A 72089-nucleotide genomic window follows, 5' to 3' on the forward strand; every position below is an offset into this window, starting at 1 on the left:
ATCGTTGGTTTTCTTACTAACTTATGGAATGAAACTCTATCTCCACTTGGTGTTCTAAGGGTCACACTCTGCCTCGAACAATTAAGGTTAGCTTCATACTTAGTCAACCAATTCATTCCCAAGATTACATCAAATTCAGATAGGTCAAAGGCTACTAAGTCTGCTAGAAACTCTACTTTTTCTATTACAATGGGACAATCTCTATACATGGTTCTACATTTCACTATTTCTCCACTAGGAAGGGAAACACTCATAGCATGAAAGTCACAACATGGTTTCAAACTTAAACATTTAGCAAACAATGGTGAAATAAAGGAATGTGAAGCTCCAGAATCAAAAAGAACATGGGCAGGTAACGAATGGATAGAAAAGGTACCGGTGATAACATTATCATCCTCATCTGCTTCATCTTGTCTCATCACAAAAACTCTTCCAGTTGGCGGTGGTCGAGGTGGGTTGCGGTTTGGACCTCCTACATTGTTGTTCCGACCACGATCGTTGTTAGTTGAAACTGGTCCTCTCATGGTTGGCGTCACTTGATTTGGGCAATCTCTGACGTAATGATCATGGCTTCCACATCGATAGCAAGCATTCGTGCCAACACGACATTCACTCTCCACATGACTCCTTTTTCCACATTTGGCACATCCTTGCGACCGATTGTTCCTTCCTTGAAATCCTTGTCCCCTATTATTTCCTTGATTACCATCATTCCTCCTTTGATTTCCCTGGTAACTTTGGTTGGGCTTCTTTGCTCCTCCTTGACTTTGGTTATCATTTCTCCTTTTATACCCAACATTCTTCGCTTCTCGAAGTAGTACCACTCGCTCCACATTAGCCGCAATATCAACCATATCCTGGTATGAAGTAAACCTCTGAGTGGACAACCTATCCTGGTACTTAAGGTGCAGACCTCGTTCAAAACGGTTCATCCTGGACTGCTCTGTCGACACCAAGTCTGGTGCAAACCTTGACAACTCCATAAACTTATTTGCGTATTCCAACACGCTCATCGTTCCTTGTTGCAAGTGTAGAAATTCATCTTCTTTTGTTTCCTCAAGGATGGTGGATAAAACTTGTCTCTCATTAACTTCTGTAGTTCGTTCCAACCAAATCCAGGCCCATTCTTTCGTTCCTTGATAACTTTCCACCATAATCCTGCTTGGCCTGACAAGTAGAACACTGCGAAATCAACTCTCCATTTCTCAGGGCACTGCAGGGTTTCAAACAACTGATCAATGCGATTTATCCAATCCTCGAACTCAACTGGATCAGGCTTGCCATCATAGGATGGTGGGTTGAGTGACGAAAAGTTCTTGAACATCGTTGCGCTCCCGTTTCCACTAACATCTTTCTTTTTCCGAGAATCATGGACTAATTCGGCCAACATTGAACTCACATTTTCCAATCGTTCCATCCTTTCCTCGTGGCCATTAACATGGACATACTCTTCATGAGTGATGTCGTTATCATCGTGAACATGATGCTCGTTGCGAGCTCCGTTGGTAACATCGTTGATAGCATCGATGGTCGACATTCTGCATAACATATCTTATCAGGTTGAAGCGAAATAATAATATAAAATAAACCCTTTGATCCCGTTCCTACACTCACACTCATATTCATTTTAACTCAGCAAGATTTTAGAACATTCTTTTTAACTCATTCCTTAAAATTCTTTACTTAAAGCCTAATGAATTCTATTCGTGCGAAAACCCGTAAGGTTTAGCACTTATGGTCCAGAACCTTTGCTCTTGATACCAAACTGTAACACCCCGACCTCTAATTACATTATTAAAGCATAATTAGCAGCGGAATTAACCTAATTGGTCGGGGCATTACCTGCCGTAACTCCCTCTTGGGAATTACAAGGCAACCTTCAATCATAAGATATTAAATCCCAAAAAAATCAATATAATAATCTTTTATATTACCAAAATAAAGGTACATAAATTACTAAAAGTCTGTAATTAAACTATTAAAACTTAAGGCATAAACTAGGTGGGAATTATTAAAGTGAAATCCTCGCCACTACTCGTTCCCATCGATCCCAGCGGTACCTAAAACAGAAAACAAAATAACGGTGAGCCGAAGACTCAGTAACGAACTATTCTAGCAACGTAAATTCATTTCAATTCGTTTTATTTAATAACACAGGGAGAATAGAATAATGTAAAACATTTTATAAAGTCCTTTATTTAATTCATTTTCAACTTTAGGGTGCACATGCTAGTCGCGGCAAGTATGACATGGTGGAACGTCTTCCACGATGGACCGCTGTCCATAAACATGGGGCCTTGGCCCGAAAACATGAGAGCCTTGGCTCAATGGGCGGATGCCCCATGGGTACATGCATGACCGAGAATCGTAACCTGTGAACATATACTGCCAAACGGACTAGGAATTTCACTTTCATTTATCATGTTTCGTTTAATTTTACATTTTAGTCTTTTTACTTCAGTTGAAGTAACATAATTCCTTTGGATCATAAGATCAAACATCCTTTCTTTCCTGGTTTCTTATAACCAGCATTTTATAAGAAATTCAATCAATCATCATAGCATTTTATAATCAATCATAAATAAGGAATAATTCCATCAAATCATATTATAATAAATTATTCAATAAAATCATATTTCATTTCCCGCAATTCATAAAACATGTCAAAACATTCATTTGATAAATCAATCATATGTTGTAATTTCATAATCACATTTATAAGGGAATTGCGGGTACTAGCAATAGCCGTTACCTCACTTCCGCGATTTGCTAAGGGTTTTCGTTGGTTCGTTCGTCCTGAGCTCCGAGTCCAATTTCTTTCAAAATAATAAATCATTGAATTAGTACTAGATCGATAATTAATTTAAAATCAATATTTTATAAAATTATAAATTTTATAAGTAGCGAATTTATAAATAACGAATTTTAATATAATTTCGAAATTTGATGAAAATATTATTAATCTAATTTTCAATCAAAATATATATATATATATATATATATATATATATATATATATATATATATATATGTATATATATTTATTTTATAAATTGTTTGTCATGAATATTATTTAAATTCCATTTTTGTTAAATGAAACTAGTAATTTCCTTTATTAAAATTGATAATTAAACCTGAAAATAATAAATAATTTTATTAGTAAATATTTATATCATAGAAATAAATTAAAACATGAAACTAATAATTTAGGAAAATCTGAAATCATGAGTTGGTTTCTTACCCAAGGCCCAAATTAATTTGGCCCAATTGATTTTGTGGGTTTGAGGGAGGATAAGAGTCAGGTTTCACAAAGAAACTGATTCCCCTTTTTTTTTTTGAATAGCGCACGAACAGGGCAAGGGGAGGGGATGAAACAGGGGAGGCGGAGCAAGGAGGGCACGAGGAGGAAGGAGGAAAGGGGGCGGCTGGGCGACGCGGTCTGACGCGACGGTGATGGTGGGCGGTGGTTCGCGGCGGAGCAGTTAAGGGGATGGGGGTGGTGATTTGCGAAACAGGGGAGGGGGAAGGGAGCGAACGGGGAGGAGGAGAAAGAGGAGGGAGGTGGTTGGGTGGCTCGGTGGTTGGCGCGGTTGCTAGTGGTTATCGGAGGGATAAGGTGGTGATGGTGGTGCGGTGGTTGCGTGGGGCGAAAGAGGAGGAAGAAGAAGGAGGCAGGGGACGCGAGAGCAGGGGAGAGAAGGGGAGGGAGTTGTGGTGGTGGCGTGGTGGTGTTCGGTGGTTCTGGGTGCTCGGGAGATGCTGGGTGGTGGAGTGGTGGTGAGGATGGTGGTGCGCGGTGGCTGCCGGAGGTGGTGGTGGTGGTTGGTCCGAATCAGGGAACAAAAGAGGAGAAAAAAAATTGAAATTGAATTTGGTTTTTGAGATTGAAACTGAAATTGTGTTTTGTTTTTGTTATTGAAATTTCACTTTAAATTTCTGAATTTGTAAGTAGGTATACTTGGGGTCCAAGGATTGAATTTGGACTGAATTTTGAGGGAAGGAAGGAAGTATTGACTTCCTGGTTTGAGCGTGGGGAGCAAGAAAATAAAGCTGACATTTTCTTTTTTTTTTTTTTTTTTTTTATAGTAAATTCACAATATTTGGCAAAAATCCAGAATTTGTAATAAAATGTTTAATTAAAATAATCCCTTAAAAATAAATAAATTATCGTTAACGAAATTAAATAATTTCGGTTTATAAATTTATCGTTTAAAATAATTCGTAAAAATGATTAAAATAACGAAATTCGATTATTCGTAATTTAATTAAAACGAAATTAAGTTAATAAATATTTTCAATTTTAATAAATCGAATTTAAAATTTCGGGGTATTACATTTCCGCAGTCAGTTTGAAGTTCAGCCATGACACTGTACCTCCCCACAGACGGCGCCAAATGTTGTGGGAACTTTTACGGTGCTGATGTGGCACGCGCTCCTCGGAGGTATCAAGTATGACTTGGCACGAACTTCTGGCAACCTGCAAAACAAGAATATTCCCGTAGGAATATTCCCTCCGATGCTTAAGTAAGTATAAGCTAGAGAGATAAGTAATTTGTAGAGAGAAGGCAGAGCAAAGACAAGTTTGTTGTGGTTGGGCAAAAATTGAATGCCCTTTTACCTTGGGATCTGAGCTATTTATAGTGCTAGAGTTCCTTGGGGACTGCACCCTCAACCCTAACTATGGGACACGTGCCCCTTGGGGATTTAGGACACGTGGCCTTTGTCTTGCAATGATGGGCCTCCCATATTTGGACCGGCTTTTAAAGATAATGGGCTTTGCCCAATGGGGCTCTGTCTTTATTCTGGTGGAGTAGCAGGACTTTGGGCCTTCTTTCCAGGTCTGGGCCCATCTGATCAGTATGAGTCGTAGGCTGCCTCTTTGGGCTTTGTGGGAGATTTGTTCAAGCCCACATCACAAAGTATACAACAAGAATGATTATAGATTTTATGATAAGAATTCAATTACATCCTACTGTGTTAGATGGCAATAAAATAATCCTCTAAATACATTATATATTTTATTGAGCATGAACAAAGGAAATCTGATTCTGCGTTTCCAAGATTAATCTGAACTTCAATTGCAATTATAGATTTTATGTTGCAGTATAAATTGTTAATTTATTAAATCTGATTTTATTTAATCAGGGATTTGTTGCAAATTCATAAATTTGGGACATTCCAATTCCAATTGCAAATTCGTTAATTTGGGATTTATCAATTGCAAGTAACCACCATGAATCCGCCCAAAAAATAGCACCACCACAATTTCCGATTGTCTGTGGAGGAGGAAAATGAAGGTGGCGATCATCGAAGAGAAATTTGTTTTTGAGCATCGGCGCGATGAAATTCTGGGGATGGAATTTAGTAAATGAACCCTAAAGCCGCCGCTAAAAGTCACGGTTCACCCGCCGCTAAAAACTCAAGTAAAATAGATGTGTAACTCCTAACATTTTCATAAACATCTACCCAGTAAGTTGTTTACTTCTTGTTATAATACAAAATTATGACCCACCACCAAGATTAGAAAAGATAGATAGAACACATGAATGTGTTATAATATTATCTACGATTATAAATGATCATTTCACCTTTACATAAATCATATGTAGAATTCTCAAACTCGGTAAAATTAGATGTCTTATAATATTATCTACGATTTTAAAATGTGTTATAATATTATCTACGATTATAAAGGATCATTTCACCTTTACATAAATCATATGTAGAATTCTCAAACTCGGTAAAATTAGATTAAAAGATTTATGTTTGCAATGGCTTACGTACTGATACCCCTTGCTACAATGGTCACTACTAAGCTGTTACAACATCTACTCTATCTGCGCAAACCCGTGTTCGATTCTTCTCAAGAGGATAAATAACCAATTTTGTTTAATTGCGGATCAAAACCATTTTACGAGATCATTTTAGTCATGAAAAGATCAAAATATTAGATGATTTTTTGGTTACTCGTTTCCCTTATGGGGAATGCACTCATTGCATTTATGGGGAATTAAAGATAATTAATTGCTGATTGTTGAGAACTTAAAAAAAATTTGAAATTCAAAATTAAAATTTCAAAACACATTTCAAATTTCAGTTTGAAATTTTCAAAATAGAGGAATCTTTTAAAGTTGAGGTGGCATATTATAAGTGGTGGTGTGCAAGATGCTCTTGCACACCTTGTGTACTTCTATCATCGGATACTTTAAACATTAAACAATTATCTACTTTTTCTTTTACCTAAAAAAAAAACACTCTCAATCATTACCTCTTACACACAATCCAGTTTTATTAAAAACCGCGTAAATGTTCAAAGTGGACACATAAATAGGAACCGAGGGAGTATTTTTTTGTAAGTTTTCTACCCACTCACAAATTATTTAATACTCCGTAAATCTTACATTTCTAAGGGGTCACTATTACAATAAACTTTCTTTCTACTACAATCAGAGGTTTGAACAAATATAACCTTTATCAACCTACATTAATTTATATCAATGTTATTAATGATCACTTAACACATTAAACAATTAACAAATACGGAGTAACCGTTAATTTGTCAAGCAATTTACACAAACATCTAATTTAACCGGATACTTAAACCAACTAATATATATAACCATTTACGGAATAACAGTTACTACGTAGTCAAACCAGTTAATCACTAATTGTCAAACAGAGCCGTAATAATAGTAGTGAGTAACTCTTAAGAAAGTACTACTCCATATATTTCCATATAAAAATGCATTTAAAACCAAAATTGAAATTCCTAAAAGTTAATAAACCGTGGGTTCTTAAAAAGCACGCATTTGAAAAATTAATAACAATGACTAAATTGGATCTAGAGATAACTATTTTGTCATTATCATCTTAATTAAGGGTGTTGCAGAGCTGGTTAAAAAAGTGTGATACGCATGGATTACCAACTTTAGAAATTTAGTACTAACAAAATAACAATCTACTATTTTTAATTACTAATCTGTCTAATCTAATAATCTAATCAACCAAAAAAGGCTAACCTATTTTTAATTGCTTTGACTGGTCTACCTTGCTTAGAATAATTAACTTGAGTTTATTTTTGGGGTTGTCCTTTTTCCATTTTTAATTAAATTATTAGGGTCGGTATAGATCGACAAATTAATACAAGTAACAAATTAATATCGCCTACTAGAGGTGTTAATTCGTACAAATGGACCGGGTTCGAGTCAGATCCATCGATTCGGGTTGAAACAAGTTTATTTGGCAATCAGATCGGGTTGAAAAAAACGGTTTGATTCGGTTCGGTTCGAGTTGATTGACACGGGTTCATATCGGGTCTAATTTATGTCGGTTCGGGTTAATATCGGATAGGGTTCATATAGGGTCGAGGTATAATCGGGTCGGGTTAGATTGGTTCGGGTTGTAAACTGGTTTAGTTGGGTTAATATCGGACCAGATTCATATCGGGTCAGACCGGGTCGAATTATAGTCGGGTCGGGTCGGATTGAAACACGCAGGGTTGTAAACGGGTTAAGCCGGGTTGTAATAGGTTCATATCATATCAGGTCGGGTTTTGTCTGGTCGGGTCAATTCGGATACAAATTAGAGGATTGGCAAAAAATTAGAGGATTTGGCCAATTTAGAGGTTTGACCAATTTAATCCTCTAATGTAGGTGTTTGGAAGTAAGAGGATTGAAATAGAGGATTGGGATGAATCCTCTAATTTCAAAAAAGTTGCCCCAATGAGCTTTTTCAATTACAGGATTGTATTAGGTAAGATAAAAAGACCATTTAGTCCTCAAGTTGTAAAAATTACACCCATGTCAATCATGTCCATACATTTATCATTGGATTCACCGATTCGCAATAGCTTAATCAAATAATTACAATGAAGGTAACAACCCTTACAAGTTGCAACAACATAGAAGATGAAGCTAGACAATGATAGAACAATATAAAATGTCAAAAATATTTGAGATCGACTCGAACTTTTAAACATCTTGATCGTCGAATGAACCTTCTATTACCACTTAATATGACCATATATTTGTTAAACTTATCTTATTTGAGTTTAACAACCTTGTTAGATGAATCATTAATGATTTGTAATTCTCAACTTATTTTGACATATTATAGACAAAAAATTAATGTGAAGATAAATTCAAATAAGTTCATATATATTAGATAAAATGTTTTTATTGTGACTTTAGAGAAATTAAATAAGTGATTTTAGAAAGAAAAAAATTATGCACAAAATTATAACACGGGCCTTACCTTTTCTTATTCACTTTAATACTTAAACTTATTACTTTTCTTACCTTTTAACTAGACATTTATTTCTTAAATAGATGATGTATAATATAATAATGAAAAAAAATTAAGCTTCTTAGAAGAGTGTAATGTAAACTTTTTTTTTCTCTTAGTTATTCCTATTTTGCAAATTAGACATTTAATGATTTATTTTCGTAAAAGTTGTTAGTGGAATTAACAAATTTTCAAATTTTTATAAATGTTGTTTAATTATTTTCATGTTAGTACATTTTATTCCGATAAAAATCTAACCATACATATCCATATATTTAGCAAATACTAATCCTCTATAATTAAATAAGTTAATGTCCTTATTGGTAATTTTACACAATCAAACAGCTATTATATATCAGCTATTTACCAAACACTTTTACATAACCAGCTAATACAATCAGCTAGTCAAACAAGCTAATACCAACAACTAGTCAAAACTGCCAATACAATCCGCTACAGCTAACAGCTAACCGCTATTTGCCAAACAGAGCCACAATTTTCAATACGTTTATAAAATATTTTATGGATGTCTTAATTAGGAGACGAGGGCGGTAACTAAATTTTAAAAGTGTTAAAAATTTAAGACTGGTAGAGTTAGTGAGTATATAGTATATGACATAGTTTAATCATCGATAACGATGAACTAATGACTAATAGAATTTATCACTTCGTATTCATGAAACATTTATTAATTGATGAATTAATAACTAATAACGTAGTAATTAATAATCGATAATTTTGAACTAATACGTAATGAATTTGTAAACTTTGTAAATACAAGTTTATCATATATTCATATTGGTTTAAACATCAACGAGACTAACATGTTCAACAACGAAACGAGTCAAACAAGTTCAATTGTTAATGATTTAAGTCATTTCAGTTAAAACAACATATATAGTTTTTCGATTAATTCGTTGGTTATAACTTATAATAAGCTTATAACGTATTGAATTATATCAGTTTAGTTTAGTAATCGACTAATAAGTTGAATACGAGTCAATAAAAGAGTTAAGGACTAATAAAATAATACAACTTCATAAGTTTTATAACATTGTCAAGAATTAATTAAGGAATATAACATTGTACATTTGATTACTCTAATAAGCTAATAACTGATGAATTGATGATCATAACTAGATTAAATTAAACCCCTACAAAACTATAACTATATAAGGATATAAATGTATAACAATATAATTGTGTAATTATATAAGTATGTACTTCCGCAGTTCCAAAAATATCACATCATGGTTGACTTTTACTCCGCTAACCATTATTTTGACTCTTAATATCTCAAATCGTGTGCAAATAAAAATTATAAATAATTAATATTTAGAAAATATATACCGATACAGATCTAACATGACCTCACATGACTAAAATTTCCTTATGTACAAATCACAAAAAAGGCCAAAATTGTAGTGTAAATAGTGTAAAAAACAAATGGTGCGATATTTCCGGAACGGAGGAAGTATATAACTTTGTGAGATTATTAGTTACAACTATCTAATTCTTTATAATTTTATGATATTATAAGTTTACAACTATATAACTATGTTTGACGGTAATTATATAACTATGTAAATATATATATAACAATCTATAAAAACATTAATTTATAAAAAGCGTTCTAGTACATAGTACAACTTTTAATTTGGATCAAATAAAATGTTTTACAGTTGTAAATATATAGTTCGGGGAACGGGTTATAAACGATTTGGATTAAACGGTTTGTAAATATTTCAGGTTGAAACAATTCAATTTGGGTAATAAACGATTCAATTTGAAACAGTTCGGGTTGTAAACGGTCCGAGTTGAAACAGTTCATGTTGTACAAGGTCCGGGTTAAAACAGTTCTGGTTGTAAACGGTCCGGATTAAACGGGTTTTTTCCGGTTTGAAACGGTTCGGATTGAAACAAATCGGGTCATTAACGGTTATCGGGTCCATTCGGTTCGGGTAGAAACAGTTCGGGTTGCGGCATGACAATTTGTTAAATTATCGGGTTTTTGGTCTTAATTGGGTTAATATTTTCGAGACGGTTTGGGTTGAATATTATTGGATCGGGTTCCGAGTTCAAGCTCACGGGTTATTAATGATTCAGGTTCTTAATGATCAGATTAACCCAGTGAGTTCAACGATTCGGGTTTAGAATTGATAGCTCTATTACCTACACATTATAATTTATCTTTGTTTTATTTATTATCCTGACAAAAACTCTGTTATTACTAGATTTTTATTTGACTCTCATGTTAAATTTTGTCTCTAAATTCCGCAATTACTTTTCTCTTTTGTACATCTCTATTAGGATTTATTAAATTATATTAGGCACTATTTGATTTAGCAGATTTATTAAATTATATTAGGCTCTACTTGGTTCAACTGAATTTAAACGAAATAAACGTATTTAAACATAATTGAACTTATCTGAATTTACTTTTGCTGAAAAAATTTATTGTATGTGTAAACTGTCTGAATTTTTTTTATTTTTGATGAACCAAATTTATCTAAGCTTATATTAACTTATCAAAATTTATTATTTCCAAAATAAGTCAAAATAAGTTTTTAAAAAAAACAAATTCTTATTCCGAATATAAGAGAACTCTTGGGAACTTGATGTTTGTTCTCCTTGTAAAATTCTCACTATACTCTTACTAACAAGTTCATTTGTTTAAATGAAAAAATATATTACACTTGTACAATAATCAATAAAATGTCACGTATGACACCTCGTGCATAAACACTATTCTTTATCTTTATTATTTTATAAGGAAAAACCTCGAAGTACCTATTATGTCCTTAATAACATGTTAACTTTTTTTTAATAGTAAAAATAATAATTTATCATCTACTTCTTGAAAAGAATTGTTTCGAACGAAACATATAGGCCCTGTTTGGCAATTGGCTGTTGGCTGTTGGTTGTCGGCTGTTTTACTTGGCTGGTTTGACTGGCTGTTCAAGTTGGCTGCTTTTGTTGGCTGTTTGACTATGGATTGGTTACAAATATGTTTGGTAAAATCAGTTGTTGGCTGTTGGCTGTAGCTATGTAAAATGACATTTAAGGACATTTAATGTCTTTTATTCATTTTTCAATACATACTGTGTATTGTGTACGGAGTAAAACGTAATTACAAATAAATAAATATAAATTAAAAATAAATTACTTTGTGCAATAGTATTAATAAATTATTATTTTAATTAATAATTACGGAGTAATAATTAATAACTAATAATAAATAATCAATGATTAATAATTAATAATTAATAATTAATACTACCTCCGTTCCTAAATGATCTTTACGGTTACTATTTGCACGGTAATTAAGGAATTTTGGTGAACATGTGATGGTGGGGTAACAAATGGAAAATGAGTGGCTATAAATTGTCCAACAATGTGAGTGGGTGAAAACTAATATTAAAGTATTGTGAGTGGGTAAGTTATGGTGGGCCAAATAAGAGTAAAAATGGAATAAAGTAGGAGTGTAAAGAACTTTCAGGAACGGACTAAAACGGAAAGCGTAAAGAACTTTTAGGAACGGAGGTAGTAATTAATAATTAATAATTAATAATTAATGATTAATTATTAATTAATTATTCACTTTTAGTTATTAGTCATTAATTAATACTCCGTAATTATTAACTTTTAATTATTAATTATTAATTATTAATTATTAATTATTAATTATTAATTATTAATTATTAATTATTAATTATTAATTATTAATTATTAATTATTAATTATTAATTATTAATTATTAATTATTACTTATTAATTATTAATTATTAATTATTAATTATTAATTATTAATTATTAATTATTAATTATTAAATATTAATTATTAATTACTAATTATTAATTACTAATTATTAATTATTACATATTAATTATTAATTATTAATTATTAATTATTAATTTTTAATTATTAATTATTAATTATTAAATATTAATTATTAATTACTAATTATTAATTACTAATTATTAATTATTAATTATTAATTATTAATTGTATTACTAATTACTAATTATTAATTACTAATTATTAATTATTAATTATTAATTATATTACTAATTACTAATTATTAATTATTAAAAATTATTAATTATTAATTATTAATTATTAATTATTAATTATTAATTATTAATTATTAATTATTAATTATTAATTATTAATTAATAATTACTAATTACTAATTACTAATTACTAATTACTAATTACTAATTACTAATCACTAATCAATAATCATTAATCACTAATCATTAATCATTAATTATTAATAATTAATTATTAATCATTAATTATTAATTATTAATTATTAATTATTAATTATTAATTATTAATTATTAATTATTAATTATTAATTATTAATTATTAATTATTTATAATTATTAATTATTAATTATTAATTATTAATTATTAATTATTAATTATTAATTATTAATTATTAATTATTAATTATTAATTATTAATTATTAATTATTAATTATTAATTATTAATTATTAATTATTAATTATTAATTATTAGTTAATTAGTAAAAAACAAGGACAAAAAAGTAATTTAGATAGTGAAAAGCCAAAAGCCAACTCCAAAAAGCTAGTGTTACTAGCTTTTCATTTTTGGCGAAAAAGCTGGCTTTTCAGTAAGCTAAAAATCCAGTTACCAAACACATTTTTTGGCTGTTTGACCAGATTAAAAAGCCAACAGCCAAAAGCCAACCAAAAAGCCAGCAAAAAGCCATTTGCCAAACAAGGCCATAAAATATTTTCATTTATTAAGCAGCTACTCCGTACAACAAAAAATACAAAATGTTTTCATTTATTAATTAAGCAACTACTTCGTATATAATCTGCATGATTTTTGTTTTAGAAAATTATAATATTCATAAAAAATTATACTATTCAATAAAGACGTACTATTATTTATATAAAATTTAATATTCAATATCAAGCAAGACGTACTACTATTGACCTAAATAAAAAGTGTTTACTGTCAATTAAATCCTCTATGTGGAAAACTTGCATGTTTAATGAATCTAAATTGAACTAAACAAACTGAAATATAAACATGATCAATGCCTTAGGGAGCAATGAAAAGATTACTACTCCATATTATGAATTGAACATTGATCATTCAAAACATGAGAGAGGAATAAATTAATACAAAGTACTTCAGCTAGGACAAAAGCATTATAACTAATTGATGTAAAAAAGCAAATTATAACAAAATTATCTTTTAATTCGTTCTCATTAAATCATCTCTAGTCATGCACTTTTTGGAGATAAGATCAATTAAAAATACGATATAGAGTATGCAACCTGTAGGCAGGGGTAGGGGTAGGGGGGGGGGGGGGGGGGGGGGTGTGTGTGTGTTAAATTATCCCTAAAGCATAGTGAAATTTCAATGTTTTAAGCCAATTTAAACTCAAAGTGATTGCAAGAGATTTAAACAATTTTAGTGTGGATTTTAAGTAGTTTAGTTAATAAGGTTATGAAATGGTACGGTCAAGATATGAGAATGAACAATGATATAATTAAAACCCCATCCATATATATTTATATCTATCTATCTATATATATATATATATATATATATATATATATATATATATATATATATATATATATATATATATATATAATCATTGTACAAATTAGTAGCGTTTGTTATTTCAGTTGATAGTGTATGTGGATGTCAAATAATTAGTTGATATAACTATCAAAGTGAAGACTTATATGTGTGTGTCTGTATCGACCGTATCAAAACATCATCGACGTTAAAGTTGTGTTAGCGTATATATAAGATATTTATATATTTGACATCGCAATACAAATATTTCGTTTTGAAAAATCAAATTAAGTTTTGCATCAAACACATTAACTATTGATTTTGATGTTTGCACCCGGTTCACCCTTAGGGGTAATCCGGATTTGGGGCGAGTTCTTGGTAGATAGGTTATAGTCCCCTCCCAATTGTTGTTGCGGGGGATCGAACACGAGTTTTTCCTACCAAGTTCAGCCCCAATCACCACTGAACCAACATGCAATTGGTACACATTAACTATTGATAAGTTAAGCAAAATCATTTATTAATCAAATTCATTAGTCGTTAATTACCCCTCATTCAAAAATGATAGACGTTATTGGGCTAGGCAATCCTAATTGGTGGAAAGTCTGACCACATATAATCCTGATAATATTTCAGTCTACATTCAATTTGCTGATAAGTGGATTTCTTCAATTTGCTGATAAGTGGAGTAGTTCATCAGACGTATGTTAGTCACCCTTCCTCTTCTTTCTCCACATGGAACAATTAGTCCAAACTCACATGTAGATTATTCACTAATATTCTTCTTAACAAACAACTATTATCTTTGAACAAGATATATGATGTGTTCTATTCAATGATACGGAGTATGGTTGAAACTTTATAGTACTTGATCAAGCTTGTTTTGAAGAATAAATTTGAAAGAGTATACTTGGACATAATTGAAACTTATTAACTTAATAAAACTTGAATGAAACTTATCTGAACTTATTAAAGCCGAATTGGAACATTTCCTCAAAGTATCACAACTTTGTCGGAAATTAATTTAAGGTAATAAAATGTCCGTGCTATCTTTATCTTAAAAAAAAAATTATTACAAATTTAAAACTGAAACTTTTTTTTAGAAGTTAAAAAAATATATCCATGTATACTTTTTTTTATTTTAATCTTCTATGCAAACTTTGCTCCAAAATTTACATTTTAGCGTTAGATTTGTTAGCATAAGATAGATACAAAAAAGCAAGGGAAAGCAAACAAAGTCTCCGATTACCGCCTGAGCCCGGATCTTTCGGGACCTTGTTTGTTTCAGACAAAACTTTTGCTCCCCTCTCTTCTTCGCTATGACTCACTAGCTTTCTTATTTTAATCTCACCCAACCAAAAATTAACCACACCGATTAATAAAACCATTAATTAAAAATTTACTAAATTATTCGTTATATGATAAATGATTGTTTGATTATCAATTATTACTTTAATAAAAAAAATAGATATAATAGGAGTTAATGGGGATTTTTTTTATTGAATGAGAGAGAGTGTGAGGACAAAAAAAAAATAGTAGGAAGAGAGACAATATAATAATTGTATGGTAATTTCTATTTTATATGTGTAACAAGTAATCTAGAACGTACGGACGAAAAAAGAAAGTGTATCAAGTAATATGCATGGGACGAAGGAGTATTAAATTAATAATTCACTATGCCGACCCGACCCTAACAGGTACGAGAAAAATATGACATGAAAAAGCACGGTTGGACACGACCACGAAGTAGTGGTCCGGACCTGAGCCGTATTTTTTTTTAAATGTCCGACAAGACACGGCACGACACGATAACCTGTGGGTCTGGGTCTTGTTTTGAACTTTTTGACCCAACCCAACACGATACATAGTGGTTTGACGTGGGCCCGACCCATTTAAGCCCACGCCTCGTGGGCTTGGCAAAATCCCGACCTACGACCATCTTTAGATTCATGACCCTATCCGATAATTACGTCACCATATATCAATATTATATCAAATCGATTTGCAGCATATAGTTAATGTTATATGAATACTTTGATTTAAAATATTTAATTGTGTAAATACTTTTTCTTTTAATGTCCAGTTACTTTCATTAGGTTGCATAAACGAAAACAAACTTCCTTTTATTTTAAATACAATATGAGCCCAAGGCCTTGTTCTTCTGAGCTTTATTTGGTTGAACTGAACTGAACTGAACTTAATGGAGTTGAACTGAACTGAACTTAATGGAGTTGAACTGAACTGAACTTAATGGAGCTGAACAGAACTGAACTGAACTTAATGGAGCTGAACTGAACTGAACTGAACTGAACTTAATGGAGCTGAACTGAACTGAACTTAATGGAGCTGAACAGAACTGAACTGAACTTAATGGAGCTGAACTGAACTGAACTGAACTGAATTGAACTGAACTTAATGGAGCTGAACTGAACTGAACTGAAAGGAGCTGAACTGAATGAATTGTAAATAGTAAATAATAAATAGTAAATAATAAATAATAAATAATAAATAATAAATAAATAATTAATATAATGTTAATATTTACAACAATACTCATAATAATAAATAATAACTACAATAATCATAAATATTTATTACTAACAATAATTACATATAATATTAATATAATAATAGTAATATTTAAGTAATAATAACGATAATTATTATTATTATATGTATAAGTAATAAATGTCAATTTTAATTGCAATATCAAGAATAAAAATAATTACAAAGAGAGATGAATCCGTTCTTTTGAACTGAACTGAATTGAACTGAATGAAGCTGAACTGAACTGAACTTAATGGAACTGCAAAAAAGTCCAAAAGAACAGGGCCTAAATCCAGAAGCGTATTTATTTATAATAGATTAAAACATGTTGAAGTAATGATTTATTCCAGTAACTAAGCAACCTAAAATGTGGTGTGCAAGATCATGCAATCTTGTTACTCTCAAAGTAACACTTTGATCATACATGGTAAGTCGAAATAATAATTTATCAAACCGAATTAGATATTAATATTCCCTTTAAAAGATCCAAATATTAGTTTGGATATTTGATCAAAATAGAGTACTCCGTATTATTTTTTCCCTTTTATTTCAACTTTGGATCTTGCTACCTTAATGACTGATGTTCATCTTCCTCCAATATAAAGTTCTAGAACTACACACTTATTTTATCACGCAATTTAGAAGGTGGACTATGGTTTTACCAACATTATTGATTTTACCAACATTATTAAGCAGTCCCCAAATTCCTGAGTTTGAATCGAAGAATATAGACAGTATGTATACTCCGTATATTGGAATCGGTAGTCGTATAGATACGTACGTACGTATGTGCGTGTGTATCTGTCTCAGTGTATTGACGACGGTTGGCACCCTAAACCGCAGTTTCACCCCCTTATAACCCTCCACATCTCTCAACTCTCTCTTTCCTTTCTTTTCTTTTCTTTTCTTTTCTTTTCTTTCTCCTTTCCGTTTTCTCTCTCTTTTCACTACATTCCATTTTCGATCCCTTGTCTAGTTTTCGTTTTCATCTTCATGCATCCATAAACTCCGTGTTTAATTCGTTGCATGTTACATTCATTATCCCTTCGAAACACTCTGACTCCATTTCGTCATTTATTATATTTCTTCGTTCGTATCGCGTTTTTCTCCCCTCTAAACAACAACAACAACAAAGTAGAAAATATATATACTTTTGCTGCATTCTTTGACCGTAACGGCTTCTTGAATTCCCTCGTTCTCATTCTCATTCGAATGATTCAATTGAACTCACTCAACCCTTATTAGTGCCGCTATCTGACTATATATATACATTCACGGCAACAGTGCTTAGTATCTAGTAGAACTTACTAACAATAGCAAAATATGGCCCCCGCAGCAGCTTCAGCAAGTAACTGGCTCTCATTTTCTCTCTCTCCTATGGAAATGTTGGCTTCTTCCCATCATCACCAAACTCCCCAGATTCTCCCTTCTTCCATTTCCAACTCTTCTCCTAGTCATAATTACTATCTTGACCCTTTCTACACCACCGGTATGTACTATCTATGTTTTTCTTTTGTTTCTTTTGTTTTTGGTGTGTGTTTTATTAATGGGTACGTGTGATTTTGTTTTGGACAGATTGGGGGAATCAGAAGCCGGGAATGGGGATGTACACCGACTATGTGCTGGACCAGCAGATAGAGGATAACAACAACCAACAACACCACCACCATTCAACTTCATCAACGGTGCCGAAACTCGAGGATTTCTTTGGCGGTGATCATCATCACAATAACAACAACAACAACAACAACAATACGGCGTCGTATAACAGTCATAACGAGACAACAACTCAGGACTCATCTTCTCAGTTGACTCATTTCTACGACCCACAACACCAAAGCTCGACCCCGGACTACTTCACAAACAACCACCACCACCACCACCAGCAACATCAACAGCAAGATCTGAAAACGATGACATCTTCAGCCGGATTTCAAGCCGCGTTCTCTGCGAACTCCGGCTCTGAGGTGGATGACTCGACGGCGACTCATCTTGGGTGCGGTGGAAGTGGGGCTGAGTTTTTGGGGCATTCTGTTGAGTCGACTCAGACCGAGTTGGTCCCGAGTTACACCGCTAACAACAACAACAGCAACAATGGCGGGAGTTTGTCGCTTTCTGTAGTTCCACAAACTGCAGAAAAATCAATAGTTGCTGTAGATACTGATAATAATAGTATTAAGAAGATTTCTGATACTTTTGGTCAGAGGACCTCCATTTACAGAGGTGTTACGAGGTAATTTCTTTTTTTTTTTTTTAAAATAATAAATTTATTTTCATTTTGGAAATGTAAACGGTTAATTTTAATTTTTAAAAATTGTTAACAGGCATAGATGGACGGGACGGTATGAAGCACATCTGTGGGATAACAGCTGTAGAAGAGAAGGGCAAGCCAGAAAAGGGCGTCAAGGTAATTCATCTCCACTTTCTTTTGAAAATACTTCGTATTTAATTACTCTCAGTTGAATAAATGATTAAACTTAATTCATTTCCTATTAACCATTTTAAAAAATAATTAGTCTCAGTTCATTTAATCAAATTGAATTTATTGATAAACATGTTGATTTATTACTTGTATTTAGGAGCTGAATGATTAAACTCAATCCATTTCCTATTAACCATTTAAAAAAAAATACAGATTAGTACTCCGTATTAGTTAATGCATTTTCCAAATAACGATACCCCCGCAGATATTTCAAATCGTAAAAATATTACTCGTAATAGTGCTGATTATTTTAGTTGTCGAGTAATATGTGGATTGAATAAACTTTAGTTAAGTAGTTGGATAATACTTAGTACAAATTATGGAGTAATAATATAATATGCACGATTATTTCATTTCTTATACGAGTAGTCTTTTACAGTTCTTCCTAAGTTATTTTTCTCAACTCTCGAGTCTCGAGCAGTAAAATAAAAATGGTTGTCTTCTAAAGTTTTAACGTTATGCACATACGGAGTACCAAATAGGAGTACATGTTAATTACGGATTTATTGTATACTCCAATAGTTATTCAAAATTGACCAATACTCCTACAAATATGCATCGATATTTGTAAATGACCACCAATATTTTGAAGTGGACCAAAAAAAAGTTGGAATGGAGGGAAAAAACAATGTTACAAATTTGAAAAATTACTCCCCTTTTAATTAATTTAAACTCCCAAAAGTAATTAGTGAGTGATAATTTTGTGATGGAATGGAAAGATCAAAGATGCATGCAATAATAAATTAATAATGAGAGATTAAATGTAAGGTACATATAAAAATGTTATTACTCCTAGTAGAAGTATCTAAAATTGTGGAGTAAATCAATCAAAATAAAAGCTTACTGCCTTTTTAAAAATTATGATTGATTTGATACACTGCGTATACAGTAAGTGATACAGTAGCATACGTATGCAGTACAGCAGTAGGTTTATTTTTGATTTTTTTTAAAAATGGAAAAATGTAAAATTAGTTGTACAGTGTGAGTACCACAAGTACTGTGTACAGTATACTGCAACTTCTCCCCCAAAAAACTGAGACCTTGCTTTCATTTCATTTCAATTCACTGTTGAAGTCATCCGTCAGAATTCAGAAATGTGCCGCCATTTTGCTACACTCTCTTTCCTCTCTGCTTTAATCTGGGTTTTTAGCTTTCTTTCATTTCTGTCTTCTCTATCTCTTTTTTTTTGTTTTTGTTTTTACTTTGGGGGTGTGGTTTGTTTTGGTCAGCCCGAAAGTTAAAGTTGTAAACGTGCCACTGCCAGCTGGTACAATGCTACATTTTATACATATTTGCTTATTTGTACCATTCTATTAAGTTCCTTGTATACCCACCTGCAATACAATCCGTAACTCGTATTCTCTCTGTTCCAAATCCTATAATGGTATTTACGGGTGACTGAGATCTTTATACGGAATATTCATATAGGGTCTTACGGTGAAATTAATTTAGGTAACAATTTATATTCATTGAAGGAGGAGATTTGTGTCGACGTACATTTTTTCTGTACTACGAAAAACAAAATAAAGACGTGAACGTTTTTCATGCTCAGAAATGTGAACACGTCTAAAGAAGGTTGTTAAGTATGAAACCCTCCATAGACCACTTCCAAACGCGAAAACTTAGTTTAATTTAGTTCATCCATTGACATAGGAAACTGATTATGACACACCACGTTGTAAGTAGAGCACTGAGAACTGTTGATACGGAGTACTCCGTATGATTTTATTTTAGTTCATCAATTGACATACTCTAGTAACTAATACGAAGAACTAAGTATTCCATACATGTTAATACAGAGTATTAATTTTGATGTAGTTGTATAAAAAAAATAGCACCCCGATTGTGATGGGACTTAGCTAAGAGTGGTTCCACATGTAAAGAAAAGAGAAACAAAGAAAGAGTTTGTGGTGGCAAAAGTATTTTCTAATCGTGTAGCTTTTTGTCATTCACTTTGTTAAAACCAAAGTCTGAAAACATACTGCTAAAAATTTCACCCGCATTCCCTTCCCTTCCCTTCCCTTCCCTCCCACTTCTATGCTTTTTTACTTTTTCTTTTTGTTTGTTTTCAAAATACTTTAATTAGTCTTATGCACCGTTTGGATAGAGACGGTCCAATCTATAGCTTTGACCAACCCACCAAAGAAGCCTTTCATGTACCTACACTAAAAACACTAGCCCACAAATTAGGCCGCAACTTTTCTCTAGTTTATACACTGTAATGCTATATTTTACATGATAATAATACTTTGGTGGGGTGGTTTAATTTTTGTGTGTTGATTTCCTTGTTTGCTGTACTTTGTCTGTGTTGTTTGAGACACTGTGACCGTGTGACGAAGATGGTATTACGTACTAGTTACCCCGACTTTTTGTAGTTGGTTCATGTCCACACGTTGCACGGCGAAAGATAATACATAAATGTACACTTGTTGTTTCATACGATTATTTGAGTTACTGTCGTTAACTACTTAACCGAGTCTATTAATTTATTTTGTCAGGATATTATATTGTGGTTTTTGCTATGAGTTTTTTCAAGCCTTGACGTTTTTTTTTCTTTTTTTGACATGATTTGCGGAACTTTTGGTGATCGGCTTACCATATATTGCAGTCTATTTAGGTGAGTTTTTTTTATCGTACGTTCACTTTGTCATTGGATGAAAATGCGAAAAATGGCAGAGTAAATGCATAAGATTAATTAGCAAAATGATAAACAAGAAATATGTGCAATATTTTCCAGGTGGGTATGATAAAGAAGATAAGGCAGCTAGGTCTTACGACTTGGCAGCTCTAAAGTACTGGGGCCCCACCGCCACCACCAACTTCCCGGTAATTTCTCAATCCTTTCGAATTCAAGTTATACTAATTACACTACTCCGTATTAGAATTAGAAAGTTACTTAAACCTATCAAAATTGCTAACTATTGGTGTAATTATGTGTTTCCATGCAGATATCTAGTTACACCACAGAATTAGAGGATATGAAACATGTTACCAAGCAAGAATTCATCGCTTCACTCCGAAGGTTGAACCCGCACCCTTTACTTTGTTGTTAATCTCAGAGTCCAGCTTATACAACTAGCATTTCTGATGTGATGTCTTGATGTAAAATTATGCAGGAAAAGTAGTGGTTTCTCTAGGGGCGCATCCATTTACCGGGGTGTTACAAGGTCTATATACCGTTCAATCATCTTCGTGTTTATGTCAATATGCCTAGTCATTTCAATGAATTAACAATGTATATATGCAGGCATCATCAGCAAGGGCGATGGCAAGCAAGGATAGGCCGTGTTGCTGGCAACAAAGATTTGTATCTCGGAACATTTGGTATGTTAAAAATCCCTTTTTTACAATGCTGTATTCCTTAATAATCTTTCTGTTAACTGAAATCTCATCTCAACTTGTGATAATGTTAACAGCAACCGAAGAGGAAGCAGCCGAGGCCTATGACATAGCAGCTATCAAGTTCAGGGGTGTGAATGCAGTCACCAACTTCGAGATGAATCGATATGACGTGGAAGCAATCCTTAACAGCAATCTTCCTATTGGTGGGGCCGCCAAGCGGTTGAAGCTTGCTACAGAGGCTGCTGATCAGAAACCATCACTCCGCCTAGACCAACAACAATCACATTCTAGCAACGGAAGTAGTGGTGGTACAGGTAGCACCATCAACTTTTCTGCTATCCAATCAGTTCCTCCTATCTCATGTGCAATGCCATATGATACTGCAACAGCCATCTTCCACCAGAACTTATTCCACCACCTGAATTCCAATGGTGGACCCCATCATCAAGCGGTTGTCTCATCTGAGGGTTATGGTTCGGGAGTAGGGGTGTCGCAAATGATGTCGCTGATGCCACAGACACCAGCAGAGTTTTACATATGGCCTCATCAATCATATTAACAAGCTAGGTGAATAGGTGATGATCAACTAATGGGGTAGTGGTGGGAGGTTAATTAGAAGGTTTTAGGTTTTTAGGTATTAGTTCAGCTTAAGTTAGTGGCTATTGATTAAAGAGAAAGCTAATTTTGAATCCCAGAGATGTCTCTCTCTCCTATTAACAGGTTTTCCCTATCATTTCCATATCAGCTGACCCAACATTTATTATGTTTTGATCTTAGTATCTGACCCATTTAGCCTCCTAGTGTAGCGATTAACCTTTTGACAAAGGCTGATGATAGTAGAAATCCCGGGTTTCGTTTTGAGAGTTGGTAGAAACTAGAGGCAAATACTGGAAATTTTGTGTATGTATAGCTTTATTTCAATAGCTCAATCGCGAGATTGGTGAAATGGGTCGTGCAAAAATGACTTCCAGAAAAAAAAGGAAAAAAGGAAAAAAAGTTTATCTTTTCTAGTTCATTTCATCTGTCTTCCATATGAACTTTATCATTAATTTCTTAGCATGCATGATGCATATCAAAGTCCACAGGAGAAATGAGCTTCTGTTCAAGCACATTACAGTGAAATGGAAAAACTGTAGGAGGTCGATTACACTACATTAACATAACATCTTGCATCAGCCATCAGGTGTGATTTGTTGGATTATTTTTAGTTCAGTTCATTTCAGTTTTATATTCAAATAAGTTTATTTCAGTTAAAATAGTTTTTTTTCATTATATGATTAAAGAAGTTCATACAAGTCCAGACAAAATAAGTCGAATAAAAGATGTTATAAATACATTGTAAGTGCATATAATATAATTTAAATAATCAATTTATAACTCCATATAACTATATAAGTTCAAATAATATAACTTAACATCAATATTAGAACTACGGATTTCATCATGTCCAAATCATTATGGTTGATTGCACTACAGTTAACATAACAGAGAGGATTCAGCAAGCAATCTCAAAATTGTGGATAGTATCTCGTTTACATCACTGTTAATTACGGGTCTTTGTGGCTATGCTGATTAAAATTTCTAAACAAAGAAAATATGTTTAAACAACATACAAAGCATAAAATTAACAGAAACAGCATATGGTGAAGTATCATTTAATTTCCAAGGAAAATCCAACACAAAATTAGGACACCAAAAGTTAACAATAAATGGGTTACGAGTTCATGACTTCAGTCTGTCCAAACCTTCACGGGCCACAGTGGATTCGGGCTCAACTTTTAGGGCCTCTCGAAAAGCTTCACAAGCCTCCTCTTTCATGCCTTTAATCTCATAGCACTGGCCCAATAAACAAAACCCCTTCGGATTATCCCGAGTCAGACTCACCGCTTCAACCAGGTCCGACAATGCCGAGTCAATTCTTCTCCTCCGATTCACAGCCAATTGTAACTCGGCTCGCTTCACCAGCGCATCCCCCCTCTCTCTCCCGGAGAGAGACTTCGATGTCGGCGGTGAAAGCGCGGCGTCGAGAGACCGGAGCGCCGATGTTCGGCGGCCGAGGACGTCGAGCGCCAGGGCACGAAGGATCAGTGAGGCGGCATCGCGAGGGAGGAGAGAGAGAGCTATGTCAGCTTCAGCGACGGCGTGTTTGGCTAAGGATTCGGCATTAGCTCGGTGGCGCGTGGATCTAGCACGGCTGAGTAGCTGCGCGCCGTTGAGGAAGTGGCGGTTCGCTTGAGAGGCGGCGCGGCTGTTAGATCGAAGCTTCGAGAAGGCTTTCTTCGGAAGATTGTAGATGACGAGGAAGATAGCTAGGGTTAGAAGTAGAAAGGCTATCTGAATCACTGTTTCTGATGACAGCATTTGCATCTTCGATTTTTGTAAGATTATGCTCCTGAAGCTGAGATTCTTCAGGTAACCCAGTGGGGTGCCTATTTAATTTGTACACTTTTTGTGGCGCATCATTCTGATTTTTTCATCTTTACATGCTCAATTTCATGGTTTTCATCCTTTTTTTTCCTCAATTTGCAATTTCTATTTCACTATTTAATTTTATCAGTGCAATAGGTTGGAAAAGGTTGTTTAAAAAAAATTTGGATCATTTTTTAAATCCGTAATAGATTAAGACCCTCAACCCATGTTCTTTTGACTTCACTTCTGTTCAGCCAAATAAAGCTCGCGTCTAAATCTAATACGTAGTACTCATGTTTACTTGTTAAAATCGGATCAATTTGTTATACATTTACATTTTTAGAAGCGTTTTTGGTGAAGTAAATAGTTGGAGGGTACTAATCGTACTAAGGTGGTCACAAGTTCAAGTCAAGTCTTAGATTATGAGAAATTCTGACATATTATCAACACTTAAAAGCCTAATGTTTCTCAAAACTGTTTGCTTATGGTAAGTTTTACACGATCTTTGTATCCTTCTCTTTGTAACATGTGGTATAGTTTCGTAGATCATAGAAAAAAATAAAACTTAAGGATCAAGTTTTGAGTTATGGAACTATGATAACTTGATACTACAATTGCTTAGAGAAGATGTCGAAAAGGCGACTTTGGTGAAGGCGAAGTTATTTCATGTCTTCTGGATGAGTATTAGTGTATCACATCTGGTGTGACCAATTTCTTTCCGTATATGCATGTTGAATGACACCATTTAAAGCCTGCATTATCCTATATTCCTCGCCATACATCAAAATTAATCTTAACCTTGAGTCATTACTGTTTTCCAGGTTTTAGATTCATGTAGAGTTTCTTTGTTTCTGGAAAAAGTATGAAGGAGTCTCACTGAAAAACCAATACCTATTGATCTGTACAAATCCTTAGATTCCCAAACTAACCCATACAATATTTCTTTCCTCTTGAGTGATGGACGCGAGACCTTGAACTTTTCTACTTTATGACAACCATAGACTTATAACCTCTAGACTTCACAATGGTGTGTTAGTTTAATATTTAAACTCAACAACCTAGGAATTGAAGGAATATAGCCTTAGATGCCCAGCAAATTACTTATTTGCAGCATCAGTATCATCCCATAGAAAAGAAAAAAAACAAAAGAGGGATAACCAAAGACAAAAAGAAAACTCGAGAGGGACATCACTCCATGATTAGTTCCTTATGTCGATTGAGATCCTGGAGGTAGTTCGAGCAAGTGTAGTTTTCCAAGTCACAAGCGTCCAGCATAACCGATCTTTGGGATACCGACTTCTCCTGTATCTGTTCAACTAACGCTGTACCCTCTCCCTGAAGTAGCTCCACAACCTTCATCACAATCCAAAACCAAGGATATATTATTTAGCATTACAATGGATTTATACACAACTTAGGGAGGAAGAGGATAGAAGAAAAGATAGTTACTTCGTTCATGAAGGGGCGGTTGCTAGGTGTATGATGAATGCACATTGAAGCTATTGCCATTGCACGTTCCATTTCCTCTGTGTCATAATTGTCACCCAATTTCGGGTCTGCTATTTCCTTAATGTTCCGTGACTCAAGGTAAGGTTTTGCCTGACGGGAAAACAGAAGTCTAAGAATTCTAAGAAGAACACATAAATGCATGGTACTTTAGACATCATTGTTGAGGAGTCACTTAGTAAGAAATCTCTGATTTTGTGGTTGAATCCTTTGAAGGCAAAAGGAAGATTCGGACTAACATACCCACATCACGAGGCTTTGTCGACTGGAGCCAACAGCAACAGCATGACGGCCTGTTATGATTTCCAATAAGAGCACACCATATGCAAATACATCTGTCTTCTCATCAGCAATGCCATGCATGAAGTATTCTGGAGCCAGATAGCTGATAGTTTCCAAGACAAGAAAATGCAGATTTACCAAAACAGTAGTGAGCTAAAATTAAAAGAGAGGATAAACTTGCTGCGGATATTAGTGTTTACCCAAATGTGCCCTCAATAGGATACACTACATGGTGAAGCCATTTTTCAGGGAGCCATTTTGCTAGACCGAAATCAGATATCTGTGTGTCCAAATTTTCAGCCAAATGCAAAAGAAAAAAGTTTAGTTAGTTAGTTGAAACATGAACTAGAAGGAAATTTGTAGTGAAAATAGACGGTCACCAATGGCTCATAGTCTTCATCAAGGAGTATATTTGAGGCTTTGATATCTCGGTGAATTATTCGCCTCTGGCAAGTGTGATGGAGGTAACTTAATCCTTCTGCCACTCCTACAGCTACCTTGATCCTTGTCGTCCAATCCAAACCTCCTGAGGGTCCTGCATTTTTTTAGGCTTACTCTCTTAATTATATAAAATACTGTTTTCCTGAAAAGTATGTATACTGATAATGACTGTAAAACTGTGTCATAGGTGAATGTAAATTGGCACCTTGAAGACAAGACTCAACACTGCCGTTCCTAGCAAACTGAAGAACCAAGTAAAGGCCACCTTCAACGCCAAATCCAACAAGCCTAGCACTGTTTGGATGGTCAACATGGGCAATGATTCCAAGCTCTGATAAGAAATCAGCAGTTCTCTCCTCATCTTCCGTTTCTCCCTTCTTCGTCAGTCTCTTCACAGCTACAAGTGTACCGTCAGGTAAACACCCTTCGTACACTTCTGCATGCCCCCCTTTCCCTAGTAACCTCCCTGCCAAAGTTTTAGAAGCATGTAAATAATTCAGTAAAATTATGATTGTGATACGGTCATGACATCAGTAAAATTATATCAGTTTATAAAAATTCTGCGGTGACATTTTTAAATCCTTCTTGTGTCTCTGCTTTCGTACTCTCATCGTTATCAATGTGGGTTTCACCTCAACCCACCTTGTCCATACTTTCCTCAACTTGGAGATGGAAGCTTAGGTATGTAGTACTCCGTACTTGATAGTGTACAAGCACCATGTAGGCAGTGAAGCCAACAAAATGTGCGTATCCAGCTAAGGACATGTGGATTGGAGTATGGCTATACCCCATATTTATGAAAATGATACTCTCTGTCTGAAACTAATTGTCATATTGATTTGATATAATTTGAAGTGTGAACTAGTAACTGAAGTTGCAGGATAATTAAGTCTAGTTGGAGTAGTTTTTAAGCACTCTTCTACCTGCTTGTGCATATCTGCTGGTATAACAAGACCTGATGTGCCCATATTATGTCTCCCAACCCACAAACTAATCAAAAGACTCATTGTTAACAAAATGAAAATGACCCAATCTATGTTTACATCCCACCACCAAATGACTAATCATAATTTGTGAACACATACCATAATAGTCTCTTCCCCTTCTCTTGCCATTTCGTTTCTTTTTTGATATACACTTCTAGTAATTGACCGCGGTGTATAGATATACTGCGTGGTCTGCGGTGGGTATAGATCCTAAAACCTTACTGAGGGTGCATTCTATTCAACTTATCTGATCTGAACTTATTGGACCTGAAACTTACTTTTTTTAAGGTGAACAAAACTCCCCCTGAATGTCCAATCCGGAAACGTAAAAGTTCAAAGAGTCAAACTCTACCCTGTTGATCCAACAAAAAAGGTGAGACTAACATAAGATTCTTGATTGCTTGACCCAATAGACGAAAATAATGACCCGAACTATGTTTTGTCCAAATCCGCAAATGATTTAACAGAATGGTCATATTTTTAATTTCACCAACGGGAAAGATCCGGATGGAGATTGACCCAACCCCTTAAAACCTATACGGAGTAGTTATTAGTTTTGGTGTGTGGTTGTAAGGTAAGATGTGGACAATATAGTGTCATTCTTTACATTTAACAAAAAGCAATTACTGCATCCTGAACCTGGAACAAAATAACAGAAGTTGACCCCTGTGGGTCAACTACTTAAGACTACGTGGTGGGTGAGTTTTTGTTATAGCTTTAGACGCTTTAGTATGTTACACCCGTCGGTCCCTTTTTGTTTGCCCTGTTTGCCGGTTTGGTCCGTCTTTAAAAAATTACCACAATATTAAAACTGATCATGAGATCAAAACTTTACTCTCACATAAAATATATTTGGTTCTACCACTTTTGTCTTTCTCCATTTACTTGAACCAAACCAAACTCTTAATAAAGTATTTTTGGTGCAGAGTCAAACCATGAGAGACGAAGTGAGTATGAATTAGCTTTATGAGGATAAGAATGAAGTTCACAGAGGACACTTGTATAAAAAGGTTACATGACATGGGACATGAATAATCAATGATGGGTCAATCCCAACAACCAAATCGTAATTTGAGAGAATGACTTTTCTCTTAATCTGAGAGTTTATAAACCGTTTACCCTTTCCCTTCAAATATGCACCTTATTTAAGACTTGTAGACACTAGTTATGCTTAATGGAACCCACCGCCATTGACGTCTTTAACAAGCTTGCTGCTACGCCATTACTACTATTCTGAGTATTCTTCCCAGTCTTAAACAAGCGTAGGATCACAAGCAACCCTGATATAAGGACCAGTTCTGTGCTAATTAGCAATGCTTTTACTTCTGCCTTTATTGCAAAATACAGTAATACCAGTAAACCATAAATTTATTTTATTAGTCAAACTGTAATCAATTATCATGTGCTGTTGTACCAATACTCCATTTTATTGCCACATATTTTAGCTAAAGTTGCCAGAAAACTTACTCTAACTAAAAGTTAATCCTACAATGTTACTCCACTTAACATTCTAAGATTGTTTCTTTTTAGTTGCAAATGAGTCATAAACGCAATATAAATTGTAAAAGAGAGAGAGAGTCAGAGAGGGGATTAAACATGTGCTTTTAATTGCGCACAAGGTATCTATCTTAACCACTAGGTCAATACATAACTGATAATAATGTTCTAGGATTGTATTTGGTCACCGATATGTGCTAAATTATATGATCTCGGAAATTGGCTATGATACCAACTTTCATGTATTTATAAAGAGTATTTTTTTTTTGGGTAAAAGTATGCACAAGAATACAAGATCATTATATAGTTAGTTAGTTAGTTAGTTACTGTTAACTGGTTATAGAAGCTTGTATTAAACGAGGTTTTAGTTCAACCGTTTGTCTCGCGTGATTATCAATGACTAAAGGAGGCCTGCCCAAAATGACTACGCTTCAGACGGCTTTTAATAGTTTGGTCGTGAAGTCTGCTGGTCAAAAGTGCACTCAGTTTAACTTTTTGTCAATAACAACGTCACTAATTAGGCACATAAACATACAACAAGTCACACTTTCCCTCTCAATGGACTTGAACCAAAATCATCAATTATCCAAATCAATGTCATTAAAATTAGGCAAACATAACCAATTTTACCATATGCTGAAATCAAAATGACATCATGTTCCAAAAAAATTGGTTACTAGAGAGAGAACTCATCAAGTATACGGAAGGAAAGATGACTAACATACAAGTCTAGCGTCCGAGTCCCCTCCTACACATTGTTGTGTAATTATGCATCGAAAACTTATATTTACGTAGTATCTTCTAAAATATGATAAATAATTTTCCAACACTAATATAGGATTAAGAAATACTCCATCCGTCACTACAAGATTGCCTCGCAATTGTTTGGTCAAACTGTAAAAACTTTGACCATGAATTCTCATTAGCCTATTAGAAATATAATCACATGCGGTTTTGTTGGATTCATTTCGATCTATGTTATTGAAATATGAACTTTTTGTAATTTTAAACGTAATTAGAGATATTTACGTTTTAAGTCGTATATTGGAACAAGACGGAGGTGATACTAGCTAAGTTAATAACATAAAAGAAAACTAGATAGTTTCATGAAGATGAAAATTTAATCCAAGAAACTTTAGTTTGCCATGTTAAAAGGGGGATTGAAGTTCTTACCAGGACTAAAATGGTCTGTTGCAACTGCAAGCTCTGAATACTTAAAATTCCTCCAAGAAGGCTTAGCCGCCGAAAAAAGACCGCAATCAATACTTGCCTCCGCGCTGCGAATTCTAGCCAATTTTTTACGGAGACTCTTGGCAGAAAGATCATAGTTACTCAGTAGATTAATAGTGGTGTTGGAAAGCCTTTTTACCCCAGATTTTCTCTTCATTATATCAATAAACCCTTTAAATTGAACTCCATAACTTAATGGCTTGAATAATGCTCCTCCTCCTCCTCCGCTCGTCGTTTTAGGGGAAGATGGTTTTTCAGTGGAAGAAGAATTGCAACTGCTGCTACTGCTGCTGCTTGTTGGACTATCTGAAACAGAGGAGCCATCTGAAATTGGGATTTCCAGCACACCTCTTGGAGATGGTTCACTCGTTTTAATTCCCAATTTATTGAATTCATTTTCAAATTCTGTTTCTGGGTTCTTCTGGGTTTTTTGAATTTCTTCTTCTGTAATTCATGAAACAAAATAATAAATCAAATACAGAACACCCCTGTTTTTCATTATAGAATATAATCATGAAATCCTTGTATTAACAAAAAGTTGATGTATTATATGATTGATTTTGGTTTAGTCGGAAACTTTATTACCTGGGATGGTCATTTCGGTCGAAAATCTAAGAGCTCTCCCTGCAGGCCGGCTGCAGTTATGTATGGGGTTTCAGGAGAATGAAAAGAGAGCCCTTAGAAATGGAGGATTCCTTAATTCACGTCATAGAATGTTTGAGATAGCCCAGGAAGAAGAAGAAGAAGAAGAAGAAGAAGAAGAAGAAGAAGGAAAAAACAGGGAATGGGAATAAAAAAGAGGCAAAATGATGCTTAAGAAAGAAAGAAAGAAAGAGTATATCTTGTGAGGGTGGTTATTCTTGGGAATAACAGGGGAAGGGAGGGAAAGTAGTTCAACTTATGATGATTTGGATTTGGTTTTGCTATATATATACCCTTTTTACTCTCTTTTTATGTTTATTGCTACTCTATATATATTCTGAATATTCATCCAAATTTTTGCACCTTTTTTCTCTCTTTAATTTTGTTTTTTCTTCTATATTCGTGTGTTTGGTTTTTTCTGTAATACTTTGGGCTTGGAAAAAACCATCACCCACTTCTATTATGGTTTTTCTTAATTAAGGCAATATAAATTATAAATAAAAGGGAGGAAATTCGATCATGTAACTTATTGTATATTTGTCAAACTTTACTATAACTACTATGCCATAACCTGGTTGGTTTAGACGCCTATGGTGTGCAATGTGCATGTTTTGATTAAGATTAACTACTAAATATGACTCACAATAAAATATTGTATAATCCGATTAGTCTTATTCAATTTCTTAGTAACCTTTTCTATACTTCCACTAAAAGACTAATCTTATTCACGATATTCTGTAGTATTTCAACTCAAAGACTAATCTTATTCAAGATATTTTAGGCTGAAATTATCGAACATGTTTTACCTATCCGATTATTTGCCTTTGGGAGGGATCTACAAATTTTATTTTTAACCCCCCCAAAAAAAAAAAGGTACTATTACAACGTACTCCGTAATATTTTGTTGTCACTCTTCGAACTTGTAACCTAATATTTCTGTCTCTTTTTGTTCTTTTATATATTCTGTATTACTCTTTTATGTTGAGAATGTTTCATTTTATATTATTACATAAATGCCCTTGATATTCTTCAAACTTGTATCAAGTGATTAATTTAACCAATTAAATTCATTTGAACATTTAATCTTTTACATTTTCCCATTATGGCATTAAATCTTTCACACTTTTCCAATGTCAGATTTTGGATAAAAATAAAAACATTATGCAAGCGAATAAACATAAGGGAAATGATAAATCCAAGGAAGAATTTCACTTCTTCCAAGGAAATCAACTATAAAAAAATGTGGATAATGTACATTGTTTAAGAATTTAAATTTAAATTATTATTCATTAAATCGTGTGTATGATACCAAACATAAAGAACAAAAAATGAACGGATGGAGTATAATACACTGACCCGTTTAAGATCATATTCCGTAACTATTAGGCCAAAACATACAAGTGAGAAACTGAGAAAATGAGATCAATATTAAATATGAAGTATATAATATATTTTTTTTGATAAAATACGAAGTATTTAATTGATATATGCCCCCTTTTGCTCAAGAATTTAGCCGCAACTAACGGTATTAAAAGCACCATAGAGGACAAATCTCGGGAAAATGTGGCGACCCTTTTTCTGGACAAAGCTCACTCAAGTATAGTTTACCAAAAACCCAAACAGTATAAATCATTCGGTCACCACTCACCAGAGTTTATTGGATCATGATTAAAGTTGACTCAGGTTGGTCGACTCGATCCTAACGAGCCATAAACTCTTCCTACTTGTCAATGTATATTTTATTTTGAATAATTCTTAAATGGACCGTGTCTTAAAATATAATCAACAACTTGTTTCTAATTTATTTTGGCATTTTATTAGGATTATTATGAAAAAATATCAAATTATCTTTCTTGATACATGTTGTGCTTGAATAATGTGATTTTAAGTCATAATTCGCTTTTACAAACGTAGGGTTACTATGCTTCAAAAAATGGTTACTATGACTAAGAATTTTGGTGTTTAATTTATGATAGTTACTATATGAACAACAAAGGTCCCTATGAGTGTAAATAAGGTGTTAGAGAGAACTATTGATTTTGGGTGCACAATAATATTATTGTGGACCAGGTCCACGCAAGAATAATCCTTTTATTTTAATACGGATCCAACCTGGGACATATAGTAACTTACTTATCGTAGATTTAGAGTCTTTTATGTATAACTGGTATTAAGGGTGCATTCTATTATTTTGACTCATGGACTTGTGCAATCTTTATTTTTTCTGAATTTATCTAAATTTAACTGAATTTGTTTATCTTGAAATAAGTGAAAATAAGGTGAACAGAACATGTCCTAATTGTAATTTACATGCGTGACGGTGCATGTATCGTTAAACTTGCAACATATAGAAGACGCATAATAATATTAATGCAAATTGTTAATCTACTAATTTGTACCATGATGATTTATCAAATTACAACGAGCCAAAAAAAAGCACGTACCCAAATCTCTATGACTAAATGGATTATGACATGAACTTGTTGAACCAAAAAAAGTAGGTGAACTAATCCCGTTAAAATTGCCTTTGATTTGGTTTTTAATTTTTCCAAAGGGTTGAAACCAACTTCACTAAAGTCTCTTCATTTAGAGAAGTGAGTATAACAGAATTAACGCCTCTTTAAACTACAATTAGTTTATCCTAGTAATAACCATTTAATTTAGGTTTATTTTCATAATATTACAACACCAAATTGACCAAATATTTTGCATGGTGGGGCAACTAATCCATGCGTGTGTTTAGAGAAAGAAATATAGTGAAATCACATCATCATGTTAATTAAGTGAAACATAAACATAAACAATTATTTATAATTAATTAGTTAGAAAATATCGATGATGTCTTAGTCTAGTAACAAACATTGGAGGATTAAGTAAGATAGGTAACAAGTTTGAATCCACCTCCAAATTTCTAATTTGTATTGTTTTTATGACTCATTCGTAAAAGAGGAAAAAAACACGTAAACATAACTAACTTTAATTTGGTGATTAGAGGGTTTGTTTAGGTTGTGGGTGAAGATAGATTAACAATTTAACAGCAATGGCTCATCTGTTTTCACCAATTGAATCTTCTATCTCTTAGCTTGTTTTTTGAGGTAACATCAAATTAATTAAGAAATATATACCTTGAGATAATCAACGTGGTACTTTGCTTACATATAAGAAGTAGTACTACTTTAGAAATTGTGTCTATAACAAGTATGAAATATATAACGACTATAATAAGCAAGTATCAAACACTTTCATCAGTTTACACTACTCCATAAGGATTGAATAATCTTCAAGAAACCATTCACTGAAATTGCAGTATGTAGGAGCAGTGGCGGACCCAGGATCATAGGTTAAGGGGGGCACAAAAGCTACACGAATAGTTGCTACTCCGTAGTATATAAAAAGACACAATAAATATTTGTAAAAAAAAAAAAAAAAGTGGGTAACTTATAGGTTTTTTTATGATGTTAAATTCTTATAGTTGATTTTAGATAACACAAAGTTTATGTAGATTTAGATTTTTTTTGTAAATGTATCACTAAAAATCTATTAAATAATGTACAAAAACGAAGATGACTACTGTGATAGAATACTCCGTAGTAGTTAAAGGAAATGATTTATTCTTATCGAAGTGGACTTTTTTAATTAAGAAAAAAATATAGTCCAAAAAATATAGTTGCTACTCCGTAGTATATAAAAAAGGTACTCCCTCTGTTTCTAAATAAGTGTCACTTTTCTATTTATGGCGTTCCCTTATAAGTGTCACATTTCTATTTTTGAACATATACTTTTCCCACTTTTCGATACACTTTTTCCCACTTTTCCATACACTTTTCCCACTTTTCTATAAATCATTATTACTTTTACTTACACATTCTACACTTTTCCACTGTTCAATCCCCACATACACTTTTATTTGTACTTTATCAATAAATAATTATCTACTTTTTCCTTTCCCAAAACGAAAACATTCCCAATCATTACATCTTACACAATTCACAATTTTATTAAGCACCGTGCCGAGGCCCAAAAGTGACACTTATTTAGGAACGGGGGGAGTATTATAATAATTTTTGTATAAAATAATAATAATAAAAAAAGTGGGTAACTCTTAGATTTTTTTTATATAATGTTAAATCCGTATAATTGATTTTAGAGTCTAGACAACACAATGTTCAAATTGACTGAGAACATTTTTTTGTAAATGTATCACTAAAAATCTATTAAATAATGTACGAAAATAAAGATGACTAATGTAATAGAATAGTTAAAGGAAAATATTTATTCTTATCGAAGTGGACTTTTTGAAAAAAAATAATATATGTAGTCCAATTTAATGAGGTGGAAGAAAGAAAAATGCTTTGATTTGTAAAGAAAGTTACAATCAATGTTTATTGATAGTGGAAAATCATTGACTAACTAGAAAAAACTAATTGAAAGAACCAAGAAACGGCAATTAAGTTTAAGAGGGAAAACAATTATTAAAAAAAAGGTTGAAGAGGAAAAAAAGTGCAAATCTAATCAATTTGGTTATCGAACCCGTGACAAAGTGACACCTTAGCATAATTAAACCTCCTCCACTCCTCATTGAGGCGAGCTGCGCTTTCCAGTGCAGTTAAGCAGATTTAATATATAACATTTATTTAGGGTGTCACATAAAAAATTCCAGTTTTTTTGTTCTTTTCGGGGGGTGGCACGTGCCCCCCTGGCCTTTAGCTGGGTCCGCCAGTGTGTAGGAGGAGGGGGGGGGATCTTTTAAGATTTTGAAAAATATATTACTCCCTCCGGCTTTTTTATTCTCTACGTTTTTTGTTTGCGCGTCCCATCTTAATCTTTATGTTTTGTTTTGGGCATTAAACAATTAGTCACAACTGAGGCTTAGTCATTGGATAAGGAAGATCTTGCTTGAGTTGTGTTGTTGAGTTTGAATGTACCTACACATCAAAGTATATATATTAAGTGTTGGTTCTTAGTTTCAAAACAAGGGATATTTTACACGGTGGTGCCTATGTGCTTTCAGGATTTCAGGACAAGTCGGATATATGCACGCATAATTTTCTATATACTAGTTATTATAAGTTCATACTGCATAAACCAAGTACATGAGATGGACCAAATGGCAGCAACAAAAATAGCAGATACAACAACAGCAAAAACAACAGAAATGGTAGCAACACAGCAAAAGCAGAACCAGCAGATCAGAAGCATTAGAAGCAAACCAGTAGCGTCAGACGCATATCAGAAGAAGCAGATCAGAACCTTGAAGAATATTCGTGACTTACTGATAGAATCATGCGCATATCAGAAGCATTAGAAGCAGACCAGTAGCAACACACATTAATCAATTTGTGACTTACAGATAACATAGGTACAAGTGAAATTTAGTTAAAGAGATACAAAGTATGTAGCATGATACATACCTCATGAAAAGCGACATGTGAGATGCTCTGACATCTCTTTGGAAGCACAAATAAAAAATAGCTTCATAATCAAACGTAGCTTCTATCTCGTTGCAAAGCACAAAAAATGGTAATGGTAATGCGATGGTCTCATTCTTCTTTCTCATTCCCATAGCTTCATTCTTGAAAACTTCTAATAGACCGGAGGTCACCTTGGCACGATCCTCATCAGTGATCTTATACTTTTTTGAGGATGTAGCTTGTGATGATGATGGCGATTGTGAGAAGGGGTTGCTTTCTTTTTCTTTTAGTTGCTTAAAAAACAAATAATATAAATTATTAGTGGGATTCACATAGAAAATAATATAAATTATTAGTGGAATGCACATAGAAAATAATATAAATTATTAGGAGAACAAGTGCGAATACCTTTTTCTTTGGAACTAACACACTGGAGTTCACTTTGGCACGTTTCTCATCAGTGACCTTATACTTTTTTGTGGATGATGCTTGTGATGATGATGGAAATTGCGAGAAAGGGGTGGTCTCTTTTTCTTTTGGTTGCTTTAAAAAAGATATAAAAACTATAAGTGGAATGCACATAGAAACTTATAAACACTTTATTAGGAGAATAAGTGAGGATACCTTCTTCTTTGGAAAAATTAAGTGAGTCGGCCATGGAACAAAACTATCCTTTGCTTGACAAACGAAAGTGAATTGTTCGTAGGACACGACAGTAGTGCAGTAGACACAATACCTTCCTTTATAGAGACTCGGCGATTACTAGGGGACACATCACACAAATGATTCTTAACCACTAATGATTCCCCTGGTATGTACATGTAATACCCCGAATTTTTAAAACTCGATTAATTATGCTTAAGTATTTTTATTTTAAAATCGTTTTAAATCCTAAATTCGAACTTTATTGTAATTAACGAAGTTTTATTTCGCTTGAATTTTTAATATTGTTACACGAATTACTATTTTTAGATTTTATAATTTAATTTCATATTTACAAGCTTAATCTTAATATTTTCGGATTTTAAATAATTTCGAAACGTTCTTATCTTTATTCGAAAACTAAACTTATTTTACAAAAGTTTTATTTCACGATTTTTTTTTCCAGATTATATTAATCTCGTATTTTCGAGAATAATTACGTTTTAAATATTTCGTACGTTTACGTTAAAGACTTATTCGGAAAATAAATTCAATTACTTGCACGTTATAAATATTATTTTCGGAAATTAATTTAGTCAAGATCGTTATTTTAATTTTAGTTATTAGTAATTTAATTCTGAAAATTAGCCCAAAAATTACTAAACTACCCTTATTAGCACCTAAATGAAACAAAGTCAGCTTCTCTTTTCTCTTCTTCTTCCTCACGTCACTTTGGCCATGGAAGTCAAAAGCTCCACTTTCTACTTATCACCACCTCAAGGCAACTCAATCTACTTGTCACCACCATATTGCAATTCAAACCTTACTCATCAAACCTACTTGAATATCTGGAAATCTAGAACTAGAATAGCTCATCTTATTCATCAATTTCTTTGATTCAATCTCTTCCACTTGTCAATACAATCAAGCTGAGTTGTTGCATCTATGAAGCCCCATAACAACTATAAATAGCTGCTCAACCATCCCAAATGAAACACAAATCAGATTAACCACTAATTCCTAATTCACCATTAAAATTCCTTAAAATTAATTCAAGAAATTTCCACCACCACCACCACTTCCTGCCACCACCACCCTGACCGCCCAACACCACCACGACCACCGCACACCCTTTCGCCACTCGCCGTCCTCCACGCCCAGCCTCCCCTGCCTCCATCTCCTCTGCGCCCATCCCCCTCCATCTCCCTCTCCTCCTCGCAGCCACGCCACCACACCGCCACCAGCGCATTGCGCCGCCCAGAACCAGCCACACCGCCCTCCACCTTGCCCGAGCAGCGACGCTAGTGCAGCCACTCCCCTTCCTCCTCTCTCTGCTTCCTCCCTCGTCCTCCCTGCCGTTCCCCTGCCCCCCTCTCTGTTCTTTGTGCGTGAAGTTCAGAAAACCAACTTCCAACTTTGGAACTTTGATTTTCTTATGAATCTCAAGTAAGCCCAATTTCTACTTAGGCCCAATTCTTCTTATTAAATTTCTGATTTTGCTATTTCATTCCAATAAGTGTTATTTTATGCAATTAAATTTAAGAATTATCTAGCATTATTATTATTTTCAAATTTAAAACCACTAACACATGTATTCCCTTAAAACTTGAATTTGAACTTTATTTTAATTACTTTATTTTAATTTATCTAATTAATTATAAATTTATCAACTAAAAACTTATTTAGAAAATATTGATCTTACAATATTTATCGTTTTAATATTAATTCAATAATTTAATCTTTTGTAAGAATTCGGACGCGGAGCTCAGAAAGAACGAACCAAGGATAAAGCTTAACGTAGCACGGAATTGAGGTAACGGCTATTGCTAGTACCCGCAATTCCCTTATAAATGTGATTACGAAATTATAACGTTATGATTGTTTTATGAACTGAATGTTTTAACATGTTTTATTGAATTGCGGGAAATGAATTATGTGTTGATTGAATAATTTATTATAATATGATTTGATGGAATTATTCCTTATTTCATGATTGATTGAATTTCTTATAAAATGATATTATGATTGATTGAATTTCTTATAAAATGCCGTTTATAAGAAACCATGAAAAGAAAGGATGTTTGATCGTATGATCCAAAGGAAATATGTTACTTCAACTGAAGTAAAAAGGCGAAAACGTAAAATTAAACGAAACATGATAAATGAAAGTGAAATTCCTAGCCCGTTAGGCAGTATATGTTCACAGGTTACGATTCTCGGTCATGCATGTACCCATGGGGCATCCGCCCATTGAGCCAAGGCTCTCATGTTTTCGGGCCAAGGCCCCATGTTTTATGGACAGAAGTCCATCGTGGAAGACGTTCCACCATGTCATACTTGCCACGGCTAGCATGTGCACCCAAAAGTTATTGAATGAATTAAATAAAGGACTTTATAAAATGTTTTAAATTATTCTATTCTCCCTGTGTTATTAAATAAAATGAATTGAAATGAATTTACGTTGCTAGAATAGTTCGTTACTGAGTCTTCGGCTCACCGTTTTTGTTTTCTGTTTTAGGTACTGCGGGGATCAATGGAGACAAGTAGTGGCGAGGAATTTCACTTGAATAATATTCACTTAGTTTATGCTTAATGTTTTAATAGTTTAATTAAAGACTCTTAGTAAGTTATGTACTTTTATTTCGGTAATATAAAGAATTATTATAATAACTTTTGGGATTTAATAGCTTATGATTGATGGTTGCCTTGTAATTCCCAATAGGGAGTTACGGCAGGTAGTGTCCCGACCAAATTAGGTTAATTCCGCTGCTAATTATGCTTTAATAATTGAATTAGAGGTCGGGGCATTACAGTTCACTTGTCCCGTTGCAACAATCTGGACTACTTTGTGTTCCTCAATCGCCAAACAACAGTCATGCATACCCTTGTCATATTAAATACATAAGAAATGCAGTTAGTGTTAAGATCAATAGAGTAGAGTAGAAATGCATGTAGGCACAAAAAATTTATTACTATGCCACGTTGGATATTATTCGGATCAAAAGTCAAAATATTATCTTGATATATATTTGACGGTCCATTAAATTTAGTTAATTTGGGTGAACAAAATTATTTTTCCCATTTTAGTTATTTTTATAACTCATTTATTTAATGATTAAAACCCAACAAAATGGGTTAAAACTATTTAATGAGTCATGACTGATAAGTCCAACTAAATAGGCTCAAAGTACAGCAAAACCCTAAAAGCTTCCTCATTATATAAATAGAGTACTTGACCTCATTTTTTGGAGGAGGAGAAACAGACGGCAAAACTTAAAATTCTCAAATCTCTCTCTGCCTGTCAAGTTATATAAAACTCTCTCCCTAGAAGAAGAACAACAAGCATTCAAATCAACGTGCCGTTCCATTCTAGAAGATCAACCTTGGACGAGATCAAGCCCGAAGGCCCTTATTCAAGAAGATCAAACCCGTTCGCGAGCAACATCAAATCGACATCAAATTATCCTGGTGGAAGAAGAACAACAAGTATACAAAATGACGTGCCGTTCTATTCTACATCAACATTCTTGAACAAGATCAAGCCTGAAGGCCCTTATTCAAGAATCAAATCAAATCAGTCCGTGAACCAAATAATTCATTTTTTTGAACCAAGTCAAATTCAAAGTGGAGATCGAATCAGAGGAGCAAATATTAGAGATTGTACCCAAATACAGAAAAATCAATAAAATTATTTTGTTCACTTATTTTGAGTTTATTATTTTGCAGACTTAAAATTTGTGTTTACAAATTTGGCACGCTCGGTGGGACAGTTCCTACCTCTCATCTCTTTCTCCACAATCAAATACTGATTCGTAAAAGCATGACGATGAAGAAACAAGATCCAATCATGGCGTCCAAGAAAAGATCCATTCATTTTGATGCAACTTTGTCATCACTAACAAACCCTGACGGTGGCCAAAAAAGCAACAAGTTCTTCCCTCCAAAATCAATCAAACGTCTGTCACAGAAGGCAAGCAATGATGCGTTCCAAGGCCCGTTACAGGAGCCAAGCAATGGAGCAGTCTACGGTCCATCAGAAGAGTCAAATAATGGAGCGGTTCGAGGTCCGTCACATGAGACTAGCAATGGAGCAATAGACGTCATCGTTGTAAATGTCATGGTGATTGAAGCAAACACCATTGAGGAAGAATTGGCGAGCATGAAGAAACTCCTTGAAAAACTTGTCAAGGACGGCGAAAAAAAGGGAGCCCAAATCAAACGACAAGAAGTAAAAATTGCCAGTTTGACCAAGAAGCTGGAAAAACGTCCCATTGGCGAATCATACAAAAACGGTGAAAACGAAAGTGAAGGAAAAATCGATGATTCTAAATCGACAGTGAAGTCCAAGCCAAGAAGGAGAAGAAAGCCCCATGGTGATTCGTTCTGCTTCCGTCAGATTCAAGATATGATAGCCAAAACTATCAAACAACAACAACTTGGCGTAGATCCTGACAAAAGTGGTCATTACATCAAATCGTACACAAAAAGGATTGATGCCTTGGAGATGCCTAACGCTTATCAACCTCCAAAATTCTTGCAGTTTGATGGAAAAGGAAATCCGAAACAACATGTTGCACATTTTATTGAAACGTGTAACAATGCAGGGACTGAAGGAGACTTGCTCGTGAAGCAGTTTGTTCGATCGCTAAAAGAAGTTTCCTTTGATTGGTATGCCGACGAATTAGAATCTGGATCGATTGATAGCTGGGACCAGATGGAAGAATTGTTCCTTAATCGCTTCATAAGCACTCATCGCATCGTCAGCATGATGGAGTTAACACAAACAAACAAGTTGGAGGATGAACCGGTCGTGGAATACATCGATCGCTGGAGGACACTAAGTCTTCAATGCAAGGATCATTTTCCCGAAACTTCTGCAGTTGAGATTTGCACCCAAGGCATGCATTGGGACTTGGTTTACATCTTGCAAGGAATCAAGCCCAAAAATTTCCAGGATTTGGCAACTCGAGCTCATGAAATGGAGAATTCATTAGCCAATCATGAAGAAAAATCCGATTAGTCGGGCATTTGTTGATACTTCGACGATTTGGGTCCACAAGTCTGCAAGAACTTTCAACAATGATCCTGGGGGCAAAGGTGTAAAAGATCGTCCTCAAAGCTCCTAAGCACGAGCCTAAACTGCATTAAAAAAAAAGTCTTTGAACTACGTTTAGCTTGATCCAAAAAAGTGAAAAATAATCACTTTATTTGGTACGTAGGCATCTTGGATAATCAAAAAAATTCAAGGCCAGCCACATCAAAAACAAATTTGAAAATATTTTTGGAGTATAATTTGAAATTGTATTCCATAAACAAAAAAAACTTAAAGGAGTACGTATGTTTTGAAAAACACCAAATGTTTTTTAAATGAAGTACGACATGGGGGGCATTAGTAAAAAAAAAAGTTACTTTGTCTTCAAAAAATTATTTTTGTAAAATGATGACCATGAAAGTTTGTTGTCATTTACTCAAAGCTTGGAGAAACTCTAAAGCACCAAACATCTAGAACCAACGATCTGGAGAAAGCTTTCAAGCACCAGGGGTTCGCGAAAACTACATTGAGATCTGGAGAAAGCTTCCAAGCACCATCACGTATCAAAGTTCAAAAGGACTAAAACTTCACCAAATTCCTTGAAAACCTGGAGAAAGCCGTCAAGCACCAGGGATTCACCAAATTGTTCAGAGGGAGATTGACCTAGAGAAAGCCTTCAAGCGCGCGCCAGGAATTCGCCAAAATGTTGAATGTAAGGATTGGAGAAAGATGTATGCTGCAACCTTCAACCAAAATTATTCAACACTGGGGATCAACTCAACATTTCAAACATCAAGATTTGGAGTAAGCTTCCAAGTAAGCACCAAATCGCTCATCGACACCAAGAGTATGAGTTGGGACTCCATTTTGTTTCTTTATGGGACAAATGTATAGAAGGTGTCTACAAGGACAGGGCCTAAAAACTCCGTAAGCGGATTAATTTTTGCAAAAAGATCTCAAGAGAAAAGAAAGCAAAAGTTAATTTGCACCATCATACTTTTTGTGCAAAAAAAAAAAAAAAAAGAAAAAGAAAAATGTTTAATAGCTTATCATGTGAATGTGAGGAAGCTGGGGAATAAAAAAAAGACTTGAGGCCCACCATTATCACCAATTCATTGTTCATATTCAATTTTTCTAAAACAAAGGCTATTTAAAAAAAACAAAAAAAAAAAGTGAAAAGATGAAGAAGTTAGTTTGGCAATTAACATCAACCGGTTCAGCAGTTCGTGAAAGCAGGAACGAATACGGAGTATACGAAACAGAGAGAATGCGGAGCAACTTTACTGAAATCAAACAGATGTAAAATATTTGACGAAGTACACAAGCTGATGATGATGGTCTGTCCCGTTCCTTCTCGGACTCACTGACATCTTAGCTCCGTCGTCAAGATTAATGGTCGGACTGGTTCGATTATGGTGCCTTGTATAATTCGGACTCCTGCTCGGCTCGGTAGCAATGCTCTTCAAGGTAACGTAATGTGGATCCACTTTATAGTAACAATTATCGGCGTCGGTTCAAGGACAAAGGTAAAGGACAATAGGACACTTCACTTCTCTTCGGTCTTCCGCACTTCGTTGTAGCATTGAGAATGGTATCTCCTTCGTGGCCTCAAGATAATATACCATCTCTTAGCGTAGGTATGATGCTCGAAGACGCTAGAATGCAAACTCTGTCAAACCTTTTGTAGCTTCTTGGTGGTGGTGAATTAACCTGCAAGAAAATAATAAGAAAAAAAGGGTAAAAATTGGTCGAGCTCTTCAAACGTTGTTGTCTTCCTCCATGGCATTACGTCGTCAAGAATAGGCCTCTAAGGTATAACAACGGGAGCTGCGTCTCTAGCGTAGTTTTAATCTTCACAATGGTTCTTTCGCGGTGGCTCTGTGACACGGTGACAGGCTTTAAACAATGCCACTATGAGATTTAATGAATGACAACTTCTCCCTTGTATAGTTTATGGTGGTCGTGCAATTTGAATCGGTTCTTGTTTTAACTCCGCTACATCGAGGTTGGACTTAGGAATGAAGGCTATATTTGACAGTAATGTCTCCTCATATGCTCCTCAGTAAAGCAGCTCCGTCTCGTCGGTCCACTTTATCTTCAATGATGTAAAAGAAACAATCAAGGGAATATTTATAGTCAAAAGTCAGGCTTATCTTCCAAGAAGTTCATGCAAGTAACAACTCTCCACCAAGATTGCGGTCAAATTTATCTTCATTGAGTATTTTTTTTTGGAGTTGGGAGTCTTCCATCCGTTTACTGCTAGCAAGGATATATCATACACTACATATAAAAGAGAATTTAAATGTTGAGTGAAAAGGTCATTGCTACAGTGCTGTATTTTCTAAAAATGCCTTCCATGTCCTTTTTTTTTACTCCCTTCTAATCCGATTACTTTGTATTTAGCAACTGCAGGCCAATATCATCTCACAATATTATGGCCATACGGCCATACCCCTTTTCCCACCTCACAACAATAACGTAACAAAGAATTACCAACTACTTGGAGTAATTATAGAATTCATAATCATAAATTCGACATATATCCTTGGTAAAATTATTAATTTCAAACTTAGTCCATAAGTCTGATGTGTATTCAAGAAAAGAGAAAAGAGAAAGCTCAATTCTACCTATAATAGAGCCCACTTGCATATTTGGGTTTAGAGGAATGACAAACCAACGCAGCAATAACGATCCCGTTCCCATGTTCGACGACCACAACCACACATATACCACGGAGACCCAGCGACCAGGGACACCGACGATCATGAGGTCAAGCCGGCAATGTGTACCAATGGGAGGGTAAACGTAGAGGAGGAGATAAAATCAAAACAGTAAGATTCAAGAAAGATCAACACATAGAGCATTGACTATAATACCAAAACAATACACGACAACATGAGTGATAGAAGGGGACGGAGCACCGGCGAAGTGTAGCCGGCTAGCGCCAGTGGTTTCGGATCATTGAAGCAGCAGAGGAGTAAGAGAATAGTGGGGAGAGATATATCTTTTTTCGACTCTTTTTTCCTTTTCCCCAATTCTATCAAGAACTACTAATTTGACATTAGATTGAGCAATTGATTACCTCCTGTTTTTCTTGACACGAAGAATAGAGAACAAGAGGGAGTAACACGTGTTTGGCCAATCGCATGTAATAAAATTCATCATTCAAAAAATATATACATTCAAAAATCTTATTGTTAGGTTATGATACATATGAATAAACATAAATCATGCGGAAAAACCATAAAGCCAGGAAACATATTATTTACACATAATCATTTAACATAATTCAGATGCATACACTTTGTAGCGTGCCCTCCCTAGTTGCGCTCGAACCGAACAAGAACAAGTCTTTAGGACTCCAAGTGTCGTCCCTCCGTAGATAGTCCACAGCACGTTCGGATCCGCCTTAAGATTGACCAACTAGAATCGCCCTTAAGGTACTAGGATTTTCGGCTAATAGGCAAGTGTTTGTGGCTGATTTTTGCTTGAAAATCTTACCTTTGAATACTTCAATTCTCGATGTAAATATGTGACCCTAGGCACCTATTTATAGAGTTTATGGAAAGGAATTATAATCCTATTAGAATTCAAATCTATTTAATTATAATCCTAATAGGACTCTAATTAAACAAACTTTATCTATTAGGATTAGATTTAATCATATTACGAATCCCGGTAGCCTTAGGATTCGGAGAAACACACACGAGTGGCTCACAAGCACCGCACACCCGCACGCAGGCCTTGCGGCCCACGCCGAGCGCCCAGCGCAAGGCCCACTGTCGCAGCCCCATCCGTGCGCGCGCCCAAGCTTCGGTTGGGCCTGGCTTTTGCGCTGGGCCTGGTCGTTTGCTTGGCGTGTGGTTGTTGCGCTTGGCTTGCTGGGCGATGGCCCGGCTTCGTGCTGGGCCTTCGTCTGGCAGGCCTCGTCCGATGCTAATTCGTACGATACGCTTCCGATTAAATTCTCGATTCCGGAATTCATTTCCGATACGAACAATATTTAATATTTCCGATTCCGGAATTAATTTCCGTTTCGAACAAATATTTAATATTTCCGTTTCCGGAATTATTTTCCGATTTCGATAATATTTCCGATTCTGACAATATTTCCGTTTCCGGCAATATTTCCGATTCCGGCAATATTTCCATTTACAATAATATTTTCCGATACGTACCATGTTTCCGTTTCCGGCAACATCTACGACTTGGATAATATTTATATTTCCGATACGATCCATATTTCCGTTTCCGGCAATATCATCGTTTCCGGAGTATTCATTTCTTGCCTTTGACGATCTTAGCTCCCACTGAAACCAAGATCCGTCGATTCCGAATATCCATAGATGGAGTATTTAATTCCATTAAATACTTGATCCGTTTACGTACTATTTGTGTGACCCTACGGGTTCAGTCAAGAGTAAGCTGTGGATTAATTAATTCCACTTGAACTGAAGCGGCCTCTAGCTAGGCATTCATCTCACTGAATTATTAACTTGTTAATTAATACTGAACCGCATTTATTAGACTTAACATTAAATGCATACTTGGACCAAGGGCATTATTTCCTTCAGTCTCCCACTTGTCCTTATGGACAAGTGTGCATTTCCTAATTCCTTTGTCGCTCGATGCTTGCTCTTGAACATAAGGTAAGAGTTGTCATCCTTATTATGTCCAGAGGTGTTTCTCGGTTTCAGAGTTCAACTGATCAAATAAACAGATAATCATAACCTATGATTCATCTGAGCACGGCCATGCATTTTACAGTTTCTAGCTCTCCGAGTGGCATTGTACAACTTTTAAGCATCTCATCCCGATTTATGGGAGGACAATCCCAATCTTGAGATCTTGAGATTAGACTTCGTTTGATAGGTGATTACCTGAGCGTTGCCTTTATAGCCTCCTTTTACGGTGCAACGGTTGGTCAACGTCAAAGTAACCAGTTCTCAAACAAGTAATCTCAAATCACTCAGGTATTGAGGATTTAGTGTCTAATAATTTTAATGAAATTTACTTATGACAGATTTTCATCTCTTACAGTAAAGTTTCATAGGTCTGTCCGATACTAGTCTTCCCAAAGTAAGTATCTATGCAAATGATTACGACATTGCCATGTCCACATAGTTCAAGAAACAGAACTACTAGTCATCTTGCATTCTAGTCGTCTAACGTTTTCTATGCGTCCATCTTTATAGAAAACTCCGACCAGGGACCATTTTCAACTTTTGACATTCAAGTTCACTTGATAGACATTTCTTAGTCACAGGACTGGTCCTGACAGTCTATCTTGAATATATCGTCAAATTGAAGGGACTCATCATTTAATACTAAACCAAGATTAAATGGAATATGAAAATACATTTTATATATGATAAATGTTCAACCCCAATGTTTTACAACCATGGGCCTCAAACCCATCTTTAAAACAGTTCGTGGAATTCAAAGCCATGCTTGATTTCCAGTGCCACAATGTGAGTGTTGTTTCTCACTTGTTGCATAGGTTTAGTTATCATGCTTTGCCAATCTTAATATCCTTTTCATCGAATTTTTTGTGAGATAGGATGATAAGATCTTTTGAGTTTGTTTATTATGTGATCTAGTCTTTCTTACTACATTAGTGGTTCTACGCATTTTGCAATGAAGAACCATTAAGTTAATAGACATGTGATCTTCCCAAGTTCAATGAAGAACTCATTAATATAAAGAACTCTGTTTTATTGCTTCTTAGGCAATAAGTACTTTTACTTCAACTGTTTAGGTTGCTAGTGATTCTTTGTTTGGATTTACTTATCCAAGCAGTTCATAGATATGCGGAAGACTTTCCAACTATATCTTAGAACATAGAAATTAATATTTAATTTCCCACGCAACAACCCATGGTCTCCAATCCATGTTGCCATTTCAAAACACGATGCTCTTTAGCTCGTCTTTGTCAATGGTTAACTCCAAAGGAACCTTGCTTGATCCTTTGCCAGTGTTTATGCGTGTAGCATCAATATTTAGCATATCTTTATTTCCTTGAATCAAGAACTATTCCTATGTACCTTTTCAAGTACCATAAGTTTTTCTTGATCTCAATCTAGTTGATCTTCACTTAGATCAATAGAGATTGGTATATGTTCGTCATGGCTAAAGCCATACGATGCATTTTTGGCGATCCTCATATTATATCATACATGATAAATTCTTTTGCAGAATAATTCCTAATTGAATTCTATTCATGTAACTTTAGCTCATTCTAGTTTCAGTAGATACTAAATCCAGCTAAATTCTTTGACATATAATATAGGTTAAGAATCTCACTTAGATCCTTTGATGTTTAACATAGTTAAAACATTCATTACTTAGATTTATTCATATGGATCGAATATCTCCAATGGAGTCTTTCGTGTTTGATTTAGTAAATGCCATTACTTAATCCAAAACAATATCATAAGATCTTTGTAAATAGATCTTAATACCCAGTATGTACTAAGTTTCGCCTTGGTCCATCATTGATGAATAATTTCAAACCTAAGTTATTAGCATTTGAGTGTTATTTCACAATAGAGAGATATGCGTGTGATACACATAGGACCAATTAAGTTTTTATGTACTCCCACTAAACTTCTTATTTATCTATAAGAATCATGTACATTTTATGAAACTAAAATACTTATTAGCTTCACTAAAATACAGTTTTAATTCCCAATTTGCTTGCTTAAATCTGTACTTAGATTTCATAAGCTAGCTTTCCTTTTCAAGTATTTATTTGGATCCACAAATCCTATGACATACCATGTACATAGTTTCTTCCAACATTTGATTAAGGAATTCGTTTTTGTCATCCAATTGCCATATGTACCAATATGCAATCATTGCTTGAATTATAGACTTAAGCATTATGATTATGCATGAGGTTTCAACACAATCCACGCCGTGAATTTGCTTGTAACCTTTAGCAACTAATCTAGCTTTGTGTGTGAACAGAATTCCATGTTTGATGGTTTTTATCCTTAAAACCAATTTGCAACCAATAGGTGTTAACCCATTCTTGCAAATCAACAAAATTTCAATTTTGTCATCAAAACATTGGTTATGTTTTATGGCCTTTAACCATCTAAAACATTTGAGTTATATATGGCCTTTAACCATTTTAGGGAATCTAGGTTTCGTCATAGCTTTCTTATAAGTCACAAACTTATGATAATAGTTTGACTGCAAGTTGTAGGTTTCTTCACTATCTAATAGAAGAATCGCATAGCTTCAGTGACCTGAACTCCATGATTCTTCACTATCTAATAGAAGAATCTCATAGTTTTAGTGACTTGAACTCTATGCCTACTTGGGTATAGAACATCGATCAAACAATAGAATATCAATAGCCACTTGAAAGTCCTTTGAATATTCTGTTCTCCTTGAAGCACTTGTAAAGTCTTCTAAGAGATGTCTATTCTTTAAAAGCCACTTCTAAAGTCCTTAAAGAATACGTGTTCGGATTTTCTAAAGAACTTCGAAAAGCCTCCGGAATGTCCGTTTATGTTTGTTGTTCGCCTCGAAGACTTTCGAGCTCTATTTTCTCCCACTTGTCATTTTGGAAACGAATCTCGAAAAGGACATCATTTCGAGCAAAAAAACATTATGTTCTCAAAAATTCGTGGTAGAAACAATACCCTTGTGTCTCATTTGAATAAATCACAATGAAACATATATCTATACTTGGGCCTTAGTTTGTTGAATAACAAACACTAAGCTCCCACTGAGTTTAGCAACTCTTTAGATATATAATTATGAAAAGATATTTTTCAATAGCTTTGACGAATTTGGTTTAGTTTGGTGGTAGTTGAGCATTTTGTTTTAGAAATTATAGGAAAAGTCTTTATGATTCATCGTTGATCGAATCAAGTACTAATTGACTTCGATCATTCCAACTTAGATATGCAATATCTTATGGAGCTAGATCGTGAAATTACAACACACAATCTTTGATGATCATTCTTGGTCTTAAGTAATCATCAACATGATCTAACCTAGATATTTATGATTTCTTGCCAAGTGGATTTTATACTTCTGAATCTTTGAACTAGCCAAACAGATTCAAACTTATATCACATTGAGTAAATAAACTAATATGCACTCAAAATCATGCGAAATAATAAAGTCATAAAATCTTTCTTTAGCTTTGAACTCTATTTTCTAGGCGTTCTAACAATAGTTCATATCTTTTGTTACTTTCAACAAGTAAGACTAGTTGTCTTGAATGATCTAGAAATCAATCAACTTTCAAAAGTTCATCAAAATAGAGCTTTTGAATGTTAACTTGTTGATATGGTCTAAGCAACAATGCCAAAGATTAGTGGAACTCAAATCAAGAGATTGATTTGAACCTAGTAAAGTTCTTATTGTTAAAGAGTTGTTTGTTTTAATCAAGCATATTGACCATTTCATTCAAATAAACAAACAAACATTGTTTTTGTTTTTCTTGAATGTGAGTCTTTCTGTGTTTGAAAATAGAAATTTAGGTATGCTGATTATGGAACAAAATAGCCATTAAGTTCCAGCCTTTGAAAAGACTTAAAACAAACTAGATGACCCTACAACTAATGTAGCATTGTCATGCTTCATTTCCCACTTGTAGGTCATTAGTGTATCCTAGCTTCCATTGTTTGAGTCATTGCCGAAGTAAGAACCTCAAGCGGTATATGATACCAAGGAAGTTTGATTGCTAGGTTACTTCTCTTTAAACATAAACTTTTAGGTAGAAACGGAATTGTAAATTCCTTTCACTTGTTCCTGGTTTTCCTATTTCTTGTACCCTTTCTTATAGACTTAAGAATTGAATTCTCTAGTGTAGACTTTTATACTTTGTTTAGACATGTCCAATGTCACTCCAACAAGGTTCTTACTATTTAATTTATGTTGAATATTCTGTTTCAACTAGATGATCTTACCAGAAGCTTCTAAAGTTCTCTAAGCATCGATCTATTCGAATGTCTAGGGACTAGACTCATTCGAGAATTAAATGGACAAAGATATTAGGTTGTTAACCATTGGTAAGGCTGAGAGTTTAAACTCAATGCTTTATGATCTCAAAACTACATTGTATTTTGAATCTACAAGCACCAATTGGATTGCCATTCGACTTTTGATATTCGAAAACAACCATAAAAGTCGCTCACTTTAAATTGCTCACTTTCTCTCATTTCCGTGAATCGTTCTTGGATTCACTACCAATCGAGGAAATTTACTGTTACCTTTCTAAAAGGATTTACTGCAGTACAAGATATTTAATTATAAACAATAATAAAAACATTCATTGAAGCATGCAAAGTCTAAACATTTATCATGAATAATAACTTGAAAATTAAAGCAATCATGCAATTTAAACAAGTTATTAGCATTTTATTCGAATTTATTGTTCCGGCAGGTGTGAATAAAATGATTCCAAGATCCTAAAACCCATTGAAGAATTGAGCACATTATGTATTTAGACTCAATTCTAAAATCTTTTAGGTAAGCAAAAGCCTTTTGCTAATAGTCTAGAAACTACTCTTGGTTGATAGGTACGTCTAAGAACTTATTAGGTAAACCTATCGATTTTGCCACGACATAAAAGGACTCCTTACTTATATCGTTGAGTTTCACAAAAACTAACATGTACTCACAATTATTTGTGCACCTTACCCCTTTAGTATCGATAAGTAACACCTCGCTATGGCAGAAACCTATTACTAAGATCGATGTAAAGGATATCCAAGTAAGTGTTATTTTGACATGGAACCTTTTAACTCAATTTTTAAGTTTGGAACTTAAGGCTCTTACTATGTTGGTTAGATTTTAAGTGAACTAAAATCCTTAATCATGCAACATAATCAAGCCACAATCTCATGCATATTTAAGGCATATTTAAAAGCAATAAATAACTTAAAGAATGCATAAGATAATTATGATCTAGTATGGCCCGATTTCATCTTGAAGCTTCAACTTCAAAGTCCGTCTTTGAAAATGGATTGGTAACTTCGTCTTGAATTTCACCGTGGGAGGCGCCATTTTCTTCAAATAGGATAAGCTATAATTAAACTAATTACAACTATTTGATGGTACACAGACCATATTTGAATTGAAAAACAAATTTGGTGCTTTAGTCCAATTACATTCAAATTAATGGTACGCAGACCATATTTTCTATCCTATTTGGGCCATACTAGTCGCTTCATAACCTGCAAAATAGTACATATACAATATATACAATTTACCCATTCATTATCATGAATGGCCCACATAGCTGGTTAGTAAAAACACATTTGTATGCATCACATAAATATTTGCAGCAATTAATCAAGGGCACCAATAATCTACCAATTATTCAGTCCTTATTAATTCTAATCAATTTGTTTAACCTTAAAGGATTTGTAGACCTAATCAAGAGTTTATGACTAAAATTGCTCCCACTTAAACAGATAAATTCATATGCTTTACTAATTTTAAACATAAAAATGTATTTCTAGTCTAACCGGAAACATACAAATTTAATTAAAATTTAAAGCTCATATAAATTTATAATTGAATCCATTTTATTTAATTTATTTTTCAGTTGAATTAAATGAATTTAAATTAATTCAAGGTTTAATTTTAGAAGAATAATTAGTATAAATAAAATTTATAATAATTATAATATTCAAACTTAAAATCCGAGAAAACAATTTAAATTATTAATTTTAAAATTAATTAAAATTATTTCCGAACTGAAAATTTCAAATTAGAATTCAAAACGACTCAATCGTTACACGACGAGCACTTGGGCTTGCGCCCAAGCCCCGTCAAGTGCACGAGGCTTAACGCCCCTCGACCGATCGTACAACACCACGCAAGCAGGCCACACGCAACGCAGCAAGCACAGGCCACGCTGCGCGCAGCCCGCTCATTCGTCGCGCCTGCTTGCTTCGCGTCTGCTTGCTTCGCTGGGTGCGGCAGCGCGCGCTGTGGCGCAGCACGCTTGCTGCCCACACGCGTCTGCCCGCTGGCTTGCGCCTTGGCCCATCGCCCTTGCCTACTCGCCCACTGTGCGCACAACACTCGACACAAGGGCAACGTGCTGCCTTGTGCTCGTGTGCCATGGCCCTTGCTCGCTGCATTGTACCGCATGGGCGACGAGCTCCCTTGCTCGTCGTCGCATGCCCGCACTATACAACACCCCTTAAGGGTAACACGTAGCGTCCATTGCTTTGTGCGTGCAAGATATATGGGCGTGCTTTATAAAAATTTTAAAATTTTTTAATTCAAAATTAATGACAAATTAATAAATAATATTAATTTCATAGTTTTAGGGCGAAAAATCGAAAATTTATTAATCAATTAATTTCCGATTAACATGGATTCAAATCCAGGTCATAAAAATTTAAAATTTAACATAAATTAACAATTTTTATGGTGGATTTTAATCATGGATACCTAATTAAATTATTAATTAATTATGAAAAACAAATCAATTCTAAATTATTCGAATTTCAACAAATTAATCATAATTACAAATTAGATTGCATAATTAACAAGGCTAGGCATTCAAACTTGTTAAACATATACAGTAGGTCAATCAAAAATTCAAGATTTATCAACAAGAATCGCAAATACTTAATTTAACATCTTAAATTTACAAACTTTTGCGTTCGAAAAACTTAAACCTCCGAAAAGTCATAGTTAGGCTTCGAATTTGGGAATTCTGGGTTCGGCCGAAAAACACTATTCTTGTTAAAATTTTAGAATGCCTTTTACATGCGGAATTGAAACAAAAATCACTCGATTTGGATGAGTAACGAAGAAACTGCCGAAAAACTGCGTACATATAATTAAATAACACAATTTGCAATTAATTACGAAAATTAATCACCCCTTTAATTCTTTGCAAATTTGTAAAATTTAACCATGTTCATGCAATTTAGATTATGAAAATAATAAGAGCCTCGTGATACCACTGTTAGGTTATGATACATAAGATAAACATAAATCATGCGGAAAAACCATAAAGCCAGGAAACATATTATTTACACATAATCATTTAACATAATTCAGATGCATACACTTTGTAGCGTGCCCTCCCTAGTTGCGCCCGAACCGAACAAGAACAAGTCTTTAGGACTCCAAGTGTCTTCCCTCCGTAGATAGTCCACAGCACGTCCCGATCCGCCTTAAGATTGACCAACTAGAATCGCCCTTAAGGTACTAGGATTTTCGGCTAATAGGCAAGTGTTTGTGGCTGATTTTTGCTTGAAAATCTTACCTTTGAATACTTCAATTCTCGATGTAAATATGTGACCCTAGGCACCTATTTATAGAGTTTATGGAAAGGAATTATAATCCTATTAGAATTCAAATCTATTTAATTATAATCCTACTAGGACTCTAATTAAACAAACTTTATCTATTAGGATTAGATTTAATCATATTACGAATCCCGGTAGCCTTAGGATTCGGAGAAACACACACGAGTGGCGCACAAGCACCGCACACCCGCACGCAGGCCTTGCGGCCCACGCCGAGCGCACAGCGCAAGGCCCACTGTCGCAGCCCCATCCGTGCGCGCGCCCAAGCTTCGGCTGGGCCTGGCTTTTGCGCTGGGCCTGGTCGTTTGCTTGGCGTGTGGTTGTTGCGCTTGGCTTGCTGGGCGATGGCCCGGCTTCGTGCTGGGCCTTCGTCTGGCAGGCCTCGTCCGATGCTAATTCGTACGATACGCTTCCGATTAAATTCCCGATTCCGGAATTCATTTCCGATACGAACAATATTTAATATTTCCGATTCCGGAATTAGTTTCCGTTTCGAACAAATATTTAATATTTCCGTTTCCGGAATTATTTTCCGATTTCGATAATATTTCCGATTCTGACAATATTTCCGTTTCCGGCAATATTTCCGATTCCGGCAATATTTCCATTTCCAATAATATTTTCCGATACGTACCATGTTTTCGTTTCCGGCAACATCTACGACTTGGATAATATTTATATTTCCGATACGATCCATATTTCCGTTTCCGGCAATATCATCGTTTCCGGAGTATTCATTTCTTGCCTTTGACGGTCTTAGCTCACACCGAAACCAAGATCCGTCGATCCCGAACATCCATAGATGGAGTATTTAATTCCATTAAATACTTGATCCGTTTACGTACTATTTGTGTGACCCTACGGGTTCAGTCAAGAGTAAGTTGTGAATTAATATAATTAATTCGACTTGAACTGAAGCGGCCTCTAGCTAGGCATTCATCTCACTTGATCTCACTGAATTATTAACTTGTTAATTAATACTGAACCGCATTTATTAGACTTAACATTATATGCATACTTGGACCAAGGGCATTATTTCCTTCACTTATATCTCTACACTTTAAAAAGTGGGAGATGTTAATGTTGCTAATGAAAGTAACTCTCTAATATTAATGGGTTGGGCTTAGTTAATTAGGTTTACCATATATTTGGGTCTTTGATCCGTTTGTCATGGCCTACAACTTATTCATTTACTAAATCATTGTACTCGAATAATATACTTCATACAATTTCATCTTCTTTTATATATTTTTTGGTAAATTTGTAATTTATTTGAAATAGGTCATGAAATTTTGATAGATATTGTAACAAACGTGATCATGATAAAGTAAAGTCAAAACTTCATTTTACTTCTTTTATCCTAATTTCTTTTTTAACTAATTTGTCAACTGTATTTATTAAGGATAATGGTCTTATTGAGACCTTAATCTAAACAATTCACTCCATATTTCTTAAGTATTTACTCAACTCATACTCCTTAATCTAATAAGCGCAATTTAGTAAGTGGGCCATGGTGCACAGTGAGCATGGTGCATCTTAAGAACACTAGTATATAATTAAAAGAACATATGATTACGTGAAAAGAACATGGATATTTTTTTTATATTTTTAATAAATAGTGAAATAATATGTTTTTTTTGGTAACAAAAAAGTGAAACATTATATCGCATGTTCTTTTGTCGTAGTGTCATGTTCTTTTGTTTATGCACATGCGTTCTTTTGGTGCACATGGTGCAACATGCTCACTGTGCACCATGGTACATAGTCCACAGATTTCTTTGTCGGTTTTGTTTCTTTACGATTTAGTACAACCGATCAATAAGAAAAAAAAAATCGATTCTGAGTTCACCTAACTATAAATATAGTTGGAAACAAGATAAAAGTTCTCATATACGTTTGCATGTCATTTTTTATTCAAATGAAAAGTAGAATATGTATTGTGTATAGTATCGAGTTTCGAGTATTCAACTTGTCAACTCTTTTTTTAAAAAGGAAAAATACATTGAAATTAGCATAGCCTTATGTCATTACTGTATCCTAATTATCTAAGGTAATAAAATGTAGAAAATATACTACGTATTAGGGGTGTTCAATTTTCGGATATAGGATCTGATCCAAACCGAAATTTCTTGAACTGGAAAGTGTGACCCGGATCCAATCCGGAAATTTCGGATCGGATACCCGAAATTCCGAAATCGATCTGAATTCAAAAATAAAATAAAATTTAGGGTTCAAATTTGAAATTTCCAGCCACACTGCTCGCAACGCGCGCAGCCAGCCACTAGTCTTTTTAAAAAATATTAGTCTTTTTTCTTTTCCACCCGTTTCAGATAATATTTAAACGTAAATATCTTTAAATACGTACGTTAAAAATGTTAAAAAATATTGATATTATTAAATTTCACAGTGAGACGAACAAAACAAAATCTCACATGAATATATTTTGAAATACGTATTTGAAAAAATTAGAAGAATTTATTCCATTGTGAACAGTTCCAAGATTTAAAAAATGACTAATATTCGAAAATGGAGAGAGTATTTAAATAATTAGAATGATTTAATAAATAATAAATATAGAATCCTCAAGCTTTTATGACGACAAAAATATTAGTTTAATGTAAATTTGTACATATTTTTTTATTACTCCCTGATTCGACGTCATCAAGTCCTAAGTATTTGTATAAACTATAAGTTGACCATCAAATGAATTAGTATTGAGATAATTTATTTGGTAAACAGTGGAGAAACTAAGACCATTAATTAATCTCTTTTGAATTACTGTTTATAAGATACTTTGTCATGAGTCATGATGCCACGATACCATGTAAATTTAAAGACATGTAGTGTACATAGTTTTTTTTTGACGGGAGTGTATAGTTAACTACTCGTATCCAATTTTAATTTAAAAGTAGCTATAGTATAAATAGAGAATGAGATCAAAAAGTATAGTACTCCGTATCTTGAAAGCAGTAAATACATACAAAAAGTGTAAGAAACTATACCAACAATAGAAATTGTGTAATTAATATGTATTGTAAAGCAAATGAGTTACTGATTCAAACCTTTAAAAACGAAGTAACCCCCCTATATTTTAATAGTATGAGTTATGTTACAATGTGACCGGTATGGAGTTTTAGGAGGGTGAGTTGGTTTTATTAAAGTAAGATGCAAGTGGGAATATTGGCAATAAACCATTGTAAGAAAAGATAATGACGTTGTTAAATTATTCAAAGAAAATGACGTACAGTGAGAGGAGCTAATGGGCACCATAAGAGGAGATAAATTTATTATTAAATGTAAAAGCATAACAAAAATATAATGGTAACTCATACTCCATATTAAAGTACGAGCGCTATAATAATTGTAATTCATATTAAAATATGGAAGGAGTATTATTTTGAAGAAGAAAAAACCACATTACATAAGAGAATTGGGGGGGGCAAAATCAGGTTTTAGAGTATCAAACTGTTCTTGGGCTCTCTCGTTAGCAAAATCTTTTTCATCCTTTGCCTAGGGAAACTTTAGAATTTTGTTTTCCGCCTCTGAAAATGTTTTGTAACCTATATCAATTAGGTGTGATTAACGGTTTATTTTTGTATATTCTTTTTGTTAAGTAGGGTAATTCTCATTAGTTTAAGGCTAATACTTTGTTTGATTTTCGTTTTTCATTTCTGAAGTTGACTTCAGAATTGAATTGTTATCAATAACGTTGGGCATGTGATCTTGATTGGTAGGGTTGACTTTACCAGAAATAGCGAGCCGTTCTTATAGTTTATATTTTTAAGTATGACTAGGACTAACGCACCAAACTATAACTAATAATATAACGAATAGTAATAAGGTATTTTTTCTAAAAAATATTTCCTCCTAGGATTTAATTAAAATAAAAAACAAGTTTTCCTTGTGAAAGGATATATATGGATTCATAGGTTTCATTTTTAACACCATAACACTTATGAGTACGTCCTCCTTCCTTTCTTTTTCCCTCCTTCTTCTCATTTGGACACTGCCCTTAAACAACTCCTACTCTTGAACTACTTTAAGTGTATCTTCCACAAAATCTAGAGATCAACCCAATAAAGAAGTCACCTCCTTAAGTTTCAACTAAAATTCTCGGTTTTGATGCTCAATTTTAAGTGCGTGTGCATGATCCCTGAAAGCTAACTTGAGGTTTTAAGCTCCATAGCTGCAACCACGTACCCTCCTAAAGAATGATTTTACATTAACAACATCATAACACAATACCTCTATGCATAATTGACATACTTTATCAAAGTCGATCTTTCTCCTAAATAAAACAAGCACCCAAGTTCAGATTAAGGGACACAATAAGACCCAAAAAAACTTACTTATCCTCATCATTACTCACCAATACAAATGATAAGATCTTGATAGCAAAAGAATATTTTGAAATAGCCAAACCAGTAACATTATTTTTGTAGAAATTATTGTCCTTCTTGCAAAACTAAGAATACCAATAGGATTTTTCAACGGAATAACAATTATGTTTATTCCGAATTGTTAGAACAAACATCATATACCCAAAATTCGAAAAGCATAAATCCCATAATGGAGGAAATAATAGTACTATGTATTGTATATGAGAGATAATTAAAAATGGGGTATGTATAAAGTAAATGAGAGGGATTTGTGTCCTTTAGTCAAGACGAAGGAGTTCGACTAAAATATATGTCAAGTCAATGGAAGAGGTGAAAGAAGGAAAAATGTGAAAGAGAAGTTGTATTATATGTACTTGATCAAAGGTCAAGATGATAGGTTATGATACATATGACAAAACATAAATCATGCGGAAAAACCTTAATGCCAGGAAACATATTATTTACACATAATCATTTAGCATAATTTAGGAGCATACACTTTGTAGCGTGCCCTCCCTAGCTGCGCCCGAACCGAACAAGAACAAGCCTTTAGGACTCCAAATGTCGTCCCTCCGTAGATAGTCCACAGTACGTCCGGATCCGCCTCAAGTTAGACCAACTAGAATCGCCCTTAAGGTTACTAGGAATTTCGGCTATTGTGTTTGCAAGTGTATGGCTGATTTTTCTTTCAAAAACTTACCCTTTGAATACTTCAATTGTGTGTATAAATTATGACCCTATGCACTTATTTATAGAGGTATGGAAAAGGAATTATAATCCTATTAGGATATTAATTATTTTAATTAGAATCCTCCTAGGACTCTATTAAATAATCATTATCTAATAGTTTTAGGATTTAATCATATTTCGAATCCCAATTGCTTTAGGATTCCCGCATGAGCATTGCACGAGCACCGTACACCCGCGCAAGCCTTGCGGCCCACGCTAGGCGCACAGCGCTCGGCCCATTGCTGTTGTGTTCTCGCGCGCGCGCCCCAGGCCTTGGCTGGGCCTGGCCTTGCGCTGGGCCTGGTCGAGGCTTGGCGTGCGATGATGCGTGTGGCTCGCTGTGCGATGGCCTGGCTTCGTGCTGGGCCTTCGTCTAGCGGGCCTCGTTCGATGCTAATTCTTACGATACGCTTCCGATTAAATTCCCGATTCCGGAATTCATTTCCGATACGAACAATATTTAATATTTCCGATTCCGGAATTAATTTCCGTTTCGAACAAATATTTAATATTTCCGTTTCCGGAATTATTTTCCGATTCCGATAATATTTCCGATTCTGACAATATTTCCGTTTCCGGCAATATTTCCGATTCCGGCAATATTTCCATTTCCGATAATATTTTCCGATACGTACCATGTTTCCGTTTCCGGCAACATCTACGACTTGGATAATATTTATATTTCCGATGCGATCCATATTTCCGTTTCCGGCAATATCATCGTCTCCGGAGTATTCATTTCTTGCTTGTGACGATCTCAGCTCCCACTGAAACCAAGATCCGTCGATTCCGAATATCCATAGATTTACGTACTATTTGTGTGACCCTACGGGTTCAGTCAAGAGTAAGCTGTGGATTTTCCTCTTGAACTGAAGCGGCCTCTAGCTAGGCATTCAGCTCACTTGATCTCACTGAATTATTAACTTGTTAATTAATACCGAACTGCATTTATTAGACTTAACATTGAATGCATACTTGGACCAAGGGCATTATTTCCTTCAGTCTCCCACTTGTCCTTAGGGATAAGTGTGCATTTCCTAATTCCTTTGTCGCTCGATGCTTGCTCTTGAACATAAGGTAAGAGTTGTCATCCTTATTATGTCCAGAGGTGTTTCTCGGTTTCAGAGTTCAACTGATCAAATAAACAGATAATCATAGCCTATGATTCATCCGAGCACGGCCATGCATATCACAGTTTCTAGCTCTCCGAGTGGCCTTGTACAACTTTTAAGCATCTTATCCCGATTTATGGGAGGACAATCCCAATCTTGCGATCTTGAGATTAGACTTCGTTTGATAGGTTATTACCTGAGTGTTGCCTTTATAGCCTCCTTTTACGGTGCGACGGTTGGTCAACGTCAAAGCAACCAGTTCTCAAACAAGTAATCTCAAATCACTCAGGTATTGATGATTTAGTGTCTAATAACTTTAATGAAATTTACTTATGACCGATTTTCATCTCTTACAGTAAAGTTTCATAGGTCTGTCCGATACTAGTCTTCCCAAAGTAAGTATCTATGCAAATGATTATGACATTGCCATGTCCACATATTTCAAGAAACAGAACTACTAGTCATCTTGCATTCTAGTCGTCTAACGTTTTTCTATGCGTCCAATTTTATAGAAAACTCCGACCAGGGACCATTTTCAACTTTTGACATTCAAGTTCACTTGATAGACATTTCTTAGTCACAGGACTGGTCCTGACAGTCTATCTTGAATATATCGTCAAATTGAAGGGACTCATCATTTAATAAACCACAAATTAAATGGAAAAATGAATTCTATTCATTTATTGTGAATGATTAACCAATAATGTTTTACAAAGAATTAAACTCTAAAACTTTTAAAACATTAAATAAGGACATCAAAGCCATTCTCCAATATGCTTGATTCCCATAGCTGCAGTGTGCGAGTTGTGCTTCGCCTGCGGCAGAGGTTTAGTCAATGGATCTGATATGTTGTCATCAGTTCCAATCTTGCTTATCTCGACTTCTTTTCTTTCAACGAACTCTCGTAGAAGGTGAAATCTACGAAATACATGCTTGACTCTTTGGTGGTGTCTAGGCTCCTTTGCCTGTGCAATAGCTCCGTTATTATCACAATACAGGGCTATTGGTCCTTTAATGGAGGGGACTACACCAAGTTCACCTATGAACTTCCTTAGCCATATAGCTTCCTTTGCTGCTTCATGTGCAGCAATGTACTCCGCTTCAGTTGTAGAATCCGCAATGGTGCTTTGCTTAGCACTTTTCCAGCTTACTGCACCTCCGTTGAGGCAGAAGACAAACCCAGACTGTGATCTGAAATCATCTTTGTCGGTTTGGAAACTTGCGTCCGTATAGCCTTTAACAATTAATTCATCATCTCCACCATAGACCAGGAAGTCATCTTTGTGCCTTTTCAGGTACTTCAGAATGTTCTTGGCAGCAGTCCAATGTGCCTCAACTGGGTCTGACTGGTATCTGCTCGTAGCACTGAGTGCGTACGCAACATCCGGGCGTGTACATATCATAGCATACATAATTGAACCAATCAATGATGCATACGGAATCCCATTCATTCGTCTACGCTCATCAAGTGTTTTTGGGCACTGAGTCTTGCTTAGAGTTATTCCATGAGACATGGGTAGGTAGCCTCGCTTGGAGTCTGCCATCTTGAACCTATCAAGCACCTTATTGATATAAGTGCTTTGACTAAGTCCAATCATCTTTTTAGATCTATCTCTGTAAATCTTGATGCCCAATATGTACTGTGCTTCTCCTAGATCCTTCATCGAAAAATATTTCCCAAGCCAAATCTTGACAGAGTTCAACATAGGAATGTCATTTCCGATAAGTAATATGTCGTCGACATATAATACTAGGAAAGCAATTTTGCTCCCACTGACCTTCTTGTATACACAAGATTCGTCTGCGTTCTTGATGAAACCAAAGTCACTGACTGCTTCATCAAAACGTATATTCCAGCTCCTGGATGCCTGCTTCAATCCGTAGATTGATTTCTTTAGCTTGAACAAGCTTTTTAGCATTCTTTGGATCCTCAAAACCTTCAGGCTGTGTCATAAACACAGTTTCTGTTAAAACGCCGTTTAAGAAAGCGGTTTTGACATCCATCTGCCATATTTCGTAATCGTAATATGCAGCGATTGCTAACATTATCCGAATAGACTTTAGCATTGCAACTGGTGAAAAGGTTTCATCGTAATCCACACCGTGGACTTGCCTGTAACCTTTTGCAACCAATCTAGCTTTGAAAACTTCAAGTTTCCCATCCTTGTCCTTTTTCAGTTTGAAAACCCATTTGCTTCCAATGGCTTGGTAGCCATCTGGCAAATCGACCAAATCCCATACTTGGTTTTCTGACATGGAGTCTAATTCAGATTGCATGGCTTCTTGCCATTTGCTTGGAGCTAGGGCTCGTCATAGCTTGTTTGTAAGTCGCAGGTTCATCACTTTCAAGTAATAGAACGTTATAGCTCTCGTTCGTCAAAATACCTAAGTACCTTTCCGGTTGAGATCTATATCTCTGCGATCTACGCGGGGTTACATCTCTAGGTTGACCATGATTCTCACCAGATACTTCTAAAGATCTCTGAGTTTCATCCTGAATGTCATCTTGAGCATTCTCTAGAGTTTGTTGTTCGACTCGAATTTCTTCGAGGTCTACTTTTCTCCCACTTGTCATTTTGGAAATGTGATCTTTCTCCAAAAAGACACCATCTTGAGCAACAAACACCTTGTTCTCAGATGTATTGTAGAAGTAATACCCCTTTGTTTCCTTTGGATAGCCCACAAGGATACATTTGTCAGATTTTGGATGAAGTTTGTCTGAAATTAATCGTTTGACGTATACTTCACATCCCCAAATCTTAAGAAAAGACACTTTTGGAGGCTTTCCAAACCATAACTCATATGGAGTCTTTTCGACAGCTTTAGACGGAGCTCTATTTATAGTGAGTGCAGCTGTATTTAGTGCATGTCCCCAAAATTCTAATGGAAGTTCGGCCTGACCCATCATTGACCTGACCATGTCTAGCAAGGTTCTGTTCCTCCGTTCCAACACACCGTTCCATTGTGGTGTCCCAGGAGGAGTCAATTCTGATAGAATTCCACATTCTTTCAGATGGTCATCAAATTCATAGCTCAGATATTCACCGCCTCTATCAGACCGCAGTGCCTTAATCTTCTTGCCTAATTGATTCTCTACTTCACTATGAAATTCCTTGAATTTATCAAAGGATTCATACTTATGCTTCATTAGGTAGACATAACCATATCTACTGAAGTCATCAGTGAAAGTGATAAAGTAGCTGAAACCACCTCTAGCATTTGTACTCATTGGTCCACATACATCTGTATGGATTAAACCCAATAGTTCAGTTGCTCTTTCTCCAACTTTAGAGAAAGGTTGCTTTGTCATTTTGCCAAGTAAACATGATTCGCATTTACCATAATCCTCTAAGTCAAATGGCTCTAGAATTCCTTCCTTTTGAAGTCTTTCCATGCGTTTCAAGTTAATATGGCCTAATCGACAATGCCACAGATAGGTGAGATCTGAATCATCCTTTTTGGCCCTTTTGGTATTTATGTTATAAACTTGTTTGTCGTGAAATAAAGTCCATTGACTAATCTAGCAGATCCATAAAACATCTCTTTAAAATAAAACGAACAACTATTGTCTTTTATTAAAAAGGAAAATCCCTTAGCATCTAAGCAAGAAACTGAAATGATGTTTTTAGTAAGGCTTGGAACATGGAAACACTCTTCCAGTTCCAAAACTAGCCCATAGGGCAACGACAAATAATAAGTTCCTACAGCTAATGCAGCAATCCGTGCTCCATTTCCCACTCGTAGGTCGACTTCACCCTTGCTTAACTTTCTACTTCTTCTTAGTCCCTGAGAATTGGAACATTAGTGTGAGCCACAACCTGTATCTAATACCTAAGAAGTTGAATTAACAAGTGTACAGTCTATAACGAAAATACCTGAAGATGGAACGACTGTTCCGTTCTTCTGATCTTCCTTTAGCTTTGGACATTCTCTTTTGTAATGGCCTATTCCATCACAATAAAGACAGCTTGATGTGGACTTGTCCTGCTTTGATTAGCATTGCCCTTGGACTTTCCACTTTTCTTGAACGGTCTCCCTTTAGCCTTGAGTAAATCTTTGGCTTCACAGTCCAGTATTATCTCAGCCTTTCTTACAAGGTGAACAAATTCTGCAACTGTTTCTTCTCTTGGTTCACTCAGGTACAGTTGCTTGAAGCAACCAAACCCACTGTGCAGTGAATTGAGCAAGATAGAGACTTCCATCCTTTCGCTTATTGGTGTTCCTAGCAGACTTAGGCGATCAAAATATGAAAGCATAAGATCCACATGGAACCTTAGTGGGACGCCTACCCTTTGTTTAGTGCGAAGGAGCTGAACATGTGTTTCTTGGACTTCCATCCTATAACACCTGTTGGGAGAACTAACCTTTAGACCAGACATTGATTCAATCAACTCATGGACGTTTAGGTCCCTGTCCTCCGTGCTTCCACGACAGATATCCCTCAGATTCTTGATGAGCGTAAAAGTTTCATAAGCTACAAACCTTCTATCCCATTCATCAGGGATATTGTTCAGCATGAGACTCATAACCTTTTTGAGATCTGCATCCCAGGCGGAAAATCTTTCAGGGGTCATGTCTCTGGCATAGTAGCTTGGCATGGGATGTAATAGTACATACTCAAGTCCATTGAGTCTGACTATTTCAACTAGCTTAGCTTCCCATTCAAGAAAATTTGTTAGGTTCAGCTTGACCATAAGCTCAGAACCCATGATGATGTTTTGATTGTTGTTTGCCATAGTAAAACTACAATTGAAAAGAATAAACAAATAAATAACCATTCACAGTTTCTCTTAATAAACTTAAATTCTAGCATACATGCATAATTCAATGTTCATTAAGCATTTTATTCAAGTTATGTGTTCCGGCAGGTGTGAATAAAATGATTCCAAGATCCTAAAATCCATTGAAGAATTAAGCACATTATGTATTTAGACTTAATTCTAAAATCTTTTAGGTAAGCAAAAGCCTTTTTCTAATAGTCTAGAAACTATTCTTGGTTGATAGGCACGTCTAAGAACTTATTAGGTAAACCTATCGATTTTGCCACGACATAAAAGGACTCCTTACTTATATCGTTGAGTTTCACCAAAACTAACATGTACTCACAATTATTTGTGTACCTTACCTCTTTAGTATCGATAAGTAACACCTCGCTATGGAGGAAAACTATTACTAAGATCGATGAAGAAAGGATATCCAAGTAAGTGTTATTTTGGCATGGCACCTTTTAACTCAATTTTAAGTTTGGAACTTAAGGCTCTTACTATGTTGGTTAGATTTTAAGTGAACTAAAATCCTTAATCATGCAACATAATCAAGCTTTGATCTCATGCATATTTAAGACATATTTAAAAGCAATAAATAACTTAAAACATGCATAAGATAAATGTGATCTAGTATGGCCCGACTTCATCTTGAAGCTTCAACTTCAAAGTCCGTCTTGAAAATCTCCGTGGGAGGCACCATTTTCTTCAAATAGGATAAGGTATAATTAAACTAATTACAACTATTTGATGGTACGCAGACCATATTTGAATTGAAAAACAATTTTGGTACTTTAGACCAATTACATTCAAATTAATGGTACGCAGACCATATTTTCTATCCTATTTGGGCCATACTAGTCACTTCATAACCTGCAAAACAGTACATATACAATATATACCATTCACCCATTCATTATCATGAATGGCCCACATAGCTGGTTAGTAAAACACGTTATGCATCCACTAGTGGAAAAAACCCCTGTTGCAGCCCCCTTGTTGAGGGGGGCATTTAAAAGCACGCCTCAACAACCACTAAGTCAACGCGGGTCAAAGATTTTAATGAGATATCGAGGCGGGCTTCTAATTGTTCGCTTCAACAAAGTCTATTAGAGCGGGCTTTGGTGTTGTTCGCTTCAACCAAATCAAGGCTATTGGGCCGAACAATAAATGTTCGCTTCAATAGACCCGCCCAAATTAAATCAGGTGATTTGATTAGGGTTTTTATATCTCATTCCTTCTCTCTCCTTATTTCCTTAGCCGTTTTTTCTCTCTCTCTCTCTCCTTATTTCCTTAGATCTGATCTTTTCTCTTCTTCATTTTTTTTTTGCGATTTCATTTTACTTATCCTCTCACATTTGCATTTAATTCCTCTCGTTCATCTTCTTAATCTCTTTCCCCTAAAAAAAACCCTTCTTAATCTATCAAGATGAATAATGTTTATAGAGCTGGCAATGGGTTGGGTTGGGTCGAAATCAGGTCGACCCATTTATAAACGGGTTGAGATTTTCCCAACCCAACCCGACCTGTTTAATTAAACGGGTTGAGATTTTCAACCCAACCCAACCCAACAATAAACGGGTTGACCTGAAATTGACCCGTTTAAATTTATTTTCCACTTTTAAGTGTAAATTGACTTGACTATAGAATTGTGAGGTGATATTTTTGTGGTATATCTCATAGCAAAAAATAATACTTCAATATGTATTTGACATGAATCAAAACTTCAAATAATTGTTCAATGTTGAAGGAAAAATGAGAAATAAAATCTTTCAAATAACATTCAACAGATCTATATTACATAATTGCTTGAACTTAAACGGGTTAGGCGGGTTGTTTCCGGGTCGAACATTTCAACATGACCCAACCCATTTAATTAAACGGGTTGGGTTGGGTTGACCCATTTAATTAAACGGGTTGAAAATCTTGACCCAACCCTTTATTATTGGGTTGGGTTCGGGTTGGGTTGGTGGGTTAGGTCAAATTTTGCCAGCTCTAAATGTTTATGTGTTTTTTGAAACTCCGACGAAGAGTCAGATGTTAACGGCGATGGACGAGATCGTGTAGGTGGCGCCGGTGAAATTTAAACGAGTCAATATTTCAATATGAGATGGAGACGGCGGAACTAACGAGGGGGTGGCGGTGCAGAAGGCGAAACGAACGAGGAGAATGTTTTAAACGGCAAGTTTCCTCATAATTTTCATTTTTTTTGTTTTATTTTGGATAACCTGTTGAATTTTTTAATTGTTATTCTAATTCATTGGAAATATCTCTTGATTTTTTTAAAAAACACTTTAGGTTCTTTGATTTTCTTATTTTATGGAAATTATCGGTAATTTATTTAATTTTTCTTAATTTTATGTTTTCATTGGATTTTAGATCTAGATCGATAATAAAACTCTAAACGGCCGATTTTGTTGGAATTACGATCCATTATATTGGATTCATCGATCACTTTTATTTTCCGCTTTAAAATTTTTTTAAAAAAATTAATTTTACCAGTTTTTCTAAGAACTATAATTTTTATATATATATTAATTTTACCAGTTTTTTTTCCTAAGAACTTCAAATAATATGTAAAATGCATACAATCTGAAAGATATATTTAATTTTTTAATGTTTAGAATAAATTAATGTAAACCTATTTGTTCTAAATTTAATTTCTAATTTCTATGTACGTATTTGTTTTTTATTTGGTGGATCTTTTCTTATTGGTTTGTTCACTTCTTAGTTTAATCTTTATTGCTAATTGTTTTTGCAGGTTTATCAAATGGTGAAGTACCTAGATCCTCCGAATTGAAGACTTAAAAAAATACTCATATTTTTTGATAAATGTAACTTGATGTAATCATATATACTTATATATAGAAAGTGTTAATTTATTTAATAATGTATTGCTGGATAAGTTATTTAATTCAATATGAATAAAATTGTTCTTGTATTTTCCCAAAGGATTTCAAATTTTTGTCTCGGAAGTTCTTGTTATTGTTGGAATTTCGATCCATTATATTGGATTCAATATCAATATGAATATGAATAATTACATTTCAAATTCCAAAACAAAAACAATAATTCAATTTGGCGAGCTAATGAGGCGGGCTTTTTAAGGGCCCCCTCAATAGACTACTCTGTTGAGGCGGGCTTTTGGTAATGCCCCCCACAACAGGTCCTTAATTTTTCCTTTAGTTTTGGGCTGTTGAGGCGGGCTTTTGAAAGCCCCCCACAACAGATGACCTGTTGAGGCGAACAAAGCCCGCCTCAACAGCTAAGTGAGCTGTTGAAGCCACGTCTGTTGAAGCGGGCCATGTTCGCCTCAATAAGCCCAAAATGCCCCCCTCAACAGGTATTTTTTCCACTAGTGATCACATAAATATTTGCAGCAATTAATCAAGGGCACCAATAATCTACCAATTATTCAGTCCTTATTAATTCTAATCAAGTTGTTTAACCTTAAGGGATTTGTAAACCTAATCAAGAGCTAATGACTAAAAATGCTCCCACTAAAACCAATAAATTCATATGCTTTACTAATTTTAAACATAAAAATGTATTTCTAGTCTAACCGGAAACATACAAATTTAATTAAAATTTAAAGCTCATATAAATTTATAATTGAATCCGCTTATTTAATTTATTTTCAGTCGTATTTAAATTAATTCATGATTTTAATTTTAGTAAAATAATTAGAATAAATGAAATTTATTATAATTATAATATTCAAAATTAAAATTAAAATCCAAGAAAACAATTTAAATTATCAATTTTAAAATTAATTAAAACTACATAAACTGAAAATTTCAAATTAAAATTTTTAAAACGATCTAATCGTAACACAAGGTACGCAACATCACCACGCAACGCACAGCCATAGGCCACACGCACGCAGCCATTGTTGGCCATGTGCGCGCAGCCTATGTGCTGTGTCGCATCTGCTGCTGCTCACCATCGCAGGGCATCATCGAAGCACGCTAGCCACTGCTCGCTGCGCGCGCCAGCGCTCGTCGCACGCGAGCCAGCGCTCGCTGCGCACGAGTCTTCGATGCAGGCGTAGCGCTCGTCGCACGCGAGCCAGCGCTCGCTGCGCGCGAGGCTTCAATCGCTGCGCGAGGCAGTGCGCGTTGCACGCGACTGCTCGCTGCCTTGCTCCTCGACCTCGCCCATTCGCCCATCGCACATAGCACACGATACAAGCCAGGGCTGCTGCCTTGTGCTCGTGCACCATAGCCTTGCTCGCTGCATTCGTACCGCATGGGCGACGAGCTCCCTTGCTCGTCGTCGCATGCCCGCACTATACAACACCCCTTAAGGGTAACACGTAGCGTCCATTGCTTTGTGCGTGCAAGTTATATGAGAGAATCGCATAAAAATTAAAAATTTTATTTTCAAAATTAATGACAAATTAATAAATCATATTAATTTCATAATTTTAGGGCGAAAAATCGAAAATTTATTAATTAATTGATTTCCGATTAACATGGATTCAAGTCTAGGTCATAAAAATTAAAAATTTAACACAAATTTACAATTTTTATGGTGGTTTTTAATCATAGGTATCTAATTAAATTATTAATTAATTATGAAAATCAAATTAATTCTAAATTATTCCAATTTGCAACAAATTAATCATAATTACAAATTAGATTGCATAATTAACAAGGCTAGGCATTCAAACTTGTTAAACATATACAGTAGGTCAATCAAAAATTCAAGATTTATCAACAAGAATCGCAAATACTTAATTTAACATCTTAAATTTACAAACTTTTGCGTTCGAAAAACTAAAACCTCCGAAAAGTCATAGTTAGGCTTCGAATTTGGTAATTCTGTTTTCGGCCGAAAAAAATAATTTTTTTTTTCAAAATTTTAGAATGCCTTTTACATGGGGAATTGACACAAAAATCACTCGATTTTGATGAGTAACGAAGAAACTGCCGAAAAACTGCGTACATATAATTAAATAAACGCAATTTGCAATTAATTAACAATTACGAAAATTAATCACCCCTTTTAATTCCTTGCAAATTTGTAAAATTTAACCATGTTTATGCAATTTAGATTATGAAAATAATAAGAGGCTCGTGATACCACTGATAGGTTATGATACATATGACAAAACATAAATCATGCGGAAAAACCTAAATGCCAGGAAACATATTATTTACACATAATCATTTAGCATAATTTAGGAGCATACACTTTGTAGCGTTCCCTCCCTAGCTGCGCCCGAACCGAACAAGAACAAGTCTTTAGGACTCCAAATGTCGTCCCTCCGTAGATAGTCCACAGTACGTCCGGATCCGCCTCAAGTTAGACCAACTAGAATCGCCCTTAAGGTTCTTAGGAATTTCGGCTATTGTGTTTGCAAGTGTATGACTGATTTTTCTTTCAAAAACTTACCCTTTGAATACTTCAATTGTGTGTATAAATTATGACCCTAGGCACTTATTTATAGAGGTATGGAAAAGGAATTATAATCCTATTAGGATATTAATTAGTTTAATTAGAATCCTGCTAGGACTCTATTAAATAATCATTATCTAATAGTTTTAGGATTTAATCATATTTCGAATCCCGATTGCTTTAGGATTCCCGCATGAGCATTGCACGAGCACCGTACACCCGCGCAAGCGTTGCGGCCCACGCTAGGCGCACAGCGCTCGGCCCATTGCTGTTGTGTTCTCGCGCGCGCGCCCCAGGCCTTGGCTGGGCCTGGCCTTGCGCTGGTCGAGGCTTGGCGTGCGATGGTGCGTGTGGCTCGCTGTGCGATGGCCTGGCTTCGTGCTGGGCCTTCGTCTAGCGGGCCTCGTTCGATGCTAATTCGTACGATACGCTTCCGATTAAATTCCCGATTCCGGAATTCATTTCCGATACGAACAATATTTAATATTTCCGATTCCGGAATTAATTTCCGTTTCGAACAAATATTTAATATTTCCGTTTCCGTTTCCGGAATTATTTTCCGACTCCGATAATATTTCCGATTCTGATAATATTTCCGTTTCCGGCAATATTTCCGATTCCGGCAATATTTCCATTTCCGATAATATTTTCCGATACGTACCATGTTTCCGTTTCCGGCAACATCTACGACTTGGATAATATTTATATTTCCGATGCGATCCATGTTTCCGTTTCCGGCAATATCATCGTTTCCGGAGTATTCATTTCTTGCTTGTGACGATCTCAGCTCCCACTGAAACCAAGATCCGTCGATTCCGAATATCCATAGATGGAGTATTTAATGCCATTAAATACTTGATCCGTTTACGTACTATTTGTGTGACCCTACGGGTTCAGTCAAGAGTAAGCTGTGGATTAATATCATTAATTCCTCTTGAACTGAAGCGGCCTCTAGCTAGGCATTCAGCTCACTTGATCTCACTGAATTATTAACTTGTTAATTAATACTGAACCGCGTGCATTTATTAGATTTAACATTGAATGCATACTTGGACCAAGGGCATTATTTCCTTCACAAGAATGTAGATGGTCTAACACAAAGTAGACA

The 72089-nt window shown here is 34.8% G+C and overlaps 3 protein-coding genes across 3 annotated transcripts; 1 reads left to right on the top strand and 2 right to left on the bottom strand.

Annotated features, from left to right (window-relative positions):
* The first annotated feature begins 17289 nt into the window (after window positions 1-17289).
* LOC110791961 (AP2-like ethylene-responsive transcription factor AIL6) lies at window positions 17290-23236 on the top strand. Its single transcript, XM_021996730.2, has 9 exons — window positions 17290-17886; window positions 17973-18630; window positions 18722-18804; window positions 21488-21496; window positions 21617-21705; window positions 21828-21901; window positions 21996-22046; window positions 22127-22203; window positions 22296-23236. Exons 1-9 carry the CDS (start codon window positions 17721-17723, stop codon window positions 22778-22780), a joined length of 1692 nt encoding a protein of 563 aa, XP_021852422.1. The 5' UTR covers window positions 17290-17720; the 3' UTR covers window positions 22781-23236.
* A 549-nt stretch (window positions 23237-23785) lies between these two features.
* LOC110791964 (uncharacterized) lies at window positions 23786-24838 on the bottom strand. Its single transcript, XM_021996732.2, has one exon. It carries the CDS (start codon window positions 24586-24588, stop codon window positions 23944-23946), a length of 645 nt encoding a protein of 214 aa, XP_021852424.2. The 5' UTR covers window positions 24589-24838; the 3' UTR covers window positions 23786-23943.
* Window positions 24839-25501: 663 nt separating this feature from the next.
* Window positions 25502-31538, bottom strand: LOC110791963 (receptor-like cytosolic serine/threonine-protein kinase RBK1). The gene is made up of 8 exons (XM_021996731.2): window positions 31158-31538; window positions 30516-31016; window positions 27065-27325; window positions 26799-26953; window positions 26619-26698; window positions 26380-26521; window positions 26080-26229; window positions 25502-25983 (listed from the first exon to the last, which is right to left on the bottom strand). The coding sequence occupies exons 1-8, from the start codon at window positions 31168-31170 to the stop codon at window positions 25819-25821; spliced, it is 1467 nt and encodes a 488-aa protein (XP_021852423.2). The 5' UTR covers window positions 31171-31538; the 3' UTR covers window positions 25502-25818.
* Between the last annotated feature and the right edge of the window lie 40551 nt (window positions 31539-72089).

Source organism: Spinacia oleracea, chromosome 3 (assembly GCF_020520425.1).
Source record: "Spinacia oleracea cultivar Varoflay chromosome 3, BTI_SOV_V1, whole genome shotgun sequence".
Lineage (NCBI taxonomy): Eukaryota > Viridiplantae > Streptophyta > Magnoliopsida > Caryophyllales > Amaranthaceae > Spinacia > Spinacia oleracea.

Bases quoted from the DNA above. Each gene is read 5' to 3' on its own strand.
- LOC110791963 (XM_021996731.2), bottom strand. The intron at 27,326-30,515 runs GTAAGAACTTCA...AAACTTTGGCAG, and splicing joins AACAGACCATTTTAGTCCTG to GGAGGTTACTAGGGAAAGGG. The intron at 25,984-26,079 runs GTAACTATCTTT...ATTGTGATGAAG, and splicing joins ACCGCCCCTTCATGAACGAA to GTTGTGGAGCTACTTCAGGG.
- LOC110791964 (XM_021996732.2), bottom strand. From the start codon at position 24,588: ATGCAAATGCTGTCATCAGAAACAGTGATTCAGATAGCCTTTCTACTT.
- LOC110791961 (XM_021996730.2), top strand. From the start codon at position 17,721: ATGGCCCCCGCAGCAGCTTCAGCAAGTAACTGGCTCTCATTTTCTCTC. The intron at 17,887-17,972 runs GTATGTACTATC...TGTTTTGGACAG, and splicing joins TGACCCTTTCTACACCACCG to ATTGGGGGAATCAGAAGCCG. The intron at 22,047-22,126 runs GTCTATATACCG...GTATATATGCAG, and splicing joins ATTTACCGGGGTGTTACAAG to GCATCATCAGCAAGGGCGAT.